Source organism: Hyalella azteca, unplaced genomic scaffold (assembly GCF_000764305.2).
Source record: "Hyalella azteca isolate HAZT.00-mixed unplaced genomic scaffold, Hazt_2.0.2 contig13225, whole genome shotgun sequence".
NCBI classification, from domain to species: domain Eukaryota; kingdom Metazoa; phylum Arthropoda; class Malacostraca; order Amphipoda; family Hyalellidae; genus Hyalella; species Hyalella azteca.
The window spans coordinates 254,480-326,277 of NW_025943154.1; the positions used below are offsets into that span (position 1 = coordinate 254,480).

At 37.8% G+C, this 71,798-nt stretch overlaps 6 protein-coding genes and 1 non-coding gene across 7 annotated transcripts; 2 read left to right on the top strand and 5 right to left on the bottom strand.

Moving 5' to 3' along the window:
* Window positions 1-6,349: 6,349 nt before the first annotated feature.
* LOC108665027 (G2/mitotic-specific cyclin-A) lies at window positions 6,350-15,131 on the bottom strand. Its single transcript, XM_018151743.2, has 8 exons — window positions 14,815-15,131; window positions 12,083-12,369; window positions 11,126-11,327; window positions 10,144-10,367; window positions 8,883-9,087; window positions 8,448-8,546; window positions 8,009-8,157; window positions 6,350-7,758 (listed from the first exon to the last, which is right to left on the bottom strand). Exons 1-8 carry the CDS (start codon window positions 14,989-14,991, stop codon window positions 7,710-7,712), a joined length of 1,392 nt encoding a protein of 463 aa, XP_018007232.1. The 5' UTR covers window positions 14,992-15,131; the 3' UTR covers window positions 6,350-7,709.
* Window positions 15,132-23,447: 8,316 nt separating this feature from the next.
* LOC108665016 (exostosin-3) lies at window positions 23,448-40,642 on the top strand. Its single transcript, XM_018151727.2, has 17 exons — window positions 23,448-23,702; window positions 24,973-25,105; window positions 25,481-25,632; window positions 26,167-26,283; window positions 26,616-26,959; window positions 28,004-28,184; window positions 29,046-29,417; window positions 30,591-30,785; window positions 32,280-32,495; window positions 33,394-33,612; window positions 34,175-34,297; window positions 35,173-35,298; window positions 35,733-35,860; window positions 36,763-36,887; window positions 37,549-37,697; window positions 38,396-38,500; window positions 39,181-40,642. The coding sequence occupies exons 1-17, from the start codon at window positions 23,490-23,492 to the stop codon at window positions 39,283-39,285; spliced, it is 3,003 nt and encodes a 1,000-aa protein (XP_018007216.1). The 5' UTR covers window positions 23,448-23,489; the 3' UTR covers window positions 39,286-40,642.
* Window positions 40,643-40,737: 95 nt separating this feature from the next.
* Window positions 40,738-43,168, bottom strand: LOC108665017 (zinc finger protein 91-like). Its single transcript, XM_018151728.2, has 2 exons — window positions 43,119-43,168; window positions 40,738-42,945 (listed from the first exon to the last, which is right to left on the bottom strand). Exon 2 carries the CDS (start codon window positions 42,905-42,907, stop codon window positions 41,195-41,197), a length of 1,713 nt encoding a protein of 570 aa, XP_018007217.1. The 5' UTR covers window positions 42,908-42,945; window positions 43,119-43,168; the 3' UTR covers window positions 40,738-41,194.
* Window positions 43,169-44,021: 853 nt separating this feature from the next.
* On the bottom strand, window positions 44,022-46,621 carry LOC108664999. The gene is made up of 2 exons (XM_018151710.2): window positions 45,885-46,621; window positions 44,022-44,390 (listed from the first exon to the last, which is right to left on the bottom strand). The coding sequence occupies exons 1-2, from the start codon at window positions 46,310-46,312 to the stop codon at window positions 44,096-44,098; spliced, it is 723 nt and encodes a 240-aa protein (XP_018007199.1). The 5' UTR covers window positions 46,313-46,621; the 3' UTR covers window positions 44,022-44,095.
* Window positions 46,622-53,582: 6,961 nt separating this feature from the next.
* LOC108665000 (NADH dehydrogenase [ubiquinone] 1 alpha subcomplex subunit 1) lies at window positions 53,583-57,095 on the bottom strand. The gene is made up of 3 exons (XM_018151711.2): window positions 56,962-57,095; window positions 56,203-56,289; window positions 53,583-54,048 (listed from the first exon to the last, which is right to left on the bottom strand). The coding sequence occupies exons 1-3, from the start codon at window positions 57,058-57,060 to the stop codon at window positions 54,010-54,012; spliced, it is 225 nt and encodes a 74-aa protein (XP_018007200.1). The 5' UTR covers window positions 57,061-57,095; the 3' UTR covers window positions 53,583-54,009.
* Window positions 57,096-62,180: 5,085 nt separating this feature from the next.
* LOC108664997 lies at window positions 62,181-69,002 on the top strand. The gene is made up of 8 exons (XM_018151708.2): window positions 62,181-62,279; window positions 62,642-62,811; window positions 63,554-63,739; window positions 64,484-64,596; window positions 64,832-65,028; window positions 66,465-66,569; window positions 66,955-67,074; window positions 67,919-69,002. Exons 1-8 carry the CDS (start codon window positions 62,223-62,225, stop codon window positions 68,882-68,884), a joined length of 1,914 nt encoding a protein of 637 aa, XP_018007197.1. The 5' UTR covers window positions 62,181-62,222; the 3' UTR covers window positions 68,885-69,002.
* A 1,945-nt stretch (window positions 69,003-70,947) lies between these two features.
* On the bottom strand, window positions 70,948-71,019 carry Trnaa-cgc. Its single transcript has one exon. It is a non-coding gene; the product is annotated as a tRNA-Ala (tRNA).
* Window positions 71,020-71,798: the final 779 nt, after the last annotated feature.

The window sequence follows — 71,798 nt, forward strand, 5'->3', positions numbered from 1 at the left end:
ATGTAGTTTTTGAGTAAATATTAGGGGGACTCAAAGCATAGTGCAAGTGGCAAATGTGGCATTTGCCACTATGCTACAATTTTGTACCTTCCTTAAGTTCATTTAGTCCTATAGGTAATAGGTAGACCTCTAAAAATTCAATACCAGCATTATCATACATAAGAAATTAGTTTAAATCTTGAGTATACAAGGAAATTGAAAATGAACTGATTCTAAAATATACGCTTAAAAATTACTTTTTAAAGACAACACTTCCAAAGAATCCAGTATCTCCAATCTTACAGATGTACAACGAATTTCTCATCTAATTTTCAAAAATTAAAAAAATTTACTTTCAATTTTTTTAATATACCTATATAAATTTTTTTAATATATAAATTTTTTTCAGAATTATTTATTCTGTTAATTGATTCATGCATTGCCTCTGATTTCACACAAGTGTGCAAAATTTCAGATCAATTAGACACGTAAAAGTGTGTCAAATATCAGTTATAAGATTTGTAGCTGACAAAATTATTTTTTCAATTTATTTAATATTGAAAAAAAATTTTTTTTACTTTTTAAAATCATTTGTTTTGACATTTGATTCATGCATTGTCTCCAACTTTAAACAAGTATGCAAAATTTCAGATCGATAGGATAAATACATGTGTGTTACATTTCGATTACAAGATTTGTAGCAGACAGACAGACAAACAAGAAGTGAAGTTAAAGAGAAGTGTTGTAAAAATCTGTGGTTTGTCACTGTGCCTGAAAGTAATCAATAGTGTCATTTGCCACTATGTTTGACACATGACAGAAAATACTACTTTTCTTCCTGATGGTAGTTTCTTGGTTCTAAAATATTAAAAAAAAATTTTTTTTTGGTCTAGAGGTCTAAGAAACAAATTTTTTATGGAACAACTAAAAGTGGAACTTAATTGAAGGCACATCTTGCTGCTAGTGGGCATTTTGGTATTGTATCAGCATGGGAAATAGCAGAATCATGAAATTATTCATGATAATTATTGCATTGTGATAGATGAAGTTATGAACATTACAGAATGAAGTCCCACTGCTAGAAACTCATACGCCTTGGCCTTGCTGCTAGCACTAGCCAATTCTAGACATTGTAGACTCCTGAAGGCTGAAGCTTTCTGACATGTCACACAGTCACAGGCTGCCTTAGCCTGGCTATTAACCCAGCTCACTGATCTTATGATCTTATCTAGCTGTTAAGTTAGGAATACCAATCCAAACATGTGTTGTGCTTGTGAGTGACTAGTATCTAGTGCACAATGTTTGAAAAATCTCAACAACTCACTCCCATCTCCACAGGCCTACAAGACACAAGTCAACAACTCAAGTTACTTGTCAAGTTGTCATCATAGTCATAGTGGCAGTGCACTGTGCAGAGTTTTTCAGACTCTTCCTGATCCTCAACTCAAGTACATTTTTGAGTCTTATATCCGCTATATGTAGACCAAGACCAGTAAAGTATCATGGATACGGGCAGGATACCTACTACTTAGTACCAGTTACCACTTACAGCATTATCGTATATAAGAAATTGCTTTAAATCTTGAGTTAGTTGAGTACCTAAATGAGGAAATTTAAAATGAATTGATTCTGAAAAAATCTCTGGTTTGACAATGCATTGTCAAAAATTTGTCATGTTAGGCTATTGTACTATCTCAGTACTTGGTGGTCAGAATAACAATAACATCCTTTTAGTTTTAGCACTTGCCACTTTGGCACATTAGTAAGCCTAATGTTGGCCAATGGCCACCCACCCTCACCAACTGACCAAGTCACCATGACCATGCCATGATGCCAGTAAATAGTAAATTCTTAACATGGAGGGTGAACGTATGATTGTAATTTGTAACCATAGGCATAGTGACAACTCAAACCCCAGATTTCTCATATACCTACAGTTCATTTTTAATTCCTAATCTACTCAAGATTTAAACAAATTTCTCATGTAGGCATATGATAATGCAGATAGTAGTGGTAACTGGTATATCCATCATCATCCGTGATACTTTACTCAGTTTAATCACTTTACTGGTCTAGCTATTTATATTTTATAGTCTTATAGGACATAAAAACGAAGTACTAGGCTATTAGAAGTTAAGGAATAGTCTAAAAAAAGTCTCTGCTTCAACAAGTTGACACTAATGGTCATAAATCACAGCCAGGCGTAACTAGGCTAATTCTGCAGAACTCGCCTCTGTCAGAGTGTCAAATCAATAGCTAGCCGGACGCCAGTGGCCACATTCTAATAAAAACAAAATAGTAGCTACAGGCCGAAACATATTTTTTTAACGATTGAATAGGTACTTGAGGTGTTACGCCATTAGCAATTAGGTGATAAGTGATAACGCATTAACGCCATTAACAATTAGGATTTAGGTAACAGCGCGACCCGAGGATAGTGACATAGACTCAGTATCATAGAGCTACTACTAGGTACCCTAGAGGCGACTCCACATTCATAATCATAGACGTTAGCGTTAGATGTGATTCATCTCTATTTAGTCGCTGAATTGATATCAAAAGACACGGGTAAAATTACCAAATGCCAGCGCTCTTGGTAAATATTAATATCACACAAAACTATTACTTAACATTAGGCACAATTATTATAAAATTAACGATATTGAAATAGCCTGATACCACGCGTCATCACCGACGTGCTGTAAAATTTTCGTATGGTAAATGGTTCTCGAAAGAAATTAATAATCACGGCCTGCGTAGCACTTTGTCAGCAAACCCTTATATGTATCTTTACCAATTTAAGCTACAAACCCACATTTGTTTTATTCATTTAGATAATCTAAGGGTGTGAATATTTATTCATTTTATTAGGTTGACAAAGGTACACACATTTTCGAATTAAACGGTAACTACCACCCCGACAGGAGTTCATGGAGGTTTGGTTGTGGCATTTTGTGGGCCCGAAAATGGAGGGCAATTGCCGACGTCTTGCCTCTGACAATCATCTGAGTTTAAGAGTACTTTTAGCAACTGAAATACGACTCATTCTGTCAATTTGAAACTGATTTATATAAAATCAGTGCCATTTCACTATACCTAGGCTGATCCAGTTCTTGCTAAAAATTTGACTGTGGGCGCACCGAATTGAACGGAGAAGGAAAGGAAAAGACACTCCTGCATTTGGGCCGTAGCGAATCGCTGAAACGTACGAGTTATTGCTCATTCCCGCGTTTCACCTATGTGACGCCATTATCTGTCGAACACGTTCTTGGCCGTAGGAAAAAGTACATGAAACACTGGTGATATTGGTGGCCGACTGAGGGGCACACTACACAAATAAATTATAAAACATCTCGACAATGTTAGGACGAATTTTTTTATCACGTTTAGTTACGAATTTTCAGCGCTTCTTTTCCACGCATAGCTTAGTGAGTTAGTCAAATCGAAACGATCGTAATCTACTTAACAACGAAGATTTTTATTCCTTATAATTTTTGTGAGCGTCGTCAATTTTTTCTGGCGAAATCGCTCCTGCTTGTCGCAGTTGTTGTAACATCATTATACTCGTAATTTAAGGGGAGTAGATAAAGGATTGTGGCTCTCAATTACGTGGTGTGATTATCTATGTAACCCATGAAACGCTTATTTGAAATCTTGGACGTAGTTCTAATCTCTCAACAGCATCGATATGGGGTACATCACAAGTTTACATCATAGAATAGAAGTGTCGGCGTTGAAGAAATAGGCCCATGGCCTGTTGCCGATTCATCACATGATTATTTTCAACCATTCACGAAGGCCATTATAATGTGCGTGAACTTAGGTCTTGGAGAATTATTGCTACATAAATGTGGACGTCAGGAGTTGGTGGCATTAACCATTTGACAGCATACATTGAAAACCACATGTTCTACTCGAATGCACAATCTTGCATATTATGATATTCTTCGTCATTTTCAAACTTTGCTTTAATAGCCAACTTTTTTATGATAAGTTGAAGGGGGGAAACATTCTACTCTGTCGAAAACGGCTTTCCAGCACATCTCGCGAGACCTGTGCCCGTCTGTATCTTAATGCGCTGACTAAACCCATTAGCTTCTCTAACATCCCTCGCTGGTCGCTCTCCTCCTCCATGGTCTACACTGGCTTCATGCAGGGCAGGAAAAACGATCAATCAACTGATGACATTATTTCTCTGTTCCTCAATTGCGTCAGCGCATGCCACAGACGTGACATACTGTACACATATACACCGATGGCTCCAAAGACGATAGTCTAGTTGGATGCGCCGCTGTGAGCGACGCTGCGAGGAGCTCGCTGAAGTTGCATAGCTAATCCTCAATATTTACTGCAGAGCTATGCGGCATTCTATGTGCCATTGCAATTGCAAAGGAGAGCGAGGACACGGAGATTTGTATATTCAGCAACTCTAAGAGTGCTATCCAAACACTATTACATTACAACTCGCCGCACCCGTTGGTGACAGCATACATAGACGGCTTATCCAACTCAGTGCACGCCAGAAGACAGTTACATTCTGCTAGGTCCCCGGCCATGTTTGGATAGATGGCAACGAAGCCGCCGCCGAGCTCTCACGCCGTGCAGCGGCTGAAGAGACGCCACATTGGAATGATGAAGTATCCTACCGGGACCATTACGTCCATCATCCGCAAGGAACTACTGGATGAATAGCAGGGAGAGCGGACGCGCCTCGAAATTAACAAACTCCGAAAAATTAAAGAGAATGTAAGGCCTCGTCCCACCGCGGGCGCCGGGTGGAGGTATGCCTCACCCGCCTTCGCATTGGATAAACCTGAATTACCCTTGGCCACCTCATTGAACGCTCACCTGCACCTTAATATATGGATTGCCTACTGTAGTACCCCAGACCGTATCCCACTTCCTTTGTGAGTGCTTGTCTTTTGGTGATGCCCGACGGCAATTTTTCCCTAGATTACTCCGACACACACCTAAAAAGTATCTTGGCCCAGCCAGAACACGGCTATTATAATGTCGATCGACTCGTAGGATACCTGATGGCGATAAATGTGTTCGAAAATATATAACCCGACATGTGATGTACCCTTAATACATGTGATGAGCCCCAATATATGCGATGTACCTCAAATGTACTCAATACAGGTGATGTACCCCAATCTCAGTCCGTGACGCCCAACGCGACATTCGGCGCGAGATATAGCTCGATCACAGAAGCGCTAGTAACGAAGGCCACTAAAAACAAGTAAATATTCCAGCTCCTAACCTACTCCGACATTCCGCTGCCTATATTTCGACATTCCTTTCAAATCCAATTTATTCGCCCATCTATCAAATTTTCACGAATTACGAAGGTATACATCATTGTACCTTCACATCAGATTCATTTAATATTTTGATCAAACCCCGTGATAACGATAATAAGGTTGATCGTCAATCAGGAGCGGTCGTGGAGAGGTTACGCTGGGATGCATGCAACGTCAAAGTGGAGATCAACTCTGATCCATGGAATGCGACGTCCTAACCACACTTAACGCAGCTCCTAGTATTTACAAAGCAACTCCACTTACCTTCGAGCATCAAAATTTAACGATGAAAATGAGAATTGTCACGGCGATTCGGTGGCATTCTTTTTAGCGTAACCATTACGATCATTCTACGTCAAGCTAGCTGGTTTATTCATCCGACAATCTTGGCCCGAAAAATCGCAACATTAATCCTAAAACTGTCGCACAATTAAACCTAAAATCTTACAGAAGTTTCCATCAGAGGGAATTCTGCCTTTATTAAAATTTCAGGCTACGCTTTTTTGAGCAATTAATCTTCCACGATGCATGTGACAGTTTGGTGCACACCAATCAAAACTGTAGTCGGCTATGCTAGCAGGTGCGCCTTCAGCCGTTTAGGAGCACTATTACGCTATTTACGCCTCGACGCTTTAAATCGAGGTAAGACTGACGACTCTCGGAACGATTAAGAACCTTCGCAAAATCGCTCTAATTTGGGTCGCTTTCTTTGTAAGGCTTGGTTCACACCATACTGTCGGGCACGTGCCAGTCCATAAACTTCAACGAGATTTTACAGAAGCATTTACACCGGCCGTGCAAGGGATCTTCCATGCCCGTGATGTGGATGCTTCTATGGCTTATATGACTACCATATGAGCGACAGTGCACAGTGACTACCATATGCTCTCAAGGCCTGAACCCGGCCCAAGTTATCAATTTCCGTGGAGTTCAGCAATAGAGACGATAATGGTTCGATTTTTCAACTCTCCTGATCATCATTCGCACGAAGGTACCAAAAGGATGGTTAATTCTAGCTCGCAACCCCGCAAATAGTTTACTATCGTACTTAATGGTTAAAACAGCCATAGTCATTCAATTATATATGCCATCAGTTCCAAAATCACACGGGAACGGGGATCAATTGATACGGTTCATCGTTGGAAATGGTTTTAACGGGATTGAACAGATACCTCCTGATTAGTCATCAACATTCAGTTTCTCTTTACAGAATGAACATTTCATGAATTGTCGATTCCTAGCATGGCCCAGCCAACATTAAAATAAATCCAGCATGGCACCTTAAAACAAATGGCTGATCCTATCCGCTTCATTCGCGGCAGGGATGTATATCATTTCATATATAACAGGACGTTCTGCTTTATTACAAGCTAGAAATGGAAAAGTAGTTGTATCTTAACAGGATCAATAAAAACTATGATAATCTCAAAAATATTTTGAAAAATTACAATCGTGCAGCGTTTATAATCAAAATTCGTCCGTAACTAAAACTTGAGTTATCCGTACAGAATCATCTCCACATGTGAAAATAACATTGAAATTTTTTTCCGCTAACAGCTGAACAACTAAATTTGAACTCTGAAATTGGCAAGGAAGCTTTTCGCTCGAACAACTTAATTTAAGATCAAAATAAATACCGAGCTAGAAGATACCTTGGCGGGCTGTGTCTATAATGGGGGGCTATAGTTTACAATCACAGTAGCATTAAGAAGCTTTACTTGTCGTTATTAATATCTAGGTAACGTGGAACAGCTTTAACGCAGGCAAGTTAATTGGTCAAATACCACAATAATTATCTAGATATAAATTCAAATTCTCCATGCGTCAGAAAATATGCCATGTAGGCAATGAAATATGCATTCAAATTGGATACACGATTAGATGGATTAAAAAAAATTCGCGCAGGCCATCGGATGCAATCGTGGAATTGAACTAAATAATTAAAAACGGGTGGCAGTTCATAATTGGAACCCTCCTCATTAATTTTCAAATTATGCACATAAATATGCTGACACGCTTCCTAGCATTGATCGAGTCAGATTAAAAAAAAAAAACTACCATGTTCACGAAACCGCGATGAGAAAAAAAAATCAAGACAGTAGTCTTGTCAACACATTCGAGCTGTAATCTCGACTAGCAGTCACAGATAAAAGAGAACAGAACTTCATGAAGCTCTTATATCCTATGAAACGTTATTTACAGAGATATGATCACACATCATGTGAGGAATGACGGATGAGAGGCAAAATATAAACGAGGCGAAGATGAAACACAGCAGGTACTTGTAGCTAAACGTACTAGCAGGCTCTCCGAGAACATCAGCTCCTCACCCAACCATGACCGGTACTTTGGTAAATAAAAAGGCAGTGTTGGTAGCGAAGCGAAAAAAACTTCGCGTTGACCGTCGTCTTCAGGTGGAGACACCATCTAGAAAGGCAGCTCAGTGCGCGCCTTCATGTTGGACACGGCGTGCATTCTGTCGAATGCAATGAGGTCAGAACAGAACAAAGGTGGAAAATAAGGTTTCGATAACATAGTAGCAATACAAAAATCGCATTTATGACTTTACGATTCAATGGACTGTACTTAGCATCTTGGTCAAACAAGTCCGTTTCAAAGGTAGACTGTATAGAAGCAAAATACATTCATGTACCGAGGTAATCGATTCCGACTGAGAAGAGTCGGAGACAGCTCAAGCATAACGTTTAACGCGCTCATAAACTTACTTGGGATTTTTGTACTTTTCTCTGATGGCATGCTGAGCGCTCTCATGCACTTTGCTCAGAGTCCTGTTAAGATTAACGTAACAGCCCCGTAGATCTTCTAGTGTGTATTGATACTTCTCGGTCATGATCGCAGGCCAAGGCGTGTGTCCCTGCAAAATTCAACGAAAGCTCAGCAAATGGAAACCAAGATTTTAATAAGATAATAATGTATACATCTTCCATTGAGTAGGACTAACACTATAAAGGCTAATAATACAATGATGAATTAGAAACGATTATCCATTCCATCAACACGAAGCCTACTACTCGTTCTAACAAACTGATTTACCGCCGACTTTTAGGGAACGAGTACCAAGAATGTCATTACGGCGAATGTTCTTAATATACTCTTTGTTTACTACGAGATTAGGAGCCGGCACAGGAGACAAAGTCCACGAACCTGAGTAAAGTTGGCTATGGCGAGCGCGGAGGCAGCAATCTCCGAGGGAAGGTAACGAAGGAATGGGTCACAGTCTAGCATCGTCAGCTCTGCTATGAACTGTAAACAAAATACATTGATTGCAGTGTATTCAGTTCCATACGAATAAATCATTTTCTCATTAACTAAATACCTAAGATACAAAAGCTATGAAGTCATAACGTCAGCAAATATTTTCATCTAATCGGTCGGATTACTTCAAGGAACTTTATAAAAGGAGAAAATGAAATAAATGCCTTTCTTCTAAAATACCTTTCCAAAGCGAACTTTTCAAATCAAACATAAGAAATGAAGAAAAAGCTCTTCACGATCCTAGAGAATTGGACCAATTTAGGAGGGTACTTAGAGCTTCATAACTTTTGGAGCGACATCTTCAAGGCAGTCAGGAGCACTTACCAAAGCTAAACACGTAGTTGCCTCCGTACAGCCGAGAGTGCGTGAGAATTTGTTAATGAAGACAAAAGCTGTAGGAACGGCCATGTCGAAGCTCAGCACCTTCAAGATTAGGTGCTCCATCCGTAGAATATCCGAAACCTTATAAGTATTATCAGTGATGTAGGCGAATTGAGAAACGTCGGGAGGATAGATTTCTTCATATTTACTGTAACAAAAAATACACTTATTAACCGGATATCCATTCAAGGACTCGTAAACAGTACAAATCTACAAAATTCAAAATTTTAGAAACAAATAGATGCATATAAAAATTCTTTACCTCTATTTTTTTGGTCAAAAATTTCAAACCACCCACACGCGCGGGAAATTTAGATAAAAACTATGCGACGAAGTTCCACCAACACAACTAGCAAGCAGTTGTTTGTTAGGACAGATTTTAAAAGTACGCACACGAAATGTTACTGAAACTGCGGGTAGACTATTAGCTCAAGTAGATGACAGGGTCACGTACTTGCATCTCCTAGGAGTAAAATGGTACACACAGTCTAAAATTGCCCAGGTTTACGTTCAATGCGCCTCAGTAACATTATAATAGCAGCTAAATTGTGGAGGAATAGAGACACAATGTGCAGGTTTCCTCAGAGATCTTCGACATCAAGTAAAAACTAAGGCAACAGGCGATAGATACTAGTGGAGAAGGTAATGACAGTGTTTGCGATAATTATTTTAGCCCACAGGCCGCCCGAAGTTCAGGGGATAACTCGATCGGAGCATCAGAAACTGTACTAACTTTTGACGTCGACAAAAGGAAATTCACGTTAGCTCAAACCACCATGCTGCATTAATACACAATATTATGCACTTAAAGAATAGGCCCTAAATACGGCGAGCGCTTTGCTTCACGTCAATTAAAACCCAGCTATTTAACAAGATTAAACCTATCGTTCTGACATTACACACGTCAATTTATAGAAATTGTCTATGGGCAAATTCATCCGATATCGTTACCAATTCAAAGTGGTGTTGCATTACGAGTTCACTTGGCCCGCTAGACTCGACAGGAACACGCACTATACACGTAATACGAAGGTTTATGGAAACTAGTAGAGACCCTAACTCGGCTCCGTACAACTGAAATGCTCAACATATAGCCCGTTTATTTCGCCACACCAACTTTAGAAAGACAGTTATTGTATATAGGCTTAAATAACTTATCTTCAGTTTACGCCAAGGAAATAATCGGCTAAGTACAAGTACTTACGATGCAATGAACATAGCGGTTGTGCCAACGAGCTGAAGTTTATGTCGCTTGACTGACATGTGGGAGAGGAAGCGGTCTATGTAAGACACTGCTAGATATAGCGTCTCTGTGGACAGGTTGTATTCCTCAGCGACTTCAACCATCCAGTCTACCAAGATCCACCTCATTGACACGGTTATGTCGGTCTGCTTCTCCATGTAGTTGGTCCGCGGACGGTGAATTTTCTGCAATAAATAACGTTCATTCATCAACGAGTCAACTACTATTTAATGTTCTCTTCGTGGAAGAGCGAATTCGGAGATCTAATAACGATAGAAAATAAACTTTATGTAAACACATTAATCCACTTACAATAGCACATCACAGCAATTTGCACGTAGATTAAAAATGAAAAACTTTCAATCCAGGATTTAGATACGGCATCGAATTGTGGATGTAAGTATCAATATGAAACGGATTGAGAGATTCAATTATTCCCTTGGAAACATAGGAGCACAGAAAACCTGTTGCAAAGGCTGGGATTAACATAATTTAGGATTTGTACGTGATGCAGGTACTTTAGGCACCCCCGAACTATTTCGCGCTCACCGGCTAGATTTTACTCATTTTAGTTCCGTACAAGGCGTGGCACTGACCGGTAAATGTTACTCATTAGTTTTAATCATCGTGCAAGCCGAGGGCTCACTACTACAGGCATCCTGATACTGGTTAAAGATTGTTCATGCGGTTCACTCTGTCTAGAAACTCGTTTTCGAGATTTCACGAGCCCGGTGAAAGAACTTTTTAATTGCAATGCCATCCTTTAACGATAATCCAAGTTTCTCAGCCAATAACCTTTGACCGCTAAATCAGGTTATCGCTTAATTTAACGATAACCTGGAGAAAACGTGATGCGCAACCGAATTAACTTTAATGCAACATTCTTCAACATTTGACCCTAACATTTAAAGCAAGGAAGTCTAATTATCAGCAGATAACTGACCTCTGCTTCCCGGAGATACAAGTATATATCCGCGGCGTACTCTGACATGTCCCACATGCTCTCTTCGCGCATGCTGAGGAGCTCTTCCTGAGGTCGGGAGGGCGTGGCGACGCTCATGTTGGTGGCGCTGTCCTCATCAGCTGCGCTCAGCTCCATCAGCTCCTCTGTCACGCTCACGCTGCTGTCTATCAACGGCCTCGCTCTGCACATCATATAGCACAAATTAAACGCACATCAATTTTTTTTTACATCGACAGAAAAATGCTACAATTTTATTACCAGCTCTGAAAATTTCAAAACGCAGAGAATCTAAATTTTTACAATAAGATTACCAACTGCAAAAACAAATCATGAAAAAGTTGGAATTGAACCTAGACTTTATCTCGCGCCAGGAATTCAAAGGCAGAATTTATCCAGGACTGGAACAAAAATTATCTTTCTGGTATTCGAAGAGAATATCGGTAGCAAAAGGGAAGCTGGGAGTTTAACTCTACTTCTATCCTGAAGAGATAAAACAATGCACCAAGGGCAGACTGGGACGACCCGCTACGCGACTATGTTACGGGTATCGATGCATAGAATTTCTACCTCGATCACGTTCAAATACATGAAGTGCAACTTCAAGTGCAATGATTTGAAATTTACGACACACAAATGGCTTAACTAAAATTGTGAAACAACTAAGTTCGGTCGTTGACTGCTGTAGTCGAGTCTGATTTCAATGGACACTTTATATTGTTCAAAAGAAGTGACAGTATCAACAGGATAAAATAATTTCCTTCAGGTTAAAAAGCACCTGAGCTATAGAGTGGGCGAAATAAAAAACCTACTGGTAGTAAGCAGAGAAAACTCTTCTGTTACGGCCATGAACATGCTTATTTCAACGTCAACTGCCAATTTCTTAATGACGAGCTGTAATTAATTTTTCCAAAGCATCACCCAGCCAAGATTACGCACCTGGGAAGGGCGCTGAGGGAGCTTTGTAGTTGCTCCCCCAGCTTAGCAGCGGCATAGTGTAGAGAGCTTCTGTCGACCGCTTCGGTCGCAGTCTTGGACCTGACATTGTTGGGCGCCACCGACGTCAAGGAGGAGCTGCTGGTATTTGTGGAGGATTTAGAGTTGTCGGCAGAATTATCGCTATACACCGACAAGGATAAACTGGATGCGGTGCTCGTGAGGGACTTGGTGCGAGCGTACGAGTTTTCATCTTGACTGCACTTCAGAGAATCGGCATCTGACGACGTCTGTTGACAAATCAAGCAAATAAATTCAACATGTTCGAGGTTAGCCAATGCCACTTTACAATTTTCATCCGATACGAGTATGTTTGTGACGTCCAAAATGAAAAATAATTTTCACGAAATATCAAAGAGAATCAATCGTGAATCTTCACAGTTTCATGGGTTTCGAGGATATCGATCGGTAGATTAAAACAGCCCTCAGAACTATTGACAGTAAGAGTGTGGGAAGGGTTTGTTAACACTAAATGAAAACCAACGTAATAATTACAATTTAAAAACACTATTAGGTACTATAAATGTATCAATTCCCCGTCGCAGATTCGACCGATCGCGACGTAACACCCACGATATCTAACTACGTAATCACTGCATATATACAGTTTATTCCCGTTCATACTACGAGCCGCTTACGCGGGACGCTACTCAATGAAGCATACATTACGTCTCCACTGTTCCAAAGAGCAACTTTGTTCAGCACGAGCAGCAGATTCTCAGGAATAATCTCAAGATAGCCAGATGTTCCAGAATGTACTGCATACTATTAATGGAGATAATTTCCAGAATTTTTTTATTGCATGGTTAAGAGTAAGCAACATCATTAACCAAGTACAAAATATTAAAGTCAAACCATGAGCGCAGGTAAGTAATTCGAATTTATTCACTTCCTCAAAATTGGCCATTAGCAAGATTTTCTGACCTCACCCATGTCGGTACTCTATATTCTATAACATAGCGAATATTGTCAGGTTACGATGTATCCAGCATTATTCACTAGCGTTACACATCGAGCATCATTTTCAATGCATGGTGACGAACGTCAGGGCAGCCATTACAGAACCTTATGTTATGTGAAAAACCTTATGTTAATTATAAATTCTAACGTACTTCGCTAGCTAAATTAGCAAATTCTCGAACGAACTTCAAATTGATCAAATAGATAATCCAAAATTTGACGGTCGAAAGGATTCAACCAAGAACGGATCGTAAGACTTTGTCAATTGAATCAAATTTGGATGCGGACATCGGCTACCGAGCGTAGTGTACTAGATTTTCAGGCATTCCAAAAATTTCGTGCAAGGCAGTGGTCACGAGTGAATTCAAATACAAGTTACAGCCGACATCACCAATTATAGACGTTCTGAAGAACTATCAGCCTAGACAGCCCCAAAGTGGTGGCAAGTGACAAGAATGTCAATAAGGTCTTGCTTATCTGATATAGTACCAAACCAATAAATCAAAGATTATGTAAAAACTATCTACCTAAGGTCATTTATAATTAATTACCACTTTAAACGATGGTTTTGGACTTTTGGTGCTTCTGAGGTCATACTGCAGTAACTGCACCAGGCCAAAGTGGCAAAGCAAAGATTTTATTAGACTCGAGTTCATGCAAGTCCTACAAGTAGACAAGTGAGGCAGTGAAGTATCATGGAAACTTGCATTATCATACACATGAATTGGTTTAAATCTAATAAATGGGAGAATCAAATATGAACAGTTTCTAAAAAATGTGTGGTTTGTCACCATGACTGCACTGCCAGAAAGGTCACCGTCATAACATTTTGAAAAGCAAATGCTGGTATGAATATCGGGTTGACATGGAAAAAGAAAATATTTGACAAAGCAGGCTCCCTAAAATCAGGAACAAGAACTTGGCTGGCACATTAAAGTCTAGAAGTCATCCATTAGAAAGATCAAACTAGAAGGAGCAAGTAAAAATCCATTACTAGCAGCTGTACGTACTTATAACACAGATTACACCCAATGATTAGAAAAGATGATTCAATGCAGCAGCAGTTCTAATTGAAATTGTCACTTGCTATGATGACCTATTCTAAAAAAATCAATCTTGCACCCTTCAATAGGTAAACAGAAGAGTAGACAAAACTTGGGGCATAGTTTTTGCCTAGCTAATTATGAATAGAATCAGGATAGAGATAAAAATAGTCAAAAATACAAAGATAGACAAGGAGATTGAGATTTGAGAGCATTACTCTTGAAACTTTCATTAGGTGACAAATGCACAACTAGCCTTGAACTAGATTAGTTATAACAATACAATTGCAAACTTGCATTAGAGTTAAGTCAGTAAATAACATTCCTCAAAGGTTTTACAGACAATCTTGCATAAAAAAATTGATTTATAGATGGCATATCAGCAGATTTATATCAACTAGGACAACTACATTACTATGCTGTGCATGGATCTGGTGTATTTTACTATCTTTGGTATACATGGAGCTTTTATCCTGATTAAGCTCAGCTTCCACACTGGCAGACAGATCACAGATGTAATCATAACAGAAGACCAAGAGTTGTTGCCCTATAGAAGGAGATTCAGTTTGGGCCGGATCTTAGTATTCGCCTATTCGGGTCTCGGGAGTTAGCAGCTTTCAAATTTTCAATACAAGTGAAGCTGAAACAAATGCGTATTTATTTAATACTCACCTGCTTTACTGTCCTTGAAGGCTGCCTCCGTAAATTAACAGAATTTTGTGATGTGCTCAGGACAGCAAAAGCCGTTCGTTGATTATTAGTTGCACGTAATCCATCGCGTTTTGCCCGTAGTGCGACGCCTGGAACTCTGTTTTCTTGATCTTCGTATATCCTTATTGATTCAGCCATTCTGACTAGGTTAATGTGATAATACGGACACTCTAATGCATGGACGCTGACAAAGCCTTAACCTAAACCTCAAGGTATGTACAGTACTAGGGCTAACGCATGTGTGACCATGAATTTCGAAAAGAGATCTCTTGCCGCTGCTCCTTTTGAACCAGCCAATCCTGGACTAGAGGCCGGTGACGTAGCTTATGCCAAATTTCAATCCGTTTGCGATGGTAATTTTCTTGAAAAAAATACCGAGATTAAGGCTTGAAGCTTCTTTTTTCTTTCGAAATGTCCATATTTCAAGTCAAATGTAGAAATTTGTTTATTAAAAGTTCTCCAATCTAGGCGAAACCATCCACCAAATGATGAATGGAATTCCTCATCGATGTGCCAAATCTCCGCCGTTTATGCACTGTTCTTATCTTCATGAAAATTTAATTTGGTACGAAGCAAAAAGATATATTTCTGATATAGTTTTCCCAAAAAATAGCTCCAATTATAATTTCAGCATACTTTTCGTTGTTTGTTCCGAAAAAATAAGTGTTGAATTGATTTGTTTCCCTCATATTATACATTCGGTAACTTGACTACCAATGGATAGTCGAAAAAAAAACGTTTCGTACTTATCTGCTAATAATCACGAGTATATTCCCAACTAACTTATCGCTCAATTTTATACGTTGAAAATGTGAGAAAAACTTGCTACAAGAAAACTTGAATATTTAAATTGAAATCTGCCAACGACTTGAATGCATGATTAACAATTTTAATAAGATTCGATCTACTTCGAATGCAGATGATAACTCATTGTCATTACAGTTTTCCTTGCCAAAAACACATAAATAAAGTTCATTATCATGTATCAAATATCCTTCAAGCATTATTGTTGACATTAAAATCGGGAATTATGGTGAGAAATCTTTACCAATGAATATCATTAGCAGTAAATATATATTTAATTTTACAAGAAATGCATAACTAATATGTGTACTAACATAACATCACTAATTTTCAAAAATTTCCAGCGTAACGGCTCTACTCAGTACTCACTATAGTAGAGGCACGATGTTTTTTTGCGGCCACTTAACTGTAGGTACTATTGTCTATTGCTGCAACTTGTTATTATTTATTTAGTTTATAATTATTCTAAGTTTAATTATGTTTTGCTGACCTTTGGCATATCAGGAATTAATTTTGTGCATCATTTATTAAATAGAATTTATCCCATAACTTATTGTGCGTGAATTTTTCAAATGTTTTTGCGAGGTCTACCGTAGGTTTTCTAAACCTCCGTGAAAACAATTTTTTAACATAAACTTACACAAAAATGAGAAAACCGTCAACATTGGGATGAATCGACAATAAAACAATACATGTTTGTATTTATATTTACACTTCACTTGAATATCTAAATACATTTACGCCATGACCTAATATCTGACAATTAGTCGACTCATTATTTCTGGACTTCTACAGAGAAATCTTTTTGAGCAGTACGACATTTTTTAATCCAATTTTGAGGCCAGTTAGAGCCAAAACTTTTCATGAAAGAATATTACCTAACAAATTGCTGGACCGAAACCCACATTAATTTAATAGATCAAGGTGAACCTGGAAATCTTAAAAGTCACCTGCACTTTTAGGCCACTGTTTGTATAACTCGATTTATATAAATTTAGAATACATTATCTGAATCGTTCAATTTGGGCGTACTTAGAGTGCCTGGAGACTAATGGGTGCTTTTATTGTTAGACAAGACTGCAGTTTATGCTTAACGACGAAAAACCGGGAAATTATTGTTCAATTAATATTTATAATGCCTAAAATTGTAAATGCCTTCACTGTAAAAAAACTTGCACACATACAAATGAAATGTACGGGTTTCGATTTTACGACACCAATCGCGAGCCGTATACATTCTTGTTCTTAAAAAAGATGTCTATGCTCTTTGCATTTATTATATAAGATAGATCAGATATTGGACGGAACTCGTACAGACATGACGATTTTTCATTACAATTTTTTCATTTATTCATAGTAAGAAAGATGTGGTGTTATACTCATATGCGGATAAATTACGTCGCTACTTTTTTCATCATAAACTTATATTTGATCGTTCTAATATATACGAGCGTTCAGACTGTAGGCTAATTCTTGGAGAGAAATAACATACCATGAACAAACAGTGCGGTACAATGAAATTCTGCTATTGATGAAAATAAATCGGACAGACGACTACCGTCGAATTCATGGCAAAAATTTATAACCGTTTAAAGTTCATTGACCAATTCGACCAATGACACTTTCCCGCCAAAAAAGACAGCGCACGAGCAAAGACGTCACGGATTTGATTAAATGCGTGGCAAATGTTTGCCGCCGCGTGCGATCAAGAGTTGACGTAAAAAATAGTAATTTTCATGATATGGAAATGAAATGAAAAATTATCTTCTATGAATTTTCGTAATTTAATTTCTTTTATTTATTACGTTATTCTTCTTATTATTCTTCTTATTACGTTATTCTTCTGTCTTATACCCGTGAGCGATTGAAATTACCTGCAATTTAATCCAGAATAATTTTCCGCCACGCACAATTGACGGAATACTGAAGATAAAAAGTATAAATTTATGAATTAAAAAATGTCCATATAATTTGTTTATCTTAAAAGGAGTCAATATTTATGATTCTATCTACTTACTACGAACAGCAAAGGACAACCAAAATGAGTAAGATCGACTATACTTGTAAAATGTTATCTGATGGTACGTGTTTTCCTAAATTCCTTAAAACCTAGTATAATATTATATTTTATTTGTTTTTTTTGTAATATTATTTAACGGGTTTATTTGTTTATACTGAATTTAAATACATATTTTGAGCACTTTCGGAAAATGAATCTACGTATGATGGATGACTTAGGCCGGAAAGAAATTGTGTGCTTGGCAACTACAGGAGGTCGGCACTCGTAATCTATACCTGCTTTCTTGTTTTTGCAACGGTGACGTATGAGAAGACTCTCGTACGTCACCGAGAGAAGACTCTCTACGAGAATACTCTGTTGTTCGACGCTCGACCAGGAATGAATAACTAAACTTAAAGACTATACTAGTAATTCTTAGATGCAGAATAATTTTTGAGGGCAACCGAAACTTTATCATCATTATCAAATCCCAGACTTTCTCTTAGTAAACTCTTGAGTTCTGTTGTGATGCTGCTACGGCTGCTGGTGAACATCGCTTGCCTAGAACACTGGTGCACCGTGTTGCTAGTTGAAGTCATTTTCAGTTAACGATTTTTCCTCTTTTTATCAACAATTTATATTTTCACAACCATTATGCGTAAATTTATTCTATATGTCAAACTTTTCACAAATGTTGCATTGCAATATATATAGCGCAAGTATATGCATAATCTATCTTACATCTGTTGATGTGCAGCGTGATCGAACGAGCATACAACTTACAAGTTCAACAGTGAAATAAAATACTTTTCCTTGTCTAATAATAGTTCATTGCTTCTTTTAAATTAGTTAAAGACTAGAAATACATCAATTTTATTCATTATTTGTTTATTTATCCATTCTGCAGCCTGCAAATTGAATTTCCGACAGATTGTCATATTTCCAATAATACATATATGTAAAATATAACATGCGGCGAATAAGAAATTATGTAGCGACGATTCAGACTGTGAGAAAATCAAATTATTAAGAACATTAAACTAACTGCTTTCAATTATTAACTAGGCATTTGTTTAAAAAATGTCTTGAACCAAAATCGATTTTACTCCGTGCCCTCTCAACGCAAAATTAATATGTAACCGAACAGCTCATAGTCTTGCCCTCTCATGAACATTGCTGCAGCTTGAAAATCATTGACGAAATTATATATTAACGAGATCCGGGAACAGGATTCCAGATAACGGGATCATGATAACAAGATTCTTAAATCTCAGGGATTATTTTTTTTTCAAACAACAGGTGCTTATAGGTAGTATTATAGTTAGACCATCCAGCATAATGTATAGTCAGATCGAACACGTAATGCCTAGCTTTCAAAACTCGCTACGTGAACGTAAGTACCTATAGCTCTATTTTCTTGCCTCTGATTGATGGATTTGGCTTGAAAGGCCGTCAATGATTGGCTGATGAACTTACGAACTCTTAACTTTTTTTGAAAGTATAGGCCCAGGCAACAAGTCCAGCAGCTATCTCAATCAATCGTCAGTTATGGAAAGATCGGGTTCCAAAGGCCGGATCCTTTATGGAGTCAAGTCACGAAAAGTACAAGGTTCGGCAACAGGCCATGGGCTTATTTCTTCAGTGCCGACAATTCTATTCTAATATTAGTATTGTTATTTTGTATCAATTTTCATTAGTTGTGCGTAAGCTGGTTGTGATGTAGCTTTAATTAGTAACAATTAATTTTGATTGGCAACGTTTTACATGTGATACAATTGACTGACCATAAAAAAGAACTGAATAAGCGCCAGATGCATTTTATTGACATTATGCATCTTGCTTAGACTCGAACTTGCCCCCCAGATTGTGCGGAATCTTCAACTAATGTTTTGTTAATATTGTTATTTGATAGAAACTGAATGAATAATAAAAGAAACTTCCAACACCGCGACGAGTCAACTGCCTTATATGAGTGCGAGGTTTGCTGCGAAGAGTACGACTCGGGCAACCACAGGCCGCTTTGCCTGACATACGGCCCCACGTTTTGCCTGGCCTGAATTTCAAATTTACCAAAAGTTTTTAGATCAGAAACTGCCCTAAATGTATAAATGTAAGAAAAAACACTTCAATACAATAAATATATGTTAGTTATTTATGCATTTAGCATGCATCAAGTAGTCTGGCTGAGATGACGTGCCCCCTACACCACATGGCGCTGGATTACATGGAGACGAAGCTGCCAATATAAGAAGCAGGGTACGGACTAAGATTTGCGAAAAACTGGAGGCAATTAACGATATATTGAGTTAGATTGCTTGCCTGCAAACTGGAAGGATTGCAGGATGGAAGGATTTGCTGCATGCCCAGATTTGACTACAGAACAAGACCTCAAGGCCTTGGATGATTCAGTCACCAATGTGAATGAGAGCAAGAGACCCAAGTCCGAGGAAATTCTCCATCGTCTTAAATTGAAACCTCCGGGATTTACCAAGCCACTTGAATTGAAAGCGAAATTCGATGCAGCAGGCAACAAATACATAGTGTATAAGTAAGTATAACATAGTTTTATATACAAATAGTGTAAGTATAACATGGTGTTATATACAAATAGTATATAAATTGTCGAGGTAACTTCCGCGGTCCTCGTCATATAAATGTTCGTAGTGTGTGCACGGGTTTTACGGGATATAAAAAAGGCGAAAGGTTTTATTGGTGAAGCGCATTTGCTGACTGATTGCAATTAGGAATTTCAGTTGTGTTATTTATCGTTTCAACACCCAAGAATGCGGTAAATAAAGTGATTATCGTGAATTTTTAGTTAACAATATTTTTGAGGTTATAGATGTAATCGCCCCGTGCTAATCTCAAGAATTGAAATATAGGCTTTCAAAATACCAGTTACGGCTCTGACAACAAAATTCATGCTCTTTAAATTTTTTATAATTAGGAAGGTGTAATATCTCTTAATTAGATGCCAATTACTTAGTGATATTAGAATATGTTAAAATCTTACAATTTTTTCCAATTACGTGAATAAGAGTTTACACAATACCGATTAATGTCGGCGTAATGAAATTTTTTTTCTATCAATTCTTCAACTGTGTCCTGCTCCTATAGGTAATATTCCCAGCTTCGAAAAATTTTCATAATTAAATATACTTTATTATGTGTCGTATTAGCCTGTAATGGCCCACGACATTTTTTTGCAAGGTTCTATGCCCGTCCGCTCAAGGGCCCCAGAAATTTGGCACTGAAATGGTAAGGAAATTACTTCTTTCTTATTAATGTAAATCAAGGCCACAATAATTTAATATAAGTCCTTACTTTTTTACCATTACCTTTTCGCCCTCTAATTTTGAGAATATTGATGTGGCATGAGCAGTTACTTAAAGGAAGGCTCACATCATTTCCATCCACAGCCCTTTTATAGCAGACGGCAGACTATAACGTTTCTCTGTAAGGGCGAGCTCATGTAAAAAATTCTTCCAGAATTAACTTAGGCCAAATTTCCCTCCTGCCTCTCAATCCTGATTTCCATCCCAGGAAGTGATTTCCACCTCTCAATCCTGATTACCTTATCAGGAAATGATGGCCATGCAGGGGAAATCGACGCAAGTTCAAGCTTCCCAGGATCCACTGAAGCCTGGGTTATTATCGCCCAACAACGCGGGCTTCACCGTTGAACGTCAAACTCTTACGTCATCATTAAAATTCCCGTCGCAAAGGTCATCATTCTTCAAAGGTCATGATATTATTTTATAAAATATTTTTTGAAGATCTTGCTTATGAAGGAAAATCCTGCTTACGATCCTCCATTGACCTGCTTGTGATGTAAGTTCAGGAGTTTACCTACATTAAATAAATAAATTACAAATCCGAGAAGTGATGAATGTTAAGTAAATCCTGTCACTGTCACTTTAATCCTATTTTCATCTCATTCAAATAAACAAAAAGGCAGTTATTCCATTATCCTATAGATATTTACTTTAATAAACGCAGGGACAAACAAGTTGGAATTTATATCCTAACTTCCGGCAAGCGGATCATTAAAAAATCAATTAACTTTGTGTATAGAATTATTCAAGCACAGTGGGAATTGAAGGAACGCCCATATGAACGTGCTGTTATTTGTATTAAACTATAACACGCTTTAAATGCATCACCGAAATGGAGTGAAGAATTAGGATGAGCTGATGTAAGACTATGAGAAGAAATAACATTCGCTGATATAAAAGAAAGATTGGGATAAACTTATATCAGAGTAATGAGTCGACCAGAAGGAAATGCTAATTCTTATACAAATTGAGACTGATGAAGAGGGGATAGTTGAAAGGTAGAACGAAATTAATGCAGATCTTTCAGAAACGCGTCATAATTTGAGATTAGAAACAATGTGAATGTTCATCAACTTCTCAATGGAATTTATTAAAAGTGTCGGCGCTGTTGAAATAGACTTGATGAAACAGCCCAAGGTCTGTTGTCGATTTTGGTTCTTTTAGTGACTTGATTCACAGGATATAAAAAAATTAGATCAGTACTCTGCAGTGAGTGACAGAGAGCGCATTTTCTAGTGCGTGAAGTCACGGACGGACGGACGGACATGACGAGCACAATAGCGCCCTTTTTCCATAAATGAGAAAATGAGCTAAAAAGGCCTTCAATTTGACAATCCGTGAGGTGCTGGGCATTACAAGATTGAACATATGATCCCACATAGCTATGTCTATTCGCTCTTGAATGCATTCATTAGTAATATACCTTAGCCTTTGGTAATTAGGATGATTTACACAAATATAACACAAGTATTCTCTACATAATTTATAAAGTCCTGTTGAATAAATAATTCGCAGTAAAACCAATCATAATATTTCATAGCGATATGAAATCTTTGCGTAATTTGCAACAAAACAGTACCTCATATGATAGTAAACAGACGTGAGTGACAGATTCGGTTTGATCGTGATCACAGAAGGGAACTTTTTGAGTTTTTGTAGCAACATCAATTAACATGAGTCTATGTATGATCAATAACTTTAATGTGCTACCTGGCACCTGTGAGGCTGCGCCTGCCCATGAGTTCATGGAGTGGAGGCATTGATGGTTATGACTTATGATTGTCCAAGTCCACTTCTGGGTGGCTTGGTTATTGTTTATCTTTGATTAAGACCTGAAGGTTTGGGATCTTCTATTGTTGGCTATAACAGGAGTAAAAGTCTAGTTAATATAGAACAGTTTACTCGCTATATGTAAACATACAGTAGGCACTATGCGGATACATCTATGAGAGGGAATTGGCCTGCTCAAAACAGAGCCCTCCTTCAAAATTTATCCAGTGCATTTTGAAGGCTTGCCACGGCCCACAGGCTGGTCGTATCTTGCCTACAAAAGTCTGTGGTTGTGTCCTGCACCATCCAGGCTCCAGCTATTAATTTTTTTAAAATTGACAATAGGTTTGCTTTCACATTATGTACTTCACACTTTTATATTTATAAAAATAGTTTTCATTTCTTCAGTTTTAATTTAGTTGTTCTATTGATTATTCTTACATTAGGATTTAACTATTGATATAGCTGGTTTCCAAAATGTTTTCAATTAAAGTTTTATGACTTCACTTGACATTTTGTTTGCTTTTTAATACTTTGTCCATTTGATTTTAAATTCATGCTTCTACAGTTCTACTTTATTCAAACTAGAAAGATATTTGGTAGAATTTTGACAGATTTTGGCTGAAGAAGAAACAAATTGAACAAAAACTGCCTGATAAATGATTCTCATTGAAATTTTTGTTTTCAACAGATATATGCTGACAAACTTCCAAAATGATTGAATTAAGATGAAGTTTGATCAGCATAAATATCCAGTGGGGACTGCAGGGACAAATTATAATTTTATTGAAGATGCAGAAGCAAGAAAACAATCTATCAGTCATCTGGTTGTGTCCACATGCTCTCTCATGTGCACCATGTTAAGAACTTCAAAAATTCTTTGGTTTATTCTATGCTTATTGTTAATTATTCCATGGTTTCTTCACTACTCTATATCCAAAGTAAGTACAGAAAAAAGTTTGACATATGCAGAATTTTTTTTCTAGACCTAAGAGACCATATTTACCATCTGTTCAAAGTTTATAATTGGCTGAAAAGTGAAAACACATAAACTTCAGGAAATAATGTTCTTATAGGTTTATGAAAACTAACCAATTAGTATGCAAGTGATAATTTCATGTCTATGGAGCAGCATAGCAAGTTCTGAAGTTGACATGCTACATATTTATGTCTACAGAGCAGCATAGCTAGTTATTAAGTTGACAGGTCACATATTTATGTCTACAGAGCAGCATAGCTAGTTATTAAGTTGACATGCCACACCTATGTCTACAGCGCAGCACAGCAAGTTATTAAGTTGACATGCCACACCTATGTCTACAGAGCAGCATAGCAAGTTGTGAAGATGACATGTCACATTTGTATGTCAACAATGCAGCATAGCAAGTTATTAAGTTGACATGCCACACCTATGTCTACAAAGCAGCATAGCAAGTTATTAAGTTGACATGCCACATATTTATGTCTACAGAGCAGCATAGCAAGTTATTAAGTTGACGTGTCATATTTATGTCTACAGCGCAGCATAGCAAGTTATTAAGTTGACATGCCACACCTATGTCTACAAAGCAGCATAGCAAGTTATTAAGTTGACATGCCACATATTTATGTCTACAGAGCAGCATAGCAAGTTATTAAGTTGACGTGTCATATTTATGTCTACAGCGCAGCACAGCAAGTTATTAAGTTGACATGCCACATATTTATGTCTACAGTGCAGCATAGCTAGTTATTGAGTTGACGTGTCACATATTTGTGCCTACAGAGCAGCATAGCTAGTTATTAAATTGACATGCCACATTTATGTCTACAGAGCAGCATAGCTAGTTATTAAGTTGACATGCCACATATTTATGTCTACAGAGCAGCATAGCTAGTTATTAAGTTGACATGCCACATATTTATGTCTACAGAGCAGCATAGCTAGTTATTAAGTTGACATGCCACATATTTATGTCTACAGAGCAGCATAGCTAGTTATTAAGTTGACATGCCACATATTTATGTCTACAGAGCAGCATAGCTAGTTATTAAGTTGACCTGCCACATATTTATGTCTACAGTGCAGCATAGCTAGTTATTGAGTTGATGTGTCACATATTTGTGCCTACAGAGCAGCATAGCTAGTTATTAAGTTGACATGTCATATTTATGTCTGCAGAGCAGCATATTGAGTAATGAAGTTAATGTGCCACATATTTATGTCTACAGAGCAGCGTGGTTAGCAATGAAGTTGACACCTCATCCAGTGGTGAAGATCACCTAACCATCTCACTTGCTCAGCTCAGTGGCATGCACTGTACTTCCCTCAAAGACAGAGTGGAGGAGTTGCTCAGAATTAAAGGTTAGTTTCATCTGATCTTATACATTCATTGTAATTTGTTTTTAATTATTTTAAAATACTGCTCTGGGATATTTTCTAAGTTTCAGAAAGGCCTGAAAATTGAGCTGACTCAAAGTAATATAATTAATTTGAATATTTGGCTATTAAATACTGTTATACTCACTCAGGCCTTTCTCTAGTAAACCTGAAAAATCTCAATGTTATGCTTAATTCTAAAGATCATAGTTACTTATAAATTCTGGGAATCAAACTTTCAAAAAAATTTTTTAATGTTATTTCCATAGTCAAAATTTTTAGCATTGATAATTTAAAATGAACAATAATAAATTTTAACTTGTTTGATGCAGATTCTCTCACACAATTTAATGTTGACAGCGAGCGTGCTGGTGGAGCTGCGGGAACTGGAGCAGCAGCGAGGTCAGGTGCAGGATGCCGTGTCACGAGCCAACTCTCGCTTGGCTGCGCTGAGACAAGAGGAAGTCCGCATGAACACTGAGCTAGACCGGCTCAAGAGCAGTGTTGACCAGGTAATACTGAGCATTACTGGCAGTGTAGACCAGGTAATACTGAGCATGACTGGCAGTAGGGCAGTGTTGACCAGGTAATACTGAGCATGACTGGCAGTAGGGCAGTGTTGACCAGGTAATACTGAGCATGACTGGCAGTAGGGCAGTGTTGACCAGGTAATACTGAGCATGACTGGCAGTAGGGCAGTGTTGACCAGGTAATACTGAGCATGACTGGCAGTGATGATTAGATAATACTGAGTATGAATGGCCGTGTTGGACCAAGTAGGTGACTGAATTAACAAAGCTACTAATTACAAAGTCACTTCATTTATATATATTTAGAACTTGAACTTTAAGTGATTAATTGGGTGAACAATAATGCTTGGTATCATATAATTAAAAATGCTTCAGATATGATCAATAATATATACAATTATTAAATCATTATCGTTATTTCCTGAATATTTTTCATAAATAGCTGGAAAAATATGAGTAACCAAGGTCAGTAGGTAGCAAAATTCAATATTTATAATATTTGCCATTGTTTTTCAGGCCTTGATTGCCCAGAAGGAATTATTTGAGAAGAACATGCCAGACATCGCAGCTCCTCGCCGCATAACTGCCACGCATGAGGACAATATCGTCCTGCCGCCTCTCAGTCCGTCCCAAGTGTGTTATTTTAATTAATGTTTTAATATATGTATCGACATATACATTAGTTGATGTTGAAAGACCTGAAATATTACTGTGAATTGTACGTTCTTATTTGCACAGTGTTTGAGTAACGTCTGATATTTGTTTTCTCTAAATTAATCCATATAAATCATTCTAATCAAAATAAATCAGCCTAATCCAAATAAATAACTTATAAATTCTTAAATTTTTTCTTCATGTAATAAAGTTTGGATTAGTGCTTGTTATCTGACTTCTGATATCATCATAGTAGTTTCATTAATTTTAACCTATCATACAATGCTACAATATTTTCTCTATAATTTCAGGTTTCTGAGTGCCGCATGTACAATTGCTTCGACCACTCACGCTGTTCTCTGCTGTCCGGGTTCCCAGTGTATGTCTATGACTCAGAAAAATACCAAATCTCGCCAATGCCTCTAGAAACTTTCGTGAAGACTACCCTGCGCCAGGCCCTTAGCTACAATCCCCACATCACCCAGAAACCTGAGGAGGCTTGTGTCTTCGTGGCCATTGTGGGTGAGATGGCCACGAATGGGGCGAGCGTTGACAAGCAGTTACTGGAGAACAACCTGCATAGCTTGCCCTACTGGAATGGTGACGGCAGGAACCATGTCTTGCTTAACTTGCCACGGACACTTTATGCTAATGAGTGAGTTATTTGTCTAACTTGCCACGGACACTTTATGCTAATGAGTGGGTCATTTGTCTAACTTGCCACGGACACTTTATGCTAATGAGTGAGTTATTTGTGTAACTTGCCACGGACAATTTATGCTAACGAGTCAGGTATTTGCCATACTTGCCTATTTGTGTAACTTGCCACGGACAATTTATGCTAACGAGTCAGGTATTTGCCATACTTGCCACGGACACTTTATGCTAATGAGTGAGTTATTTGTCTTACTTGCCATGGCCACTTATGCTAACGAGTGAGTTATTTTGAGTTATTTGTCTAACTTGCCACGGACACTTTATGCTAACGAGTGAGTTATTTGTCTAACTTGCCATGGACACTTTATGCTAACGAGTGAGTTATTTGCCTGACATTTTCCTTTTACATTTTAATCCTAAATAGGTCACTTTGACAGCGAGGAGTTAGAGAGCTTAGCGTGGGTTCCATCACAGAATGACACTAGTGACTTTGATTGTATATTAGTCTATTTATATTCACCATCAAATGAAGCTATGATGCTGCACTTGGCAGTGTCTCTGATCATCCATAAAAAATCACCTACTGGATTGATCTAATGTTCGTATCTATGAAATTGTAATTTCAATTATTTGGCTGTTCCACGCAAGGGTGCGACCGATTAAATGTTGACTGGTTTTGTGAATTGCGTCTGTTTGATTTTAGTCTCCTTGCAAGCAGTTTTCATTTTAACTTCTTGTTTGAATCAAACCTAGAAAAGCCAAGCAATGCCGCAAGCGTGTTGTGAGACCTCTTACTAATGCTTTTTTTTCTTTCTGGTCGATTGAAAACACTGATATTAAAATATTTTGAAAAGTATGAAAACTCGAGAAGTCTTGTTTCAATAATGACAGAATAAGGCAGGTATATATAATATATATAATATACAGTAATGTATATATAATATGTAATGAAAAGTATAAATCTATCCACCGCTCAGTACATATATCGGTATTTCATATTTTTATAAGGGAATTATTGTTACTAAATACGTGTTTTCTGCAGTGAGCTGCGTGACGTGAACACGGGCCGTGCAATAATCGTACAGTCGCACGTACGTCGCGCCGACCACAGGCCAGGCTTTGACGTGATCTCCTCCCCTCTTCTGGGCCTCCCTGGCGGCGACCTGTGGAGGAACCTCCCATCCCTCGTCCCTGCCAAGCGACATTACCTTCTCACCTTCCAGGTGCCATTACCTTCCGGTGCCATCACCTCCCATACCTTCTCACCTTCCAGGTGCCATCACCTCCCATTACCTTCCAGGAGCCATCACCTCCCATTACCTTCTCACCATCACCTCCCATTACCTCCTCATCTTCCAGGTGCCATCACCTCTCATTACCTTCCAGGTGCCATCACATCCCATTACCTCCTTACCTTCCAGGTGCCATTACCTTCCATTACCTCCTCACCTTCCAGGTGCCATCACCTCCCATTACCTCCTCACCTTCCAGGTGCTCATTACCTTCCAGGTGCCATCACATCCCATTACCTCCTTACCTTCCAGGTGCCATTACCTTCCATTACCTCCTCACCTTCCAGGTGCCATCACCTCCCATTACCTTCTCACCTTCCAGGTGCCATTACCTTCCAGGTGCCATGACCTCCCATTACCTTCTCACCTTCCAGGTGCCATTACCTTCCAGGTGCCATCACCTCCCATTACCTCCTCATTTAATCACCCACTCAATAGTTGATGAAAGCTTGTGTTGTAGTTCGGTTATAATCGTTAGCTTACCGGTTGCCAAACTATTATTGGCCACCTTATCCGAGTGAGTATTGATAAATGTTTGTTCAAATACCAATAATACCCAAAGCTCTCTGCATCACTATAAAAAGTAATAGATTATTGCTCAATATTAGTCATGAAATCGGTTTATTCATCGCACAAGCGATCCTCTAATCACTTTAAATTAATTTTAATTAATTAACAGGCTTAGCATTGATTAGCAGTATTTTCATAATTAATTAGCAGCATTTTCATGGCTCATGTTGATTTATTTCTTTTAATACAGCAAATTTTACTAATTCACTTGTTTGTTGCCAGGGAGAACTTCCCGCCCTCCGGCCGTACCTGAGCGCCGCTGGTGCCGCCGCTGCGTCCCACAGACTGGACAAGCGTAGCGCCCCTGATGCATTAAGTGTCAACTTTGACATAAACAACGTCAACAACGACGCCAATAACATCAACAATAAAAAGCTCACGCCGCTGTCTAACTTGACGAGCGGATTTGTGCTGCGTAGCGGTCTCAAAGACCCGGACCTGGTAGCGGAGGTGGGTGTGGTTGAGGCCTTAAGTCACCTCTACCACACCACCACCAGCGACGCGTTCCTCCTGCAGTTCTCGTGCCAGGGCGCTGGTGGTGCGGGGAGTGAAGACGACTGGCAGCTCTGTGGGGGCGAGGAACATAGGACTGAGGTCAGTTTATTCAATTAAAGTTTATTACTGCAACTTGTGATGTTCGAGATTCAGCATATTTGTTTTTTTTTCGGGTTTGTGTCATTGGAGTTTTCATATTTAGAAATAATATAGAGTGATAAGGTACTTCAGTTGATTTTTTATATTTAAAAGAGAATTTCCTACAAATTATCTTCTTTTTTTCGGGTTTGTGTCGATGGAGTTTTCATCTTTAGAAATAATATGGAGTGCCCGGAGTGGTCAGGTACTTCAGTTGATTTTTTATATTTACAAGAGAATTTCTTACAAATTATCTATTTGTTTTTAATCTACGTATCTCCATCAATATATCCACTGAGGTAATTAATAGACTTCGTTGATGCTTGTTGCAGCTCAGGTCTACTTCCTTATGGCATACGATGTAAAGACGTTTCTTATGTCTCGCAAGTTCCTGACTAATTGAACATATTCCAAAATTATCATTACGTTAAGTGTTACTCTGTGCAGTGCTCTTCAGCCAAATCGATCCATCATCATCGATGTATGGACGTTGAATTTTTCTTATATAAATTAAGTAAAGAAAATGCAAGAAAAGAGAAAGAGCAAGACAAAAATTTCAAGAGAGAATTCTCTCTTGAATTTTTTTTTCTTGCTCTCTCTCTTTTCTTTAATTTTTCTTACTGAATTTACTGACGATAACCTTTTTTATGAGACTTTTAGAAACGAATAGCACTTACGACGTTTATTACATCCTTATAAAAATGTTAAATACTAATGAGCATTTTATAATGCTACTTGTATGCCACTATCATGTTGGTGGATGAACATTCATAATGAACAGTACAAGTGATTGTGTTGAATTAAGCTTGAGTGTGTGAGTTTAATTAATGGAGTGTTGAATTAAGTTAAAGTTGGTGAGTTTAATGGAGTGTTGAATCAAGTTTGAGTTTGGGAGTTTACTGGAGTGTTGAATCAAGTTTGAGTTGATAAGTTTAATGGTGTGTTGAAACAAGTTTGAGTTGATAAGTTTAATGGAGTGTTGAATCAAGTTAGAGTGAATGAGTGGTAAAGAGTTTTGAATCAATTAGAGTTAATGAGTTATAATGAGTGTTGAATTAGTTAGATTGAATGAGTTCAATGGAGTGTTGAATCAAGTTTAGGTTGATATTTGAAATGAAATATTAACGCCCACAGTTGCTGCGATCGTCGACGTTCAGCCTGGTGCTGACCCCACCGTCGCGGTCGCTGGTGTCGAGCGTGGGCGTGGTGGCGCGCGTGTTCGAGGCGCTCAAGCAGGGCGCCGTGCCCGTCATACTTGGCGGCGATGCCATCGAACTGCCGCTCGCTGAAGTGCTCGACTGGAACGCTATTGCTGTCATTCTTCCCAAGGTACGGCGGGTCTTTATCTAAAAAGGTTGCAAATGTCACTCCATTTCGTTAGTTGATACCAATAGTGTGAATGACACCAATAGTGTGAATGACACCAATAGAATAGAGTGAATGACACTAATAGTGAACGCTATTGCTGTCATTCTTCCCAAGGTGCGGTGGCTCTTTCTCTAAAAAATATAACTCAATACTCGCTGGAACGCTATTGCTGTCATTCTTCCTAAGGTGCAGCGGGTCTTCCTCTAAAAAAGGTCTTTGGTCACCGCAAATGTCACTCCTATTCGTTAGTTGACACCAATAGTGTGAATGATACCAATAGAATAGAGTGAATGACACTAATAGTGAACGCTATTGCTGTCATTCTTCCCAAGGTACGGCGAGTCTTTATGCAAAACATATAACTCAGTACTCACTGCAGTGAGTGACAGAGAGCGCATTTTCTCGTCGACGAAAACGTGAAGTCGTGGACGGACAGACAGACGGACATGGCGAGCACAATAGTGCATTTTTTCCATAAATGAGAAAATGCGCTAAAAAGTCTTTGGTCACCGCAAAGGTCACTCCTATTCGTGTCAAACCATGTGCTTTTGAAATTAATATTAAAAGTGTCAAAGAAATCGTGCCACAAAGTTTTCGTGTCTCGTTGTTTTGTTTGAGGTTTCGATATCGGGAAGGATGCTTTCCTGCCAGTAGTGCAAAGCAGTTATAATGTTAATTTCTACGCTCCAGTGTTAGGAATAGGCCCAGTGGAGTGTTAGGTCATATGTTGCTGATAGTTTCGCAGTATTTTGGGAAAATTTTTTGGATATTCATTTCAAACGATGAAGAAAATTACTTTTTCATCCTCCAACACGCCTTGAAAATTTGAACAGTTAATTTTTATAGTCAGCTGAAAGTAATTCTCTTGAGTCGTCCCAAAGCTAAAAGTATATTCTATTTCAGTTTTATCGCTCATTTGAAGTCTTGAAGTTGAAGGAGTTAGAGAAATTTTCCAGTATATTTCCCGTATCAGTTCCTATGCTTATAAATCCGTTGTCTGATGCTACCTGCATGATGTATCCACGCTTGTAAATCCATGGACCTACATTGATGTGTCATGCTTGTACACACGTACACCTACATTGATGTGTCATGCTTGTACACACGTACACCTACATTGATGTGTCATGCTTGTACACACGTACACCTACATTGATGTGTCATGCTTGTACACACGTACACCTACATTGATGTGTCATGCTTGTACACACGTACACCTACATTGATGTGTCATGCTTGTACACACGTACACCTACATTGATGTGTCATGCTTGTACACACGTACACCTACATTGATGTGTCATGCTTGTACACACGTACACCTACATTGATGTGTCATGCTNTGTGTCCATGCTTGTACAATACATACTACGTACCCCTGCATTGATGTGTCCATGCTTGTACAATACATACTACGTACACCTACATTGATGTGCCCTTATGACGCGCTTGCAGAGCCGCGTGTCGGAGCTGCACTTCTTGCTGCGCTCGTTGAGTGACGCGGACGTGCTGCTGCTGCGCCGCCAGGGGCGCGTCATCTGGGAGCGCTTCCTGGGCTCCTCTCAGGTGCTCATCGATGCTCTGCTGGGGGTCATCAGGACGCGACTCCTCATCCCGCCCCTGGCCGCCCCTCATGAACCTTCCCCCAGCGTCTTCGATGACAATTTTGAGGTTGGTTGATGCGATATCAACACTCGCTTAATGATATGTTGTGGACCCAAGTACACGTAGCGGCCAAAGTACACGTAGCGGCCCAAGTACACGTAGCGGCCCAAGTACACGTAGTGGCCCAAGTACACGTAGTGGTCCAAGTACATGTAGCGGCCCAAGACGTAGCGGCCCAAGTACACGTAGCGTCCCAAGTACACGTAGCGGCCCAAGTACACGTAGCGGCCCAAGTACACATAGAGGCCTAGTACACTTTGAGGCCGATTTATCGTCTGTGTTTGAGAATTTCAGATTGAAACACCGTTTGTGATTGGCTGAGTGCTGACAGAATTAAGAACTCGTAACTATTTTCGATTGTACGTCCCTGATGCCAAATAATCACGCAATGTTTGAATGAGGAATATCGTCTCAGTGGTTTTGAATTTTCTAACTCGTCAGCAAGAATATCACATAGTGAGATCACCAATGATACCGGTAATTGTGATGAATTTTATTTCGCTGAATTTTATTTGTATAATTTGAAATTTAATAGAGCTTCTGTAAAAGGTCAGAAACATATTCTTGTTCAAATGTCATTCATGCTTTTGACTTTATACTTCATTTCTCGTTGAAGACATTAGATAGTCTACTTGATAAATTAGATAGTCTACTTGATAAATTAGATAGTCTAGTTGGTACACTAGATAGCCTCGTAACTTTGGATTACATCTAGTTACCGACTACTAAGCCAATCTTTTTAGCGCATTTTCTCATTTTTTGGAAAAAAATGCACTATTGTGCTCGCCATGTCCGTTCATCTGTCTGTCCGTCCGTGACTTCATGTTTTCGTCGACGACAAAATGTGCTCTCTATCACTCACTGCAGTGAGTACCTACTGAGTTATATTTTTTTGTACCTCTAGCCACTGAAGACGGACTCGATCATCCCGGAGCCTGACACGGATGAGAACCTTGGCCCCATGGAGCCCCCGTTCGCCTCGCTGAAGTACCAGCGCAACTTCTCCGTGTCGAGCATCGCACGTCATCACCAGTGGAACGTGTGGGCTGTGCCAGGCCAGCTCCTTCCCAACCTCCCCCACGACCCCATCCTACCTTCTGAGGCTAAATTCGCCGGATCTCAAGTAAGGTTAACTTATTTCCAAAGTACGGGTGAATATCATGATTGCTTCCAAGATAAAACAATCAAGATTATCAAGATTGTTTTCCTCTGAATCTTATGCTAGAGATTTTTCGAGGTGTTAGATATGATTAAACAGCGTAGCTTTGTGTTTAATCTAATAATGAGTTTAATCAACCAAATTTAACGTTCATTTGCAAGGTATGAGTGATTAGCAAGATTGCTTCCAACATAAAACAATCAAGATTATCAAGATTGTTTTCCTCTGAATCTTATGCTAGAGATTTTTCGAGGTGTTAGATATGATTAAACACCGTAGCTTTGTGTTTAATCATATAATGAGTTTAATTACCCAAATTTAACGTTAATTTCACTTTTTAAGCTCAGAGTAGATGATTTACAAGTGTGTAGAGCAGGAAATTCTACACAGAGTTCAGTATCAGAGTAGATGATTTACAAGTGTGTATAGCAAGAAATTCTTCACAGAGTTCAGTATCAGAGCAGATGATTTACAAGTTTGTAGAGCAGGAAATTATTCACAGAGTTCAATAATGAGATGTTTACAGATTGGGTTCCGGCCGATCGGTTCAGGTGCTGGAGGTGCCGGCAAGGAGTTCAGTGACAGCCTGGGCGGCAACTCCCCCAAGGAGCAGTTCACCATCGTCATGCTCACCTTCGAGAGAGAACAGGTGCTTTCTATGCTTACAAATTAATACGTGCCTGTATCGGATATATAAATTTTAGAAAGATAACCTTCGAGAGAGAACAGGTGCTTTTTCTGCATGTGAATTAATTCGTGCCTGGATCTGATCGTTAAATTTTTAGAAGATAACCTTCGAGAGAGAACAGGTGCTTTTTATGCATATAAATTAATACGTGCCTGTATCGGATATATAAATTTTTAGAAAGATAACCTTTTGCATATGAATTAATTCGTGCCTGTATCTGATCTTTAAATTTGTAGAAAGATAACCTTCGAGAGAGAAGAGGTGCTTTTTATGCTTACAAATTAATTCGTGCCTGTATCTGATCTTCAAATTTTTAGAAAGATAACCATTTTGCTTGAGGGGTTTTAAAGCAGGAGAAAGAATTTTGTAGATTAGGACGCGTTGTGCATTAAATGTCGAGTTTTCGAAGCAAGATTGTAGCTTGAAGCTCAGTAGGTTAATGCAAAGTTTTGTGTTTTTTTTCAGTTTTTGGGTTTATAGCGAGCAATAGTGTATCAAGTATAACAAGAATAACTTAGATTTGCTGTGTGTGGTGCAGGTGCTGGTGAACCAGTTTCGTGCAGCAGAGACTCCGTTAGTTTGGCCCTGAGAGTTGATGTATGGTGCTGGCATGGCAAAGTTTTTTATTTTTCAGTTTTTTTTAGCGCATTTTCTCATTTATGGAGAAAAGGTTCTATTGTGCTCGTCATGTCTGTCCGTGACCACGTTTTCGTCGACGAGAAAATACGCTCTCTGTCACTCGCTACAGTGAGTACTGAGTTGAATTTTTTGCATGTATAACTAGCAATAATGTATCATGTATAACAAGAATAACTTAAATTTGATTTATGTTGCAGGTGCTGGTGAACTCCCTGGCGCGGCTGTACGGCCTGCCTTACCTCAACAAAGTCATCGTTGTCTGGAACTCTCCCCAACCTCCGCCGCTAGACCTCAGGTGGCCGGACATCAAAGTTCCCATCAAGGTGATCTTGCTCGTCGTTCTATGTTGCCGCTAGTTGTTTAAATAGTTATTTTCAAGAGTTCTAAAGGTCGACTTAGTCTGTTTAGAATCCGGAGTCAAAATCGGCACTAATAAGAAGATTAAAGCTATCAATAACTAATCATCGTAGTGAGAACTGCTACATTAGATAAAATTTGATATTTTGTCTGATATATTGTTTATTGATGGAAACGTTTCACAGTCCGAATTTTTTTTTGAAACGTTTCAAACGAATTTTTTTCTGTGCTCTGTCTTCTTCTGCAATCATCAACTAAAGCCCTTGGCGTGAACCGGGGCGTTCATGATAGTCATATACTACAATCTGAATGTTTGTATAGTTAACAATGATACTAAATTATAAAATCTTGTCAATAATTGAGTAGAACAACACGTTTCTAGTGAGTATTGTGTTGGCAGGTGATACGCGCCGAGCGGAACAGCTTGAACAACAGGTTCCTGCCGTACTCAGAGATCGAGACCGAGGCCATTCTCTCCGTCGACGATGACGCCCATCTCAGACACGATGAAATCGTGTTCGGCTTCAGGTGAGAGCTTTCAGTGTTCCCTAGTATTAATAATTTCATTCTGACATTTAGTTTTATGTGCGGTTATAGTTATAAAAAAATACTACTGGTGATAATTTTCAATGACCTTGGTTCCGATAATGTTTGGTGAAAATTTATTTTACTGTGGTTTGATAGTCGTCAATAAATTGACGGTAACGCCTACAATGAAACAATACCATGGTTCATGAGTTGATACACTCAATTTTCGATAAGGTACCAGTATGGCATATGTTCTAATTGGCCACATATATCTTATTAGTTTTAAAATTGTTCTTACATGAACTTTTGAACTTGTTTTGTAGTGTTGTGGCCGAGCCAAGCAATGAGATCAAACTCAAACTGAAATGAATCACGCACTTCAATTCCAAGCAAATGATGAATGCTGCTTTTACGCACAACACTAATCTTGATTAGAGTACGAAAATTGCTTAAATAGTTATAAGCTTTTTCTTAGGCATTCCATTCTGGTCTAAAGCAAATTGCACCATCAGTCGAGACCAAGAAATCAATCTAGCTGTGTGGTGCAGTGGTGAGAGACTCAGTCTCTCGCACCCAGCTCCCGGGTTTGAGTCCCACTGAGGACAAGTTCTACCGGGAAGCTCAGCTCATGGTCAACTCAGCCATTCATCCAACTCTGGTTGATAAATGAGTACCTGGCTTGTTCAGGGTGTTGTGTAATGCAACCAAATGGTTCTGGCGGGTCAGCGAGCCAGTGATGGTCGTGGAACTACCAGTGGTACCGAGTGCCCGGAAAAACTGACCTATCACGGTATCACCCCCCTCCCTAGTCGCCACTGCCAGGATGGGCTATTACAACAACAACCAAAAAATCAATGCATCAGCATTAATTGTTGTTAAATATATACTTGTTGTCCATGAAGAGTGTGGAGAGAAGAGCGCGACCGTGTGGTGGGCTTCCCCGGCCGCTTCCACGCCTGGGACCTCGCCCACAACAACTGGCTTTATAACAGCAACTACTCCTGCGAGCTGTCCATGGTGCTGACAGGTGAGCCGTGCTGAAGCATATAGGTCGCTGTTAAGCATATCAGGGCTCAGGAGCATATAGGTCACTGTTAAGCATATCAGGGCTCAGAAGCATATAGGTCACTGTTAAGCATATCAGGGCTCAGAAGCATATAGGTCACTGTTAAGCATATCAGGGCTCAGAAGCATATAGGTCACTGTTAAGTTCCACACACACGCTGAGCCATCGTGAGTTCACCAGCTTCATATCTCGCAAGGCTCGTTAAAACAGGCCGATTGTGAATAGACTGGAAATAACTTGTACATAGAACTCCTAACGGAGTTAAAAACTATTAAGTAAAATAGTCATAAGGTAGTACCAATGATGCATAGGATGGTATGATGGTTAGATGGAATTGAATTAACTAGTACCTTCATTTTTTTAAGATGATGCTTGAGTTATCAATAAAAGTTATCAATAAATTCTTCGATTTTTAATGTACTAACAAAAGAAACAATTCTGTACAAAACTATGATTGGTGTTGTTCTTTCAAAATGTAAAAAGCATTTTTTTCATTGTGTTATGTAAAAGGGAGAAAACTTACATAGCATTTCCGTGTTGCGGTGGTGTGCTCGACCGAGCCATTGTCTCTTGAAGTTCGCAATTGAAGAGACGAATTATTGACCTTTGGTTTGATGCGCAGGCGCGGCGTTCTTCCACAAGTCCTATTCGTTTCTGTACTCGCAAGTGATGCCTCAGGCTATCAGGGACAAAGTCGACGAGTTCATGAACTGCGAGGACATCGCTATGAACTTCCTTGTGTCTCACATGACACGTAAACCTCCCGTCAAGGTAATGCATCAAGTAGGATTACTCTAGTTGAGCGCGCTGTTTTATTCGTAAACTCTAATTTTGGGTCCATTCAGTTTTACTTTTGATTGACTAGGAGTTATTTATTTATCCGTGCGCCGAATGTATGTCATTTGCTACTTAATTTACTACAGTGCAAAAAATTCAATTTTGTCTTGTACTAGTAGTTGAAGGATTAACCCAAAGGAAGTTATTGTAGTTCTTGGTATAAAAATACGGCCTTGTCGCATAAATTTATTTTTCAACTCTATTTATTCCCTGTTTGTTTCAATATTTTTTACTTGATCTGAGTTATAGATAGAGGCTAGAGCTTATCAAACTATTCTTAGAAGTTTAAGAGTTACGACTATTCTTGTTTCTCGTCATTCCTTTCTCATCTAATGAGAAAATTCAAGCAGTCCAAGTTGCATTCGATGTATTTGGTTGAAACTAGCAACTCGCTCAGTTACGTTGATGTACGACTAAAATTAATATCACCCTAACCAAAGTTCTACCTCGACTGTCAGTTCTGAATTTCTCAATTTAGTTGTATACCGCTGCATCTTCTATTTATTATACAATATGAAGACTCACTGCCAGTTCGGATGCTCTAGTTGTCATGCGTCTGTAGAAAAAAGAAATACTTGTTTTTTTTTTCTACTGTTGTTATTAAGAAAAGAACTCGTATGCCTGTATTTTAGGTGACGTCGCGGTGGACGTTCAGATGCCCAGGGTGTCCCGTGTCCCTCAGTGAGGATGACTCGCACTTCACTGAGCGCCATCACTGCATCAACTTCTTCTCTCAGGTCTGTCGCAGATTACGACTCATCTCTGCTCAATTATGTAATAGCATTTATTGACTTCGTTGGTTGGCTTTGAATTGGTGACGCTCATGCTCTAAAAAATATAACTCCGTACTCACTGCAGTGAGTGACAGACGGACGGACATGGCGAGCACAATAGTGCATTTTTTCCATAAATGAGAAAAAGCTCTAAAAAGGCGCTCTAGCGTTTATCAAGGTCTTATAATGCATTAGTTGAATGTGAGAATGGCACGCCCATAGGTATTATTGTTGAGCGATTTGCCTAGAGCCTATAGTGTCTGACTGCAGGTAACTGGTGTGAGACAAACTTGTAGGTAATATTTCCAGCTCTTTCTTCCTGTCTCAGGCGGCTGACGTGCTGTGTCAGTGACCCTTTGTTTTCTTGTCCGTTTGGTCACATTTTCCCGTCATTTCTCCGGCAGTTCACCTATTACTTTTACGTCCCATTGAGATGCTAACTCTGCGTGTTTTTGCCAGTTTCCTCGCGAGGTTCCTTTGAAGCAATGAACACCTTTCCACTTTTTGTTGCTGAATAATTTCGGTGCAAGGATGCTAAAACACTAGTAAACTTTTTTTCTGCTATTCTATATGCCCTTTCTGAAAAATCATGTACATGATGTTTATTTAATTAGCAAAGTAACTGATAATGGATTTTCCCACAGGTATACGGCTACAACCCACTGCTCAACACCCAGTATAGGGTCGATTCGGTTCTCTTCAAGACAAGACTGCCACACGATAAACAAAAATGCTTCAAGTTTATTTAAAGCATTTTACCGAGTGTATTGCTAGAAAATTTATGTTTCTTTCGTCAAACATCTTTTATTGCCGCGTGTGCTTTGTACATAACCGCTCTGCTAATCCCAAGCCGAAGATTCTCATTAATGTTAGCTTGAATTTGACGTGGTGAGATAGTCACGTTTCAGCTGACTTGTGTTCTGGTTTCGTATATTTAAGCTCTCTACCTCCGAATAATTGAGTCTCATGCTCCTGAGTGATAGAAGTTTCATCATCCAGTAAATAATGGTTATTGTTATGCCTTCCGTGTTGTTTTGGACGTGTCGATCGTTTGCATTGTTCGTCCTTCGCATACTAACCCATTGATAATAGCTGTACCTAATATTGTCCATTGTGCAATCCTACTCAATGTTTTACTCTTTATTCTATTTAATTGATATCAAAATGTAACTGCGTAGCATTGTCAATGGGATCTAATCGAGGGATTATTTTCACGCTCCACTTGTCTTCTCTTTAAATGTGATGTAATGCGCTTCAAGATATTTTTTACGCTTCCTCGTCAGCTGAGTGGTGAGTGAAACTGTCGCAATATATTTATAGATAAACAGTCGCAATTTTATGAGTACCTATTCTTTTAAGTGCGCCGGTTGTGTTGATGTGTGGGTTAATTTTGCTGTTATTTTTATGTTAGTCTTACCTTCTCTTCACACCGTTTCATCAGAAAATCTCTTGTGCGATCTTTCTCGCAACCAGAATCACAATTTCGACAGATGTTGTATGGGGTGATCTAGGCTCGAATGTAAGCTTTCTTCATCAAAGAACAAAATATCCAAGCATTTAATAATATTATATTAATACACTTCTGTTTCGGGGTATACGGAATTCTGCAAGTCTTTTCGAACGTCGTAACTGTTGTAAGTTAAATCTTCTCTTGGGAATAATGTCCACAGTAATTAGTTTCCTTATAATTAGGCATTTCTAAAAAGCTTTAATCGTTTTATTTTAGCTAATAAGTGCTAATCAGATACAAATAAGTTCTTGCTACCTACAGCAAATGTTTTTATGCGAGTTTTTATCCAGAGAAGAAACCGTAACTAATAAGTCAAATTCAGTTCACAAAATAAATCAAAATTGATTAATGTTAATCCTATTTTCACGTGTGAGTTATTGTTAAGAACTGGAAGTTATTTACGCTGCTGTTCTACGTCAGCACATGTAACTCTGCCGCACGGCGGGAGGTCAAGTGCCATGTAGATATTAAGTCTGATGCATTCGTGAAGTCGGTGCCGTGATGTTGCCATCAGTGTGTTGGTAGATTTAATTATTTGAATCTAGAAATCATTAGAATACTAAGGACTAATAAATTATTTTGGGATATGTGTTGGACAACCTTGTTTACTTCATATTGCTAAATCTGGTATTATTCGCCAACTCAAATATTCGCCTATCATTCGTCAACTTTGGTAATATTCGCAAAAGACAATAATAAGTGGATTTTATTTTCAACAAACGCTGACATAGTACGACACTTCACTTTATTTGAATGGTAATAAGTTTTGCTATTCAACATGCAAACTAAACTTAATTTATCGTTTTGAGTTAAAAAGTTCAAACAACAAATTTAGCCTCTCAAAAACGCCCGCTTGTTGTTCCCTTTGATGAAAAAACGAAAAAGATGTTCGAAAAATATTATTTGAAGACATAAATCATGTAAAATTACAAATTATGAACCCTTCATACAAAACGAGCATTTAACACAAAGTAGCCTTGAGCGTTAACCAGGTTATTGCTATAGATAATCATTGAGAATAAGGTTAAACTCTACCTGGCACGACCTGGTGTTAACAGCAATAGGAAATTTCGCTAGTGTTTGGAAGCGTGTTCGCAACAATTACTAGGAAAGGGCATTACAAATATTAACATTTAAATTATATATAATCAGCTAATACCTACCGTTGGCTCATGAACTTTCTTCAGATGTAATGAATAATCCCATTTTATCGCAAAAGCTTTAGGGCAGAGTGAGCAGACATACTTCTTATCAGCGTAATGCCGCTTCTTGTGTCGCGTGACGCACTTCGCTGTCCAAAACATCTTGCCGCAAATGTCGCAGGATTTGGTCTTCTGTCCATGGAAGATCATGTGTTCCTTGAGGTTAGCGAGCACCGCAAAAGATTTGGAGCAGACAGGACATGTGTGCGGTCGGTGCTTCGAGTGGTTCTGTAGCTGATGGTAGTGCCAGTCCCGTTGTGAGTTGAAGCCTAACTCACAAGCTGAACAGTTCCAGGGCTTAGAACTGCTGTGCAGCAACAAGTGTTTGGCTGCGTTGCCGCGGCTGCTTAATACCTTACCACAAATTTCACAAGGATGAGGAGCACGACTCGACCATTGCCGCAACGGCTTCCTGGAACTTTCTTCGTTCTTGGGATTGTCCTTTCTCCTTCCGCGATGGCCTTTTTGGCCAGTAGATTTCTTAGTGAAATAGGTTTTCTTAGAACATCGTTGCCAATTTCTATCTTGATTGGGCAAGAATTTGTTGTCTTCGTCAACGTCATTGTGATCAGTCATACTGGATTCTTGTATTCCGTTCTGTAATGCCTCCACTTCAGCGGCGGCCACGACTCCAGTCTCACCAGGGCCACAGAAGTCGCCGATGATATGAACGTCGCCGTCGTCTTCGGAGGCCACGCAACGATAGTAAGGCACCGCTGTTCTCATGATGACGCCGATGAGTTCATTTTTTCCATGCACAGATAAATGATCAGCAAGAGAGAAGACTTCTTCGCCGCACACCGGACATTTCCACACATTATCGCCATCGCCGTATTGTTCTCCCGAGGACATGCTCCCATACGCGGGATCTGCAGCAGCATCATGTTCTCCATAATCGTAATTTGCGACCATTGAAACATCCCTGACTTGATTGCTTGCATCAGCGGCAGTAGGCGACACTCCTCTTGAGATCTCACATGTCAGGCCTCTGACGTCTGAGCTCCCGCACCGTAACAAGTGAGCCTTTGCCTCGTCGTGGCTCGACCCAATCTCTCCACCGCAATACGGACATGACCACAGGGCGCCGTCACGTGTGATGCTTAGCTCTACTACAGGATAGCTCGATGATTCATTTTTACATTCCTCCAGAATCCTTTGCTTTTCGTCCACCAGACCTCCGTCCTCGGACCTCACGTCACCCGTCAATGACGCATCCGTTATAAACAACCCTGAGCCGCATCCATCAATGGAAAATATTTCTGCCGTAGGGTTGACCTGATCCATACTGGCATCAGGGAGATTGTGAGGACGAGTTGATTCTTTAGCCCCTTCGTCGCCATAATCCGATATAACAACATCAGGATTCTGGACTCTTAGAGCAGAACTTGGCAGCGTCTCTTCGTTGAAACACTTATATTTGGTATTTTTTTTCTTATCATACGAGTGCTGAGATGCGTCGTTCATCGTCCTGTGGGGAGAGGGCGTGGGAGCTCCCGCCTGACTTGGCTTGATATCATCACCGAATTTAATGGAAGAGCTTGGCACGATCATCAAACTGTCACGGTCAGCGCAGGGTGTGCCTTGGACCAACACGTTAGAAGGGTTTGAATCTACTACATAGATTACTTTAGAACTGAACACGCTACTTTGGTAAGTCATTTTGCAGCAATTCAGAGATGGACCAACAAATCATTCATCTGAAAAAGTATAACACAAATTATTGTAATATCAATTACAAAATATTTAATCCCAAATTAAAATATTTATGAAACATAGGAATTTTTCAGCATTTCATTTTATGTAAAAAAAATTGATACGAATCAATCAAATTGATTAGCAAAATGCAGGGAGCTACTAGGCAAAAAATTACCTTGTGATTTGACACTAGAAATTAACAGTAAAACAATGGCATTTAAAATCGTTCTTATTGTATTCATTGTAAAGAGCTGCCACCATCCAAATGCAGTTTTGCATTAAATATCATGAAATGCATAAATAAAAGTAAAATTCAAAGATTAAAATGACTGCTTATGTAAGTGGACAGATTTCAAAATGAATATTAATAGGTAAAAAGTGTTTAACTCTTGTTTTAGTACAGTAAAGCAACTGATGATTATAGCGCATATCAAACTTCTATGTCGACATTAACTTCCTTAAACCTTTGGGCTCCTACATATCGTGGTTAGCCTCTTTTCATACCTATACGATACTGAATGGAATCTAGGAGCAGTTCAGTTAAAATAAAGTTCAGTAATAAAAGTTTTTGCACTGATAAAATTCTCATTATGAAGAAAAATACTTGTTGCCAATGAATTTGAATAATAAATGTCATGTTTCACCACAAGCAACAAATGGAGACTCAGATGCCGGGGGGTGGTCAAGTTCCCCCAAGAAGACGGCTGGTCTTCTCTCCTGCGGCTTGCTGTATCCTCCAGATTCTCTTGTTTTCATCCACCAGACCGTCAGTAAAGTATATATATTGAATAGTTAACAGTCTATCTTGTCATAAGGCCCTACCAGCTACTCGTGTCATGGCAATATCATAAACCACAGCCTGCTAAGCACTTGTGCTCAGCTGATATCAAGGGAAAATTGAGACATCACGAATTTCTGTCAAAATTGAGATATTTGCAAAATAAACCTAGGGTTTTCTGAGTTCCCATAAAACTTCAGTTCTAGGAATGCAAGTATCATTCGCATATGATGAAATTACTAGAGTACCAAGCAAGAGTCCTATCAGGAATTAATAAGATGGATGAATAGAAAGACACCGGACATTGCATACACTTGTACTGTCAAGGCAAATAACCTCATTAACATTTGGGTAGCAGAACATTCTATAGCTCCTTAACTGCTTTGGTCTGCATCAACAGACCCCATATTAGCAAGGATTTTTTTAGCTCTCTTATATGCAGCTTTGAGATCCTTTGGAATGATTGTTGCTTCGTCTGCTAATGCCTGCTTGGAATCATATTCTTTGATTTTTTCTTCACACAAAGTTTTGAGCCAGATTGAAGAACCTCCTTTAATTGATGCAGCATACTCCAAAAAGTGAGGGAAGTTGTCCTTAGCCATTACATGTGGGTTGAGGCAGCTCTGGATGAGATGAACTTGTATTTTCCTGTTGTACTTCCAGTTGGATCTGAAGGAAATCAATGCATTACTGTCAACAAAATGGATGTTTTTAACTTATACGAATAGGTACTAATGTTGGAGAAGTATACGTGCTCATTTTTTCAGTAACAAGAAAAGATAAACATAATAAAATACCTAAAAATACTTTTTTAAAAAACACGTTTTTCTTGTGGACTAAAAAGTAGAAAATAAATTATGGCTCGCCCCAAAAACGTGTGTCGGGCAGATTTATGATTAAAGCAAAAAGCACACAACACACGAATTTTGGAAATTTAATTGTGAACGTACAGCCCGAGCCACGTTTTTGGGGCGAGCCATAATTTATTTTCTACTTTTTAGTCCACAAGAAAAACGTGTTTTTTAAAAAAGTATTTTTAGGTATTTTATTTTCTCCTTTTTAGTCCGTTGCTACACGGACTAAAAAGCATGACTTGACGTATGTATCGATGATACGCAGCGTCAGCGCCTGCTCGTCTATAACGTCAGCGCCCGCACGTCATACTATATATATACTATATATATATATATACTTTACTCAATTAAGCTAATTTAGGTCTCTAATTGCAAGTTTTTATGATTGTATCTGAAATTGTTAGGCGAAAATAGCCTGCATGCCGAATTCCAGATCTCTAGAGCAATCAGAAGTGGGCTAATTTTTGTTGTCAATTCTAACAACAAACAAACAAACGCGAAGCTAAGCTAAGAAAAACATTTTAATAATAAAAAATACTTAAAAAAAACTTTTTAAAAAACCACGTTTTTCTTGTGGACTAAAAAGTAGAAAATAAAATACTTAAAAAAAACTTTTTAAAAAACCACGTTTTTCTTGTGGACTAAAAAGTAGAAAATAAATTATTGTTCGCCCCAAAAAAACGTGTGTCGGGCAGATTTATGATTAAAGCGAAAAGCACACAAATTTATTTTCTACTTTTTAGTCCACAAGAAAAACGAGGTTTTTTAAAAAGTTTTTTTTTAAGTATTTTATTTTCTACTTTTTAGTCCACAAGAAAAACGATTAAGACTTGATTAAGTATGACTTGACGTACGTATCGATGATACGCAGCGTCAGTGCCTGCTCGTCTATAATGTGAGCACCTGCACGTCATACTATATATATACACTATATATATACTTTACTCAATTAAACTAATTTAGGTCTCTAATTACTAGTTTTAATGATTGTATCTGAAATTGTTAGGCGAAAATAGCCTGCATGCCGAATTTCAGATCTCTAGAACAATCAGAAGTGGGCTAATTTTTGTTGTCAATGTTAACAACAAACAAACAAACAAACAAACGCGAAGCTAAGCTAAGAAAAACGTGTTAAAAATAGCATCCAAGCAATAGCAAAAAAAAAAAAAATAGCAAAATAGTTGTATAGATGGATATTAAAGGCCTCTTGAGAGATGATGGCACAACAGGGCAAGGAGAGTCAGGTGAAATATATAAATAGTCTACTATGTATCTAATCTGCTGTCTATTGGTAGTTGAATTAACATACCTGTCAAGTTTCCATTTAAGGAGATACTTGAGAGCTTCCATAGACTTGTGGTGCAGCTTCTCTCTCCTCTTTTCCATTCTCATTGTTCGGATTTGTTTAGTTTTCTGTTCATCAGGAATGCTGGTATCTGAATCAGATTCCTCTTTATCAGCTAACTCTATAAGTTCCTGTGGCATTTTTGCCCCTCGTTTCAAAATGTTTTTTTCTTCCTTAGTCCTCACAGTTTTAGACTTGGAGGCATTTCTCTCTCTCCTCTTTTCCAATCTTGTTGTTTTAATTCGTTTATTTTGCTGTTCTTCAGGAATGCTGGCATCTGAATCACGTTCCTCTTTGTCAGCCAATTCCACATGTTCTTGCTGAATTTTTGCTCCTTCCTTTGTCCTCACAGTTTTGGACTTGGAGGACTTTTTGGTTGATACATCCAACATTTTTGTGTTTGAAATATCACTAGCTAATTAGCTGCCTGAAACACATAGATAAATTATGTAACAATTAACTTCATTTTCTCAAGCTGTGCTCCTCTTACTTTCCAACAAAAAACATCAACACTGTTTCCCAAGAGATTGTCATTCTCACTGTAACAAATGTCACACTCCTTCACAAACAACTTCACATTAGAGGGTCCAAATTTTAGCAGCAGCATTGCAAAACATACACCTCAACAACCCTTACTTCTTGTACTAGCTCTATTTTTCACTTATTACATTTTAAAGCTTTTCAATAATCCACTTAACTCAATCCCAAATGAGAGTACCATGATACCATTTATCATGTCACATTGCATACAACATGTTAATAATACTCAAAAGACATGTTCCAAGAAACTCACCCACAGATAAAATATTTACAGGCATCAACTGCATATACAGGTTAAAATATTACAGAAGCAGAAATAGCACATCACCTATCACAAAACACATACAATATAAATAGGAAAAAAATAGGAATCCCACAAAATCATGCACATCTACACTGCTACTGAACTAAGGCTGAGTCAACATAAGTGTTTGCCTCCAAAGTCAAAAAATATAACTCAGTACTCAATGCAGTGAGTGACAGAGCGCGCAGGTCATGGACGGACAGACAGACGGACATGGCGAGCACAATACTAGTGCATTTTTTCCATAAATGAGAAAATGCGCTAAAAATATTTGAAACCTGCATCAATATTTATGCAAATGTTAATTAACTTGAAAGGAATATATCATTAAAAAACAACAGTTTTAGTCTATTAAGACTTCAAGCAATTAAATGAGGTGATCATCAGATGAGGCTTCTTGAATTGGCTCCTCTCAGTTATTAATTATTTTAACCAATATTTTGGATTAAATTTACATGTAATATTTTTACTATAAAACACTTGCATTTGGCAATAGCGAATTGATATGCACTGCTGCATTGGCAACTGGGATCTGTATATAACTTAATCACTTTCACTGTATTCTCATGATTCTACTTCCTCAAACGGCCTCTGCAATGTGTGCATAGCATTGAACTATTATTGGTGGCAGGATTTGTTATTACTGGATGTTACTACAGGATGTTATTACAGGATGTTACTTTGTTGTGTTCAAATTAGAGACAAATTATTACTGAATTAATATTTATTATTTAGTCTAATTGAAATCTAAGTGCTTCTACAGTTCAACTTTCAAAGTGCAACTTTAATTCCTGCTTTTTTTCTTTTTTTCTATCTTATATTTTGGATCAAAAAACCAGCCAAGGTGGGGTGGATCAAAAATCAAAATAATATACCTTCATAAGGAGTAATAAGGGATAATTTTGAGCATTTTTTTGTTATTAACTTCTTGCCATGAAACATTTCAGGAAAGAAATTTAAAAGCAAAGAAAACACCACAAAAGTTTAGCATATCTCTATTGAAAACATTTCGGAGACCAGCTCCATCGTCAGTTCGATAAATCTAGAACACAGATAAAGGTAGAAAATTTGTTTGGAGTTAATAAAAAAAAACACAGAAGTTCAAGCCTGCCTTCTCATCTGATACGTACTCTAAACTTTACGCCTCGGATTCATGCCCTGGGATTTTATATGGCTTACCTAAAATTCATAAGTCTGATTTTGCCACAAAGTTTCAATTCCGACCAATCTTTGCCGCAGATAATACCCCTAGTTTTAAACTGACTAAATGTTTAGCTCCAGTCTTAAACTGTCTTACAACTAACCAACATACAGTAGACAATTCTTATACTTTTGTTGACCGCTTGAAAGATTTTACTGATGTTCAGGGCTTAACAATGGCCTCTTTTGACGTAGAAAATTTATTCACAAATATACCGCTTTTTGAAACTATAGAGATCTGTCTAAATACTCTGTTTAAGGATATTCATGATACATTGATACTGTTATTGGTTTGAACCGCAATTATTTTAAATCCCTGCTAGAATTATCAGTTCTAAATTCGATTTTCATATTGCTGGTAAATTTTACAAACAGATTAACGGTTTGGGCATGGGTCTTCTTCCCCTTGGCCCAACCTTTGCGAATATTTTTATGTGTTTTCACAAGGTTTCATGGCTGGCCAATTGTCCTCCTGATTTCAAGCCAATTTTTTATTACAGATACGTCAATGACACCTTTCTTATTTTCTATTAAATTCTACCATGGAACCATGGAATTCTATTAAATATTATCTAATATTAAATTCTACCATGGAATTCTATTAAATTTACCATGGAACTCGAAGTGAACAATAGCTTGTCCTTTCTAGACTGCAATATTACTAAATTTAATGGCCGTTTTCAAACATCTGTTTACAGAAAACCAACTTTCACCAGCCTAAGCACCAGCTTTTTTAGTTTTTGTTCTTTTAGATTCAAGTTAAATGGGCTTCAAATGCTATTACACCGCGGCTTTCGTATATGCTCGACTTTCCATTCCATGCATTCTGAATTTGAATTTTTGCTCAATATCTTCTCGCTTAATGGATTTCCTTCTAGCTTGGTGTTTACCCAGATTAAGAAATTCATGTCTAAGCAATACAGTGAAGTTGTTCCAGAGCCTGATAGTAGAAGCGTTGTTTACTGTTCTTTTCCATACTTCGGCCATGCGTCCAAAGTTATGTCAAGAGAATTAAAAGTTTTGTTTATGAAATACTTCCCGGACATTGATCTTCGTATCTTACTGGTGAATAATTTCAAAATAGGTTCGTTTTTTAGGTACAAAGATATCCTTCCTTTTCATATGCAATCGTCCCTAGTTTATAAATTTAGTTGTGCACGATGTGTATCTGCGTACGTTGGGATGACGGCACGCAACTTTTACACTAGGGTTGCTGAGCATAGAGGGAGGAGTTATAGGACTGGGCAGTTACTATCGTGCCCTCCTCATTTCGACTGTGCGCACTCATGCCGAACAGTGCAACGTTCCAGTGTCGGACACAGACTTTGAGGTTTTAGCTTATAGTTCTGGTGCTTCCGATCTGCGTATTTTGGAATCTTTGTATATTTTTAAAGAGAAGCCTAGTTTAAATGCTGCCTATAGTTCTTATCCATTAGAAATTGTGAATAGATAGGTAGTTACTTTATTATTTTGCCCTTTGTCGGTAAATTTAGGTTTTTAACTTTTGTGGTTTTTTATTAACTCCAAACTAATTTTCTTCTTTTATCTGTGTTCTAGATTTATCGAACTGACGATGGAGCTGGTCTCCAAAACGTTTTCAATAGAGATATGCTAAACTTTTGTGGCGTTTTCTTTATTTTTAAATTTTTAGTGAATCTGCGATTACAGCAATCTAGTGACTTTTTAATTTCAGGAAAGAGTCTGGGCTCATTCTGGAGGTCTTTGCAAAAGCTATCATATGGCATCTCCAAAAAAATGTATATGCTATTTGTAAGGTGCCTGACACAAAAAAGTATCTCAAATTACCCCTGGGAACAGGTAATATGGGACACTTAAAATAAAACTTGATTTTAACATTTGAAGCATGCAGATTGTACTCATCTATTACTAAAATACTCCATTCTCCAATGTCCTACTCTTCCTTTGGAGATGCTGTAGATGAAGAACAAATGAAATTTTCAGCAATTTATACCTGTTTTTCCTTTATTGATTTATTACTATAACCATACATTACTGTATTATTGATGTGATATTAACTTATCCATGGACATGCCATTGAACATTGACAACCTTGTGTACTGCAAGCTTCATATCAGCAGCCATATAGCATTTATTCTGCATCTGTAAGGCATAAGCTTACAGAACTGGGCTAATGGGCTTGTAATTTTGCACCATTTTAATAGGGTCAAGTGAATTCACTCTGATAAAAAGAGATTCTGTAAAATGGGGTAACTTAGACCGGCGGGGTAACTTAGACCACTTTTAGTTTTTTTAACAAAAACCCCCACAACTCAAAAACTATTTGACATAGAAAAATTTTGTCAATGGGCATTAAAGGCCTAATACTGAGGCTACATTACACAATAGAAAGGTTTGAAAAGTTTGCATATCTAATAGGTAAAAAAATTAAAAATGTGACCCACAAAAAAAAGCTATTATTTAAAGCCTGTCAGAGTACCCCCTCCAATTTTTTTATTTTTTGGTTAAAACATTTTTCGATGATCTCACCACGTGGCATGCATTGTCTCTCTTTGGATCTCAATATTTTCCCACTAGATGGCCAAGACCTAGTGTTTTTTGCAGTATTTTGACACGCAGTCGCAAACATAGTGGCAAACCAGAGATTTTTTAGAATCAGTTCATTTTTAATTTCCTCATTTACTCAAGATTTGAACCAATTTCTTAAGTATGATAATGCTGGTATCCAGGATACTTTACTGGTCTACCTGTAGGACTCAAAAATGAACTTGAGGGAGAGTCTAAAAAACTCTCTGCTTTGCCACTATGGTCGCAAATGTATGATGTCACCATTTCAACCATCAATGAACGCATGGAACTAAAACAAAGCTTAATATAAAGGAAAAGCTGGAGAGGTGACGGAATTACCTACGGCTACGATGTCGGAATATACCACGTTTACCCTACCTGCCTACCAATTAGCTAGGTACAAATAGAAAGCACTAAATTTGCCAGCATTCATTAATATTAGGTATCTCTTTTATTAACAAAACTGAAAATGATCAGCATTATTAAACTGCTTCATACTTCATAATTAATTATTAGTCAAAGCTCAAAGTCATCATGTGCCATGTGGTTAGGTATCTAACCCCTCATAGTCATAGTACCCACTCATAGGATGATAGGCTCATACTCATAGCAGACTTTTATTAGCAGTGATAGCACTGTCCGTCGCCACTGTGAACTTGTGATGCACAAAATTACAAATCACAGTTTTGAACTTCTGACCCGTGTTCCAGTATAATACGAATTCTAGTGAAGAACGGTGAGGTTTGAGTTAGAGTTGTGCAGTGGACACTCGTCAGCAACAGCCACGAGAATTTCTTGAACACAACGTACGTGCGGTAAATGCAAAGCTGCGAAGGAAGAAGCATTTCGGACTAGCAGTCAATGCAGTTCCTTGCTTCCGTCCGTATTTCGTAGAAAGTAGCCGTTAAGATTGGAAATTAGACAAGAATAGAATAGAAGTGTCGGCGTTGAAGACATAGGCCCATGGCCTGTTGCCGATTCTACTTGTTGCGCGTCTTTGAACACTCTCTACTAAATTTTTGTCCTTTTCAAATTTCGGTGACCACACGACGTTTCCAAACTCCAGGTTCGGGCGCACGACAGCAACAAACAACTGCTTCATCGTTTCTAAATCTAGGAACTCGAAAGAGCGTCTGATCAGTCCAAGCTTAGATTTCAAAATAAATAAAATTGTAGCATGGTGACTCTAAAAGAGTATCACGCCATTAGATACACGAAGCGCCCGAAAAATTTTTAGGTTACTTTAACTATGTTTAAACACACGACTGTCATTCAAGGCGCCAAGAAGCAGACATTTACTTATCGAACACATAAGGCCTGCAGCTCAATTGATAGTCAACCCTGCATACGTTCCATGTAGAAAAAAAGTAACAATGAGAGCAATGTATATTACAAGTTGGAAAAAATGCCAAATAACCTTGACACGCGTAGCACAAAAAAAAAAAGATGAAGTGCCGGGAAGTCGAACAATATATTCGAAGTTCAACAAAAAATAACGGTCCGTAATGCTACAAGTTAATGTTATCTCTTGTAAGGATATTTACTTGATAGTCAATCCTTCGACAGCTACAAAGGGATTAAAGCAATGAGCGTTGCTTCGACAATATTTTTCATTAAAAATATATCAGGGTTTCAGTAACCTCAAATGAGAAACCATGCATTGTAATCCAAATTTTAGAATCTTTTTAGCACACAAGCCAATGGAAGCGACAGCTTTTCGGTGTGGAAGCGCTCAGCTGAATGACTTCTAGTCTTTTTTGGTGAGTTATCGGTGTGCTGCGCGTTTCAACGATTCACACCGCAAGCTGTTCTTTGCTGCAGCTCATGGATCAAAGCGGCGGGTTTTACTGATGAACTGCTCCACCTTTCTGCAGATCTGAGGCCAGTCCGGGCAGCCGGCAGTGTCACCTCCCAGCAACGAGGCAGAGCTGGGGACCAGCAGGCTCGGCCCGCTCCGCAGCCGAAGGCTGCTTAAGCACCTGAATGAGGTGGCTTCGCAAGTAGGTTCCCTGAACGATGACTCATGCTGCATTCTCTGGCCAAACTGACTCCATGCCCAGCTACGCGACGTCATAACTACGTTTCTTAATGCGCATAAATGCAATCGTAAATCAGTAAGGACTGGATCTAAAAAGGAAGAATATCTATATGCCCGCAGAAGGAAATAAAACCATATTATCGACACACGGTACAAGGCAGCTAAGATTCGGAAAATATTTCACTTCACTTGACATAGTCCCAGACGAATATAAAATAGTGGTAAAGTGTAATATATACCTACCCTTTTGACTGTCAACTAGGTACTTTTACTTAATATCGTTGTGATAAGGACATCTCAATTTGAGTAAAAGAAAAAGTCAACAGAAACCATTTAGATAATTATAGTTCGTACTTTCTTAGCTCCAAAGGCAAATTTGGACAGATCGTGCGCAAGGTCCATGATAAATCGTGTGGAAACAAGCTTCAAACATTCCAATATCGAAGAAAGGCCAAACAAAGCTTAATCTTTCATGTCAATGCTATTATATTTTATGTATATTCTAAACTATCTGATCTATTCCCTGATCGGTTCAAGTAGCCATCCATCGAAACAATCTTGCCATTAAGTGCATTTTAATCAATGGAATGGAATCATTTCACGTACCTAGGTTGACAAGAAGTCCAGGAGGCTGCGAGCCGAACAGTATAAAATTTGGCAGGGTCTATAATAAATAATAATAGCGGTGTCAACGTTGATTAGACCTTGAGACCTGCTGCCGATTCTGAATATGGCAAAATTTTCCCAGCTCGTTGCGAGTTTAGAACATGCAACTTACTGTTCCAATTTTTCTGCGCTAAACTAGTCTGTTATCACGCCGATTTTGAACAAGAAGTATCACAGGTAGCTGGGCTCGAACCCACAACTCACTGCTCCTATCATGAGACTGGGAATGTAGCCACAGGGCCATCCTGCCCGGCTAGATATAAAGAATAAATGATTACTTCTAAATCCGGTAGCGCATGGGCAAAGGGGAAAATAATCTAATTTAAAGTCGTAATTCAAATTCAGAGGATACTGAAACATCAGCAAGTACGAGAGCTCGTATATCTGTACAGTTTATGAACCGTTATTACGCCAACCAAGGCGAGAGCATCAAGGGAGGGATTACAATGATGCTTCATTGATGTTGCTAATTAAACGCGTAATTGTATCTTAGAGTCAAACTATTTTCTCCAATAACACTATGAAATTTCACGACAAATCAATGCATTAAACAGAAAATCCCCGCTACATGCAACACAGATGTTGAAAAATGTTGGTGGGGACTTTTAAGCACACTCAGATAAATTAGAGACACTTTCCCCAAATAGCAATGCACTTTTTACTCTAGTGTGGGCCATCCTAAACTAATTTAGCCCAAAATAGAAGTGTGTCAGAGCAAGGTGCAGAAAGTGCGTCAGTATTTGGACAGCATGAGCCATCCATTTTTGTAAGTGTAAGCGCAGGAGGCGGGACGCCTACTTCGCGGCGGGCTCGTCTGGGAGGTCTTTGAGTCCCTGAAAAATACAAACGATTAATTCATGAGCAATAAATATTTGAATACATGCGAATATTATGATGTTATCATTATGGAAGATGGCTTAAGCCAATAAATATTTGAAATACATGCGAATATTAAGAAGTTCTCATTAAGGAAGATGGCTTAAGCCAATAAATATTTGAAATACATGCTAATATTATGATGTTACTACTAGTGAACACGGCTAACGATATCGTGTAAGCCAATAAATATTTGAAATACATGCGAATATTAAGAGGTTCTCATTAAGGAGCATAGCTAACGATATCGTGTAACTGTAAACCATTACAAAACTATTTCATAACCATTATACTAAGGGCGATCAAGTTGGGTGGCTCCAGATACAATATTTACGCGAAACAATCATATTTAATAATGATTTTAATATAAATTTATTAAGTAACCAAGGAAAAAATTTCCACCAACATTCAAGAAAATCTTGGAAGAATTTACAATTCTTTCATTGAACAAATTTATGTGCAAATCTAAGTTGTTAGCGTTTGGCTCGAAATATTCACATCAAAATAATAATTCACGCCAGGGGTGCGTGGGTCGTGAGAAGAAGCTCATAAGGAGCAGTTTAAAAATAATTATGTTTATGAAATGAATAACATCTTTGTGTATAGTTGATTATAACTCTGTACTTGCGCTACTTAAGAGAAGCTTAGTTCGGGCGGGAGCATAAAGTTTGTTCGATCTCAGCCACTGGCGGTCGTTAACAACAATATTTAACTCTAATTAATACGCTATATTTATACGCAACACATTTGTAAATTGAACGCAATATTTGAGTGTAGCAATTCAGGGGCAACACTCTGCAACATTCAGCGTGGTGCAGCAGCGTAGCGTGTTGCAGAGTGTTGCTCTAGCATAGCGTGTTGCAGAGTGTTGCTCTAGCATAGCATGTTGCAGAGTGTTGCTCTAGCATAGCATGTTGCAGAGTGTTGCTCTAGCTTAGTGTATCAAATGCGCTCTCTGAGTGACAGAGAGCGCATTTTCTCATCGACAAAAACTTGAGGTCACGGACAGACGGACGGACAGACAGACAGACGGATGGACGGACATGGCGAGCACAATAGTGCATTTTTTCCATAAATGAGAAAATGCGCTAAAAAATCAAGGAGTTCATGAACAACCTAATGCCTAAATCCTCTTGAAAATAATGAACAAACCTAACAAGTGCACTCAATCAACACTATGATATTTCAAAAATGTTTAGAAATACATGAACATTTAGTTAACGAGACATTTGGTTTAGTGTTTCTGCAATAAATGCAATAAAATATGATATTTTGGAGCTGTGGAATAGGGGATTGGTTTGAGAAGAACGACTCCTATAGAGCACCTCTCCTAATTTCTGACAAGGTTCAGTTCTTCATAACAGTAGACAGTCAGTTTGGTGCCTAGGACCATTCATTAAATTGTTAATAATTACAAAATAATTCAGCTGAATAGAAGGTGGACCTTTGTTGATTTATACAATGGACGGACTGAGTACCAAAAGAAACTTTGTGCACAACTCAAGAGAGTCTAAAACCATGACAAAAATAAATTCTCATCATTTTATACCAAATTACAGTTTTTATGGACACATTGTACTAGTGAGGGCTTCATTGAAACACAATACAATAAAAACAGTCAGATATTAGTAGAGGGAGTTTTTTTAATATTTACTCTTTCTGTTGTTGATATAGGTATGCGTTCAGATATATGATATGCATTTGGATAAATGATATGAATTTGGATATATGAATGGATATATGATACATCCATTACATCCTTTCTTGTGTCCATTTATTTTTCACTTGCTACTAAGGGGAACCTTATTTCTAACAGTTATTTCCAGGGGAACCTAGGGGAACCATATTTTATTGAAAATTTGTTGCTAAAAAAAAGGCTCCCAGTAGAAATACGTGCAATAAAATATGGTTCCCATAGGTTCCTCTGGAAATAACTGTTAGAAATAAGGTTCCCTGTGAAGATATTTTAAGGGGAACCTTAATTACTCTTACATGTTAAGTGCCCTTGAAGTTTGTTTGAACCAGACACCATGATAAATGCTGCGTAGAATTGTAATAATAATAACAATAATGTAATTTGTAAATATCTTGTCCTTCTACAGGCCACTTACCAGTGGCTTGTAGGTGCTACCGTTGAGACGCTCATCTCGTAGCACGTAGTGTCGCTCACGCCCGAACCTCAGACTGCGCTGGTACCACTGATACAAAAATATTATTACTTTACTGTTTTAGTTTTAATAGTTAATTACCTGATAACTTTCAAGAATTGTAGTAGGACCTAACATTAAATATATCTACCTATAATTATTTGACTAGCTCATAGTTTTAATAAGATTCATACACTTATTGCAAAGTATGTATTATATCATTATATAGCTGTTAATGGTAGAACATGTTGTAAATTTTAATGGAGGAATTCTTGAGTTATTGCATGGTTCAGGATGGTGTTACCTTACAGATAAATTATTAGTATTAAACATCATTATATATAACATCACTAAAATAAAGTGCAGCTAACTATTTCATGTCCGTGATAATCATAAGAATCAATCAAAATCCTACATAATTAATTACATAGAAAATATATCAAAAAGCAAAATGTTTAGTGTGGTAAAATTTATAGATATAGAGAGATAGGTAGCATCTACATAATTAATTACATAGAAAATATATCAAAAAGCAAAATGTTTAGTGTGGTAAATTTCATAGATATAAATAGATAGCATGAATATACAAACGACCGTGACACTCATCTTTTCAGGGGTGAACGGTGTAGCTTGCGCAAGGTGTTAAGTGTATACTTACATTGCCCAAAAGTATTTAGTGTGATAAAATTTATAGATATAGAGAGATAGCATAAATATACTTACATTGCCCAAAAGTAACTTGTTGAGCCAAGGATTAATCATGTGAGGAATTGTCAGGCAGACTACGCAGATAGAAAAACTTGGGATGATTTCAAACCACATCTTGAAATTTAATGCTAATATTGCCTATAGGAACTGAAAAAAATAATAATCATAAAATCACCATTTGCATACATTAACTATTATTCATTTTTAGTGAAATACTGGTACATGCTAATTTTTAACTGTAATATCTCTGGCACATTATGTAATTAAATTGTGTAATTACACAAGAGAATTTTTTGTCATTTTTTAAACAAATAATTCAATACATTTATTATACATTAAATTAATATATTTTCATTCATTTAAATTGAATTAATATATAAACATAGCATTTATTAAAAACTGAAAAAAACATTATACATAAACTTTAAATTACCATTTATAGAAAAAATATTTCTTTCTAGTTAATGAATAATGTAAGGAATTGAATATATCTGTATAATTACATACTGTGACTGAATTAATGTTCATCACAATTGTTTGTATTCAATTTTTATTATTAATTGATTACTCTTATCCAGTTATAGTGAGCTTGTTGTTTTAATGGTGTGTTGCTGCACCATGCAGTCTTCTCTTTTATGTATAGGTATGTATGTTACATAATCATAATTGTACATCCAAGTGTCAGTTAAAGTCTTCCAGATGTGATGCTTTTCCCTGTGAGGCCCTACTTAAACCCACATTAATACATGAGAAAGCACTTGAACTTTGAACTAATACACGTAATGCACTTGAACTTTTATTTAAAATGTAGATTATGATTTCATTGCACTTTATTGTACATTTAATCAGAACTGAACTGATTTATTGTATTTAATCAGAACTGAACTGATTTATTGTATTTAATCTGAACTTATTTCTTATTATGTTTATCTTTATGTTTTTGTAAGGTTTACTACTTGCATTACTAATGTCTTGGTTTTCATGTTATAAGAAGTTTTTCTCATTCTATGATATTGCTGGCAGAGCCTTACCAGTCACCAGTAGGGTAACTAAGGGCTCTCCAGATAAAATGTGCTTGTGCCTAGTAATAAGTATCATCTATGATCTTTGTTCATCATCTCTGTACCATCATCATTCTACACACCCATCATGCTCAGCTATGCTAGCTGCTGGTATCTATGGAGTACCTACTTCTGTTGTATTCTTGTGCCAGTTTTTAGCACATTTTCTCATTTATGAAAAAAGGTGCTATTGTGCTCATCATGTCCATTTGTCTGTCCGTCCGTCCGTGACCTGAGCCTCAAGTTTTCATCAACGAGAAAATGCGCGCTTTGTCACTCACTGCAGTGAGTACTGAGTACCGGTACCGAATTAAATTTTTTCATAATATAAGTTTTTCTGTAGAATTGCCCAAGACTGATTCACGCACCTCATTGATATAAGCAAAAAACAGTCTGATCAGTAATTCCATGAAATCAAACCTCTTTTATTATGTCATATGAATGTTATTTTTATGAAAGAAATATTGGCTATGTTTATAAGTGTATGAGTTGAAGAGGGTCAAATACATTGATGTAAATAAAATGTTTCTATTTTAATGGATTGAAATTTTGTAGGAGGACCTTAATTTTACCCCCCAGTTAAGCCCCAGTACCTACCTAGCCCATAGTGACAAAGCAGAGAATTTTTTAGACTCTCCCTCAAGTTCATTTTTGAGTCCTATAAGCAGACCAGTAAAGTATCATGGATACCAGCATTATCATACTTAAGAAATTGGTTTAAATCTTGAGTTTTTGAGGAAATTAAAAATGAACTGATTCCAAAAAAGCTCTGGTTTGCCACTATGACCTAGCCTAACACAGTTGTGCTCACTGCTCAGCCTCTCAGGCTGGGAGGTGTGCTACCGGCATACCCGAAGGGCCGAAGCCTACAAATCAATTATAAAAAAAACAAGCCTCTCCCTCTGCTGCTCCAATCACCATAGGTGGACCAAATGCCAATCACCATAGTGACCATACCATAGGTCGACCCCGTAAGGCGTAAGTAAGGCAGCTAGAAACTTCCATGGGGTCGATGGGGAACAGACGAAACAAGTCAAGACTCAAAATAAACAAAAAAAGGTAAACAAGAAAAAATAATAATTAAAAAAATCGGGAAAAAACACAATCCGGACTTGCAAACCTTAACCTCTGAGGGAGAAAGCCAGTCGGGTTAAAGAGCTAAAAGAGGAAACAAATAAGATGGTAATTACTTTCAGGAACTAAGAGTCTTCGAATTACAAATTTACCGGTTACTTTAGAGATCGCAATCCACACACATGCTTTCGCCGTCAACGCAACTGACTTTCGCCCTCTATCGAATAGCCTAATCAAATAAGGAACGGACGACCTCGGCACTCGGCAGACGGCAAGTAGGCTAGGTATAAGTATATCAGTAAATAATATCACACGTCAAGTTTTGCGGATGGCCGGTTGCCAATTGCCGGAAATTGTTGAGGTAAATGTGCAACAGGTATTGAATGGGATGTCAAAGAATGGAAGAAAGTAATAGAAAAGAGAGTGAAATTGTGTGGTCTAAGAGTATGGAAGCAAGGAATGGAAAGAAAGGACAGCCTGAGATTAAGAAAATACCAGAAAAATACCAGATTTAGGCATGTATACCAGATCTAAAATATTCATACCAGACACCTTTTGAAAATACCAGATTTGTGAAATCTGGTATAGAAATATACCATCTGCCATCTGGCAATGCTGGTTCAGCGTTACTTGAAATCATCTACAGACGATGTTTCCATTCCATTCAGATGAAAACTGTGTCGGACGGCTCCGCGGCCCGCGCCGAGTGCTGCGCGGCGCGGAATCGATGACCGTGATTTGCACAAACGCCTGCGCGAAAAAAATATAATTAGATTGATTTACGCGAGAAATTTCCCCGTTTATATACATCTTCCTGAGTGTGGCCGAAGCCTAATAATTCAATTAAAAAAAATATATATCTACTGTTGTTGGCGTATTTATCAAAATCTAGGCGTGTCTTTTAGGTGTTTGAAGTAGGTAGGGAGGCTGTACCAGCATTCATTTACCTTTTATGCTTTGCTTCAAATGAGCATTTAGTCTTAACTTCTCAAGTCCATTTACTAATACTTGTCTCCTTTAAAACTCCTCAAATCCTATATGGAGCTACCTGAGAACTGATCTCTCTTAAGAGAGAACTTACTAGCTTCCCGTACCAAGAAGCTAAAAACTTAACCAACAAGCTCTCAGGCCCAACGGTCATCCCATCAGGCAGACCTGTGGCTTTATGTCCACCCAGCGTGGACCCCCCGCAAAGAAGAAGAAGAACTACTTCCGAATGAGATCCTTTTTTGATGTTAATTAAGCACAAAGCACTAATTCCTGTCATTAAAATGAATTTGACTTTTAATTCTTTTTCCAATGATTTGAGCAAACAAGAGACATTTTAGCTGCCATTCATTATGTTGATCGACATGATGAATGGATAGGCTATGGTGGCTGGACCATATGGTATATGGATGGTGGCATTGGCCATAATAGGTGGGCTGGTGAATGGTGTCATGGTGTGGTGATGGTATTGACATCGACCCTCGATGATACTGGAACTTTTTTCTTGTAAATTTTAATTCTATTTACACAAGAAATCAACTTGAAACACGATAAATATTTTTCATTTGCAATTATCAACAACATTAATTTCATTGAATCAGTAGCTAGGTATACCAAGGCTACCACTTACCCTAATACAGTAGCATGCTCATGCAGATGGCAGCAGAGCAGCAGCAAGCCAGAAATAGCTACTATAGCATATAGAGGGCTATTGCCTACTGCTCAGCTCTGCTAGACTGCTACTATTGTCTGTTAATGCCTTATGTCACTAAAGTTGCCAACTTGCCACAGGCCACAGCACGTCTTATGCATAGGGTAAACGCGGTATATTCCGACACATTAAGGACGCATCGAGAAATGGAAAACTATAAAAAAAATAACCGTATGCGTTACTCGAGTTCTGTTTGCTTTACGTGACTCTCAAAACACCGTACTATGCGCCAGCAACGATGAAACGTCACAAAATGTTGCCATATTTATTTAAAAGCCTTTAGAATGCAAACCTACCAAATCCCTGTATTCCGACACTGTGTGTCAGAATATAGGAATTTGGCACGTGGTGAGATGTATTCCAACCGTGCTTCAAATTGTACTAATACGTAATTCCAACATCCACGTGTTCAAATTCCGATCGCTGTGTGAGCTGTATTGGAATACAACACGGCTTTGAATTAGAACATTATTGAATATTGAGCACTACTTAATTAGGCTTTTAATTAACAGTTATTAAGCTTTTAATTAAGAAAATTTTAATTTTTGCACACAGCTTGGAACGAGCTGTGTGTGTCCATTTCAAGTTGTGTTGGAATTAGTTTTTATGTGTCTAAATGCGTTTCTCAACTTAATCATCTATTAATTTATTTACCACTTGAAATCAGCAAATACAAGTATACTTAAAGGATTCCTAATATATTCACAGACATATTTAAAAGTCTCAAACCATAATATTCTTTCTACACAAACAGTTTATCACTATTTGGTAGAGCAAGGTCAACTGTCAACTTTGACTCATTTTCGATGATCTCATTGGGTAGCGTGCATTGTCTCTCTTTGGATCTCAACATTTTCCTGCTAGATGGCCCAGGCCTAGTGTTTTGGCAGTAGTTTGACATGCAAATGTATGACGTCACTATTTCAACCATCAACAAACGCATGGGACTAAAACAAAGCCTAATATAAAGGAAAAACTAGAGAGGTGTCGGAATATACCGCGTTTACCCTATGCCACTGCCATTATGAAGAACTGTACCTTATTACCCCGCTTGATGGTAATCATATCTTATACAAGTTTGCTTTTACTAGATATTAGGCTCATCTGCAGAATCAGTATTTGTCAAATGGTTGAGCTGTATAATATTCTACTTAGTGCTAGAAATAATCAAATTTCCTAAACAATCGTTCTGTTATAGTTGCAATAAGGATGGAAAGGTTTCTATAAATATTTAGATGTATGAGGCTATATTCATTTATGTAATCTTTAACCCTTCCATCTTAGACATTTACCATTGTCAATGGTATTCATACCTAGCAGTTTGAGAATAAGATGTCCTGTCAGTCACAAAAGGGTTGAAAAAAGTTGACACCTATCTGTCATAAATTATTGCAAGTTTATATTAACAAAAATTTACATTTTTTCAGAGTGATAATAACAAAATGGGTGACAGTATTCCTACAGATTCTTTAGGTTTACTTGACCAGCTGTTAGATGAGGTAAGTTCTCATGATATTACTGGCTCAGTCTGTATTGAGGAATGAGGACAACTGTGTTTCATTGATTTTATTTTATCTATAATCATCTCTAGGTTGTATCTCAATTTGCTGTAGACAAAATTTAAATTGAAACATTTTGGTATGCTAGGTTAGCCAAATAATTTATACTAGAATACTTTCTAAGATATTCAGATAAATAATTCCTTAATAAAATTGCTCAACATGGATTTTTTGTGTATTTTCTTGAAATTAAGCCTAACATTAAAGAAATATACCAGTATTTATCTCATGTCTAATCTCTTTTAATAAATAAAAAAATCTTGTCATGAGTTTGTTAAAGATAATTAAAATTTTTTTTGCAGGTTCACCAGTTACGACTCATCCTCAATGGTCGTCTTGGCAGCTTGGAAAACAATGTGTGCATGCTGAGTGACACCTGCAATGGAATGGCTGCCAAATTAGAGACTGTGGAGGGACTTGTCCAACTCACAAACGATACTCTGCTTGGCAAAGAAGCTGGTCTTGCCACTAGGTAAGATTTTCATAAGTTTTTGTTTGATCCTTGTGCCTATAAGGTGAACTTGAGTCATGTTTCAGGCAATTATTTGTTTTACTAAACCAAATAACTTGCTGCTTAAAATATGTTTCTTTCCATTCAATATGCAATCAAGTAAATTCATATACAAAGCTCATTTCAGAAAAAAATAGTTCCTGCAAAGTGCTTGGTTCTCCATTAAAAGTTGGATAAGTTTGGTTTTTATTCTGACAAATTTAATGTATATATACTTAGTTCAGGCTTAATTCCCATTTATCCAATTTGGTTCCAAAGTTCTTGTTCACATTATATTTTTAATGATAAACTTGTTTATGAAAGTTTAATAAAATATTTGGATGGAAATATTGCTGTATTTTTTTTCTCTGCAAATGCAACTATATGCAAAATAATCTGATATAATAAAAATGTATTGAAAACCAGACCAGAAATACTTTTTATGTGCTATATCTTAAATTTTAACACAATGATTGTATGATTTCGTATTGTATTGTATCTTGTATCTATATTTGTATTGTATTAACAAATGATTGCATTTTGTATCTATATTTGTATAGTATTAACAAATAATTGTATCATTTTATATTGCATTTTATTATATTTTGTATCTATATTTGTATTGTATTAACAAATAATTGCATCATTTTATATTGCATTTTATTGTATTTTGTATCTATATTTGTATTGTATTAACAAATAATTGTATCATTTTGTTGCACAGCTCAGAGAAGAACAACGTCTTCAACTGCCCTGATGTTACCCCAGAAACTAAGGACGCCGGGAGTGGTGTATTGGCCACATCAACTGGTGTACTGCGACTGCCTGGCGTCGAACAATACCCTGATGGCACATGGCTTGGTGATCCTGACGTCGCCAGCAGGAGAGTCAGGAGCCCCATTACACCTCAGTGAGAACTACATTCAATATTACATATTTTTTGCTAGGAAATATGTACAGTTGAGGCAGAAATTGTACTTGAGTTTTGCCTAAAAATGTGTGCTGTGTGAGGTAGAAATTTTATCGAATACGGGAGGAATTTTTGGCTTTGTCATGTTATGGGTAACTAGATTTCTTTGCCACACTCATGGAAATTGCTGCCATTACCGTGACTAAAATTAAATTTGCCAAACTGTTATAAACATTTTCAATTTAGTATCTTGTTTGAGCTGTTAGGAAAATCATGTAGAAATGTCTTTCTGTACTCACTCTCCTAATAATTGTATCGAATTCATATTAAATTTATGATGTAACATTTCCTATTACAATAATAGAAGAGAAAAACAATCTTTCTGTTTCTGGGATTATCAAGCATGAAACATTGTTTTGAAGTTTTTAAATTTGATATCAGTGTTTGTAATCATAATATTTGAGTAGTCGATCACAGTAAAATATCAATGTTTATGCTCATGGTTTTATAGCTGTCATCTTTTGAACATGTATTTTCCTTTTTAGCGCATTTTCTCGTTTATGGAAAAAATGCACTATTGTGCTTGCCATGTCCGTCTGTCTGTCTGTCTGTCCGTCCGTCCGTCCGTCCGTGACCTCAAATTTTCGTCGACGAGAAAATGCGCTCTCTATGACTTGCTGCAGTGAGTAGTGAGTTATATTTTTTTCACTTCATTTTTGTAACATGTTGATTGCACATGTACAGGAATCTTCTTCACATCAACTCGACGTGCATGACGGCAGAGAAGATGGCGCTCACACTCCTGGATTACCTCTTCAGTAGAGACGAGCTGGCGTCATCCAACATCTCAGGGCGAAGTGAGATTAATTCTACCCCAACATTTTAAGGATAAATTTTCAGCATTTTTCAGTAATTAACTAATATTCCGAGATGAAAGTCGTGCTACTATTTTCTTACTAGTATAAAAATGAAAATAAATTTAATTGTGCTTTGTTTCTGTAAGGCCAGGGTTTTGAGGTATGAAACCCACGTGCATGAGTGCAATTTTTAACCGCTGTGAAGAAAAACTAAAATTTTCTGTGATTTAGCCAGGCCGGAACAACAAAAAGCAGCTGGATCCAATGATGGTGTATGGAATTCGTTGTCACCTGCAGTACAAATTTGAAATTACCACCAAGGAATGGAACCGCATATGTCAAAACATGGACTCCAAATGCCGGTCGGCTTTTAAGAGGAAGCAGAAGCTCCAGCACAATCTTGGATCTCAAAATCCAACTAAGGTTATCAAGGTAGGCATAACATTTTAATCAAAACTTGTTAATCTTTAATAGGAAAATATTTCGTCAATTTTCAACAACAACAACAAATATGCCTGGCTTGTCTGTCATGATATTTCTAGCCTAAAATTTACTTGTGGTTCCAATATCTGGTTAGTTAAAATTATATTTGTTAATTCGTACTGTCCATGAGTGTTCAAGTTCTTTATTTTGCAAAAGTGGTATATAAATTTTTGCTCTGCATTTGCGTAAGCGTGTGCTGTGATAAACTGGCCTCTGCCAAGCAAAAAACTTGTATTTCCAGTTCAAATTTAATAATTTTCAGACATGTCAACATTCTTTCCATTTTAATCCTTAATCAAAATATCAATTATCTGTCAAGATTCGCCGTGGAGATTTTCCTGTAGATATTTCTAAGCCTTAGCATAACACCCAATAGCTTCATTATATTATTTGTTATGGTTGTTTTTGAGCCTTCAATAATTGCACGTATGAAGACTGTGATAGAAAGAAGATTATCATAATCCACCCTGAGTAAAATGACCGCTGCTCAATAGAGATAAAAATCATTTTAACAAATTTCGCGTGTGAAGAAAGTCGTTGCTACACTCGTGCCGGTAGTGTGCTGCGCAAGAGTACGTGAGTCCCCATTCTTATAGAGGAAAAAAATATAACTCAGTACTCACAGCACTGAGTGACAGAGAGCGCATTTTCTCGTCGACGAAAACTTGAGGTCACGGACAGACGGACGGACAGACAGACAGACGGACATGGCGAGCACTGTAGTGCATTTTTTCCATAAATGAGAAAATGCGCTAAAAACTTGTATGTCATCACTGTCATTTACCATGAACGATTTTAACATGAATTATCATGTACCTGTCATCTGATTTACCTAACAAAAAATTAACGATTCCATGTCTGATCCATGTTCATTAGTTGTCACTTTATTTTATTTTAAGATGACTATGCGATGCTCAAAATAAGTAATACAGCCTTGTACATAATAAATAAAATGATTGACAAATTAATCTTGAGTTTGTAGTCCAATTACTTGAGCAGAAATATACTATGTAGTATCATAATTCATTCCAATTCATGCTCATTTAATCTGTAAATTGTGAACACTTCTTTTAGGTTGCGGTTTTTGAACTAGCTGACATCTTGATCATGTTACTAGTTAGCAAAGGAGAAGTGAGCTTTCATGTGTTTGCAATCTTTAAGCTGTGTCATCTTAAATTTAATCTATGAACCTTAGTTTCTTTGATATGTTTAAAATGACATGTTAACCTACATGATAATGGAAAATTTTTCTTGAGAAATATTTGATATAGATTTGAGTTTTTCATGAATCTCTAGTCTACCAAGCTTGAACCACTCAATGTCACAATGCGTGCTGCCATTCATTTAGTCTCGGTTGTTATTGAACTTCAGTTGATTTCTTGTAGGTGTGCCACACGCCTATACGCTCCAAAGAACCCTCCCTCTCGGATGACATTGGCTTCGATTTTGACCAGCTACATTCTGCAAACTTGGATCTCAGTTGTGTCAAGGTACGAGTGAGTGCTAGTATAAGAACTATATGTTATCAGTATAATTTTCAGCAATTGGTATCCGGAAATAAGTAAATCATTATCAATGATAAAATTATGCTCAACTATGGGAAATAACAGTTTTTGCATAAAGCAAATCTTGAGCATTGCTTGAATATTTCTAAACGTTAGTTATATATCCCTATGATTTGAAACTTTTTACAACGTTAGTATATTAGAAGATCATTATCAATGGTAAAATTATGCTCAACTAAAATGAAATAACAGTTTTTTGCATAAATTAAACTTGAGCATTGCTTGAATATTTCTGAACGTTATTTATATTTCCTTATGATTTGAAACTTTTTACAACGTAAGTATATTTGTTATTGTATGTTTGTTAAAGGTAATGACCGACAGCCCGTGTGAGCTTCGCATTCTGCACCCGAGCCCTGGCAGCCTGGATGCTCTGCCAGACTCGCACGAGATCGTCCTTGCCGAGGACGGCATGTTGTCTTCTGCTGTAGTGAGCTTTTTGTTGACCAAGTGTAGTTCTAAAGCCAGGTTAAAACTGGTATGTTTATGTATTTCAGTCATATGAACCGGGACCAAATTTTTTACTATTGATATTGAGTGGAAGCCCTTATTTACTGCCAATTTCAAGCAATCTGATTGAGAAATCAAAAATACTATCATAATGATATCATCGTGACAAAACGTTGAAGAGAAGATGTGGTTATAGTCCTTTTTAAAAAAACGTATAGAGAAGATGTTTTTATAGTCCTTGTAATCAACTCTCTACTAATAATTTTGTAATTTTTTTATCGAATTCCATTCATATTCAGCAGTACGCATTCACGCATAACAATCCCGATCACTGGAATTGATTTTAATTATCTTACTCTGGTTGCTGCAACGTAAAAAATTTCAGAATCCAATAGTATTTGAAGCTAGAAACCTATCTAGAGTAACGCCTTGAGCTCATATTGTCAGTGGATTATCAATAGCCTATTTCGTTAGCAGCTTTATACTTTTTACTTCTTTATTATAATTTAAGTTTTAGTTTATACTTGGATCTTTTAGCGTAATAATTTTTATGCGCGTGCTGATAACCTAGAATTGGCGAACCTGGTTTTAGGAAGATCTTCATTGAAATAGCCTGAATTATTCCTTTATTCGCCATTTAATTTATGGAGTGATATTGATTTTAAATTAATGCTGGACGATAAAAATAAAAAAAAATTGAGATAACCATAGCTGCTTGAGACGATATTTGTATTTTATTTTCGAAAATTTAATTGGCGCATAGGATGAGTCTAGCAAGGCATGTCGAGCTTTTGTAACATTAATACTTGACTTTACTGTTGCAGGACGGAAAGAGTAGCAACGGACTGATAATGAGCAGTCGCCGTGATGCGGGACATAGCATCAACTTGTCCCCTATCACGATGACGACAGACTCTATCACATTGTCTGGTGGTAACTTACATCACAATCCCGTGTTGGCAACATCCATCGTACATCAACCAACAGGCATGAACACGTCCTTTGTAGCCTCGCCCCTTGCAGCTTGTGCGCCCACCATTCACAGGAACCAGCATCATGAACGACACTCGGTAGGAAGGAACGCGTCTCAATGCTCTGTGCTGCAGTCACCTCTTATGTCAAGTGTGCCTCAAAGTTGTAGACTTGAAGCCCATGAAGTGTCATCAGAACTTGATGGTTGTCGCGTAGTCACTACAGAATTAGACGGTTGTCGTGTGGTCACTACAGAACTGGGTGGATGCCGCGTCACAACAGAACTTGACGGTTGCCGTGTAGTGTCTACAGAGCTTGATGGTTGTCGTGTCGTGACATCTGAGCTTCAGTCATGCCCGACACCATTGTCATGTCCTTCGTTATCGTTATCGGAGTGTGACGTCGAGCACACGACAGACGAATTATCAGGAGCCGCGTCGCTGGAAGATGACACTTCGGAAGGAGTTATTGTCATCGCAGGGGAGCCCTCAAGCGATGACGGCGACGGTATTCTAGAAATTGGCGTTGGCGACACGTTGTCCCACCACAATATACAGGATCACTCCCCTTCGTGTAGCCCTTCACCCCCGCCATATAAACTTTTATCTCATCCTTCATCTTCGTTTTCTGCTTCTCTTTCGCTTCCTTCATCGAGCATCAAGGACGAGATGGACGGCCAGGATATTTCTGATGACCTGGACGAGTCGATGCACAGCATCCACCAGTCGCCTTTACACCATCTCAGTATAGGCAGCCTCGCCGTCCTCAGGACTAAAGAGGAACTTAGCGTTAAGAGTGAAGGAAGTTTGGATAGTTGATATCTTGCTCCGGATCTGCGATAATTCCATAGCTTTTTATTTTAAATAAATTTTTAAAAAATTTAGTATTAATTTACCAAAGACATGAATGCTAGTATTTTAGGTGGTGTATATTTGCCTCAATTGTTTGCAGTTTATTACCACTATATTAACTAATTGTAATGTAACTCATAAAATTATAAAATTGTGAAAAATTAATATTCGTTTTACTATCAAAATGAAACCCATTATCAGTGTTTAAACGTTGAGTTGAAGGTGAGATAGTTTGGGTTCATAAATTGTTCAAACTGGAATTAGAAAGGAGCTGATTCCTAATTTCATGAATTTCGATAAGTAAGACGCATCCCCCCGGCGCCACCAGTCCCTCGAGCGAGGGTTAGGGGGAAAGGTGCTTGGGAACATCGATGCTCAAACGTGAACTATGTAAACAGAACATTAGGATTGTGCCAGGGTTCTGTTTGGTTTGGCCATATAAAAGACGCAGTTTCCTGAAGTTCAACTATGTAAAAATTAGAATGAGTAAGAATAAATACTGAAATTTATTATCTTCCTAGCAGTATTGATGAACGGTTCTATCCATAACATTAGTTTCGTTGCTAAATAAGATAGTAAAAATTTACAATATAAATGGAATTTGCACTGTATTATTATTTCGTTCCTTGCTACTTTGAAAAATGAAGAACGTAGTTAGATTTGGTCTTGTTAGAAAAATCGCTACTACCAAAGCTCTAATGATAAAACAAACTTTTGTTATATTATTAATTAAACAAAAGTGATTTCCCGAACGAAGTTGAATGTAAACATAAATACTCTCTAAGTGCATTGCTACAATTAATAATATTAGTAATTACTTAGGCAGGAACTTATTTCCAAGCAGTCCTGTCAACGTTTCATTTCATGCTATCCGTTAGTGTGGGCTGGGAAGTTGTGCCGTACTGCCGTGAGTGTATGTGGAATGACCGTGGTAATGGCCTTAGTGCGTCGAAGTGCCTGTATTTGAAATTTAGATACTTAACTGCAATGTAAATGAATTTTCATTCAGCTCATATTTTCGACCAATTTAGGGCATCCGATTTGTTTTAGTTAATAGTATTTTCTGTACTCGGAATTGGGAAACGTCAGACTGATTCAAATTTCAAAATGTACGGTTATACTGTACATCTTATACCTTATTTCCATGTTCGCAGTTTGAACGCCATTCTTAGTGTGATGAATTTGAGATTCGCCTCTGGTGAAAACCTAATATAACCTTTGCCTCTTAATAATAAGGCTAAATAATAAATAAGAATACTCTAAAATAGTTCTAAAAGTAACGGAATCACTGATTTTGTAGAAAGCCTTGTTAGCTTGTATGATGATCGATCGTTTTCCGTTTCCTATCCACTACCTAATCAGTAACGGCTATTGTCAGTGTCACTTGAGTCGCCACTCGCCACATCATACAAGACACCGAGCTCTTGCACAATTAGTAATAAATATTGTCAAGTAAATTTGATGAGAAATATTCGACCGGCTGTAAACTATTTGTTTCATTAATAACTAAATACAAGTAAATGGTTCTGTCTGGTAAAATAGGTGCAGTAGGCCTAGTATTGCTTTGTCCTGTTCGGCGTTGTCGACAACTGCAATGTAACAGAGTTTAAGAGTTTGAACTTCGTTTCATGTTCGTTTAGCATTTTAAGTTAGTCTCTTGACCTGTGAGAATTTTAAATTTACGATCTCGTCAAGGCTCTTCAGTTGACAGCAAAGGTTTTTAAGTGATACTATACCGATATAAATAATTTCGCTATTATGAAGATGAAATAAACTTTACAGTAATTTAAAACATAATAGTAAGTACCGTCTTTCAAAATTTAATATGGTACCTACATCAATATATATCTATAATTGACACTGGAAATATTGAGCTGCGTTGGTTTTTTTTTTTTTTACTTTGTTGCGTAGTGCACGCTCTTCGAACAGTCGATTCGATCAAATAAAGAGCAATGTTTCTAGGATTTACTTTGTTGTGTCAATGTCATTCATTATCTATGCATCAATGTTACCGTGTCTTCAAAAATATCTGGAGGTGCCGGGGATCGAACCCGGGGCTTTTCGCATGCGAAGCGAACACTCTACCACTGAGCTACACCCCCAACTCTGTTTAGTGCTTCGGCTGGTTTTGAAATAACAAATTGTAAACATAATGTAGGATATATTTACGTTTAACTATATCGTTATCTGGCGAGTCAATTTTCGGGGTTTGGCAAGAAGCTATTTATTTCTGAATCGATGGGATCCCGAAGCCCGTAGAGGTCCTGATACGGTAGATACATAATTTGTAGTTTACCTTGAAAAACTAGTATATATTATTAAATCTTCATTAATTGTTAGGTTCGCCTGGCATCGCAGTACTTCATGGCAGTATTTCTTCTGCAGAGAGCTTGGCGCTTGTTGCGATGAAGCCATTCACAATTAATGGCTCCCAACGAAAACAGCCTCTTTCATTCACGTAGTGTGGCACTGTATTATAATTATATAATAGATAAGTAGAAGTTAAGCGTTTTTAAGCGAGTTCTGGTGATAACGGCTAGAGGGCCTAAGTTTGCAAGTTTACTAATTTTGGACACCTCTAAATATTTAAGATTGAGATGGAGAAATGTAAAATGTTGAGATGTAAAATTTTGTTCTAATCCTGATTTTGACTGTGATTAATGAGCAGACTTGCAGCTATTGATTGTAAAAAATGAAATGTCGAAAAATTTATTAAATTATACTGAATCCAAATTCGAGATTGGAGGTTGAGGTTAATATCCCGTAGATAGTTAGGAATTTATTGTTGACCATCATCACGTTTATCAAATGTGAATTCAATTGTCTCAAAATACTTCTAATTCTTTGTTATGTAATCCCTTAAAAATTATGCTTCTTATTC

Bases quoted from the DNA above. Each gene is read 5' to 3' on its own strand.
- LOC108665027 (XM_018151743.2), bottom strand. From the start codon at position 14,991: ATGGCTGAATCAATAAGGATATACGAAGATCAAGAAAACAGAGTTCCA. The intron at 10,368-11,125 runs GTCAGTTATCTG...TATTTATTGCAG, and splicing joins TGTATCTCCGGGAAGCAGAG to AAAATTCACCGTCCGCGGAC. The intron at 8,158-8,447 runs GTTCGTGGACTT...TGAATTTTGCAG, and splicing joins CCATAGCCAACTTTACTCAG to GGACACACGCCTTGGCCTGC.
- LOC108665016 (XM_018151727.2), top strand. From the start codon at position 23,490: ATGAAGTTTGATCAGCATAAATATCCAGTGGGGACTGCAGGGACAAAT. The intron at 29,418-30,590 runs GTCAGTTTATTC...TAACGCCCACAG, and splicing joins GCGAGGAACATAGGACTGAG to TTGCTGCGATCGTCGACGTT. The intron at 37,698-38,395 runs GTAATGCATCAA...CCTGTATTTTAG, and splicing joins CACGTAAACCTCCCGTCAAG to GTGACGTCGCGGTGGACGTT.
- LOC108665017 (XM_018151728.2), bottom strand. From the start codon at position 42,907: ATGACTTACCAAAGTAGCGTGTTCAGTTCTAAAGTAATCTATGTAGTA.
- LOC108664999 (XM_018151710.2), bottom strand. From the start codon at position 46,312: ATGTTGGATGTATCAACCAAAAAGTCCTCCAAGTCCAAAACTGTGAGG. The intron at 44,391-45,884 runs GTATGTTAATTC...GATTTCCTTCAG, and splicing joins CTTAAATGGAAACTTGACAG to ATCCAACTGGAAGTACAACA.
- LOC108665000 (XM_018151711.2), bottom strand. From the start codon at position 57,060: ATGTGGTTTGAAATCATCCCAAGTTTTTCTATCTGCGTAGTCTGCCTG. The intron at 56,290-56,961 runs GTAAGTATATTT...TTTTTGTATCAG, and splicing joins ACAAGTTACTTTTGGGCAAT to TGGTACCAGCGCAGTCTGAG. The intron at 54,049-56,202 runs GTAAGTGGCCTG...TGTATTTTTCAG, and splicing joins GTAGCACCTACAAGCCACTG to GGACTCAAAGACCTCCCAGA.
- LOC108664997 (XM_018151708.2), top strand. From the start codon at position 62,223: ATGGGTGACAGTATTCCTACAGATTCTTTAGGTTTACTTGACCAGCTG. The intron at 63,740-64,483 runs GTGAGAACTACA...GCACATGTACAG, and splicing joins AGGAGCCCCATTACACCTCA to GAATCTTCTTCACATCAACT. The intron at 64,597-64,831 runs GTGAGATTAATT...TGATTTAGCCAG, and splicing joins ATCCAACATCTCAGGGCGAA to GCCGGAACAACAAAAAGCAG.